Source organism: Hydra vulgaris, chromosome 13, assembly GCF_038396675.1.
Source record: "Hydra vulgaris chromosome 13, alternate assembly HydraT2T_AEP".
NCBI lineage: Eukaryota > Metazoa > Cnidaria > Hydrozoa > Anthoathecata > Hydridae > Hydra > Hydra vulgaris.
The window spans coordinates 2,477,061-2,549,149 of record NC_088932.1 but is presented as its reverse complement, the minus strand read 5'-3'; the positions used below and the strand labels follow the sequence as shown (position 1 = coordinate 2,549,149).

The window sequence follows — 72,089 nt, the reverse complement described above, 5'->3', positions numbered from 1 at the left end:
TATGAATCAGGAAAACAAGATGAAGCAAGTGGAAAAAAAAGTTTAAGGAAAAAAACTAGACGAATAAGAATTTTTGGAGAACTTAGGAACAGTCATTGTATAAGTATTAGACTTTATTGAATGATGAGTAACACAATTTTAGTAGATGGCACAAGAGACGCTCTTTAGAGCAGTGTCCATTATAGTATTTATAAAAAATAGAAAGAAAAGCAACATTATGATAATGTTATAATGGTTGGAGATTGGCTGCAAGCAGCTCCTTGTTGGCTGCAAGAGCAGGTCAAGGTGCAAAAACAATTCGTTTGCACCTTGTCTAAAAGAGAAAGGGCATCACTGGAAGATCTGCCCAAGATATGGCAAAAGTGTTCCATACAAAGGTGGATTTAATATTTATTAAAATAAGATATTTATAGAGATGTTTGCATTGATGTATGCTTATAAATTTAATAACATATCAAAAGTTGACAATATATTCAAAGACTGAATATACACATACCAATTAAAGTTATTACACATACCAATTAAAGCTTTAGCTCATTCACCTAATTAAAAGACTGAAAGAACCAAATTGCATATTTTAAGCACATTATTACTGAGTGTAAGCAATGTCAAAATTAAACACAAAATAAAACAGATTTGCTTAAGAACACTAAAATCTATCAACATTTGTTTAAAAAAATAAAGAACTTACAAAAACATACATCTACAATATATCAACAAAGAACAATATGTAACCCAAGAAATTCACAAATATATCAATTGGGAAGAGGAAATATTTACTTTAGGTCTGTGCTGATTCTGCTTATTATTATTGAGTTTTACTACTTTTAATCAAAACTAACCTGTTTGTATATTTTAGTTTACGAATTATTTGAAGAATAAAGCCTTCTGTGTTGGCTTGAAATTAGTTAAAGACTATTAAATTTTTTACACTACAAGATCTAGAATAGTCAGTGCAAACATTAGTTTAAAATAGTATTACCCAAAGGACATTATTTTCTATAAGAAATCATAACCATAAGAGTAATTGATCAACTTGATAAACATAAAGTAATAAAAATTGGCCTTAATTTATATAAATAATAATTGTAGATGTTATTATCTACTAGACAATAATTTATATTAAAAACTAACCTTTATATTTCTCTCGTTTAATTATGTAATTGTTTAACTGTGTTGATATATTTGCCCTGGCTTTTAGTTTATGACTCAAAATTTAAACATCAATTCTTGAGGTTTAACTATCTCATCATTTCTAAAAGTATGAAGGGTAAACAGTCTAACTCACCATACCTAATCAAAATAAAAGCACATCATTAATTTGCATATTTTTAATTCTATGGTTAATTTTTATTTAAACCAAGAAGCAATCTTTTGCTTGAAATGTAATGTATAAATATCAACAACAAAAAAAAGAAATTAAAAGGAACTGATGCACGTCTTTTTTTTATTAGATAAGTTGCAATAAGACTTTCTCTAATTTTCTTCATGGTGGGCCTTAGATAAAAATATTTTGTCTTCCAGCTAACAAATGCTCTCATGTAACTTAAACTCAACTCAACAATTAAACTAAACTCAACAATTCCAAGTCTTCTGCTGCAGCATGGGCCCTCAGTGGCTGGTGAATTGTAACTCCGATAAAGCTCAATTTTTTTCAGCTAACCGTTATTGCAATAATATAGATCTTCCCATATTTATGAATGGTAATGTACCCAATAAGTCATTTACCTTTCAACTTCTAGGATTAGCTCTTACTTCTTGGATCTTTCTTGGAAATCATATATCAAATAAATTGCAAAATTAGCATCAGCTAAGGTTGAATCTCTATCCTAAAAAAATAACTCTAATCTAAACTACAACTCTCAATTAGTGTAAAATAAGTAAATAATTAAAAACAATAAGTTTTGCTTTTATTTAATCTAATAAACTCTAACTGCAACTATAACTCTCAGATAAAATACCAAAAAATTAATAATTCTAAACTAAATACAACAAGTTTATTTAGTTTATTTAATCAAATAAACTCTAACTGTAACTATTACTCTCAGCTAAAATACCAAAAAATAAATAATTCTAAACTAAATACAACATGTTTTTTTATTTATTTAATCTAATAAACTCTAACTGTAACTATAACTCTCAGCTAGAATACCAAAAAATAAATAATTCTAAACTAAATACAACATGTTTTTTATTTATTTATTTAATCTAATAAACTCTAACTGTAACTATAACTCTCAGCTAGAATACCAAAAAATAAATAATTCTAAACTAAATACAACATGTTTTTTTATTAATTTAATCAAATAAACTCTAACTGTGACTGTAACTCTCAGCTAAAATACTAAAAAATAATTCAAAACAATAACTGCTAGACCAATAAAAAATGTAAACAGTTTAAAGAAAACAAAATGCATACGCCAAATAATCTATAAAATAACATCTGAAAATCACTAAAATATTATCTTAATAATAATATGCATAAAATTTGACACATAAAACAAACATAAATTATAACAGAATACTAACACTAAAAAATAATTTTTTTTTTACCTAAGCCATTACAAATCAATTAGGTAATTAAACTTTGGCATCAATTCCTAAATATATTTTAAACATCAAATCTAGACTTATATATCATATTGTATCATTTATATACTTTTTAGTGATGTACCAATAAAAAAGGTTGAATGCGGCTATTAATAGAGTTTAATGCGGCTATTAATAGGTATATTTATTTATTATATAAGTATATTTATTATAGGTATATAAAAGGTGATATATCAATATTAGGTATATAGTTTACATAAATAAGTTGTGTCTATGCACCAGTAGTGGTTTGGCCTTTTAGGTTATGTTGATGCATTGGGCAATGCCAATTAATCAGCTTAACTATAGGCCGATTAATAAACCATAGTTAAGGCCATTAATTGGCATTAGTCAGCCAATTAATTGACGCTCGAGCATTTTAGCCAATTTATTGGCGCCGGTGCATAGACACAGTTTATATATATGCAAATTATATACCTAATATTGATATATTATTTTTATACACATACATTAAACCCTATCACTAGCCACAATCAGCCTTTTTCATTGGTACATCACTAATAATTTAATATCAGATAAAAATTATTTAAATGTCAGATGAAACATATGCATTACTTATCCTTGTAATTTTAATTTATAACTAGCTATAGTTATGAACTGAATCCAAGACAATAACCCTTCTCTTGCAGACTGTCTTAGGTTTAGAACTTCTTTATTTATATTTAAGTATTTTTTTTTTGATTTTCTAGCCGGTCGATCTGATTCCAATTCGTCAAGTTCATCATCATTATAAGCTTGATGTAGCTTTAAACTTATAATAAATTCATATATGTTCGGAGATATTCGTCTATTCATTTCATTATGAAAAGCATTATGCCAACCTGCGCAATAAAATAATAGTATTATGTTTAAAGCTTATAGGCAAGTATTAAATATTCTCAAATAATAACTATCCCTATTGAAGCAATTTTTATAAAATACATTTTACCTTCAACATGATTTGTAGTTCTGGGGCCATCATTTTCAAAATGATTTTATATACTATATGGAAAAAGTGCATTTGGAGAGAGCCAAGTGTTATACAAATATAGCAATAAGTCTGCAATTCCAGTAATATTAGGTGCACTATGATTATTTTCTTCCCAAAGTTCTTCATAAATATTAGGGTCTGCAAGTGGCAATGCAGCAAGACGATGAACAAGCTTTTTCACATCTTGATTGTCATAAAAACTTGTTAAACCTAAATTTTGTACCTTTAAAAATAACAGATAAGTTTTTATATTATTGATTAACAAATACAAACAATATATGATATTAAGATATAATGAAAAAGTTTAAATGCTATTCTAATAAATAATTAAGTAACAGAAACCTCTTCATACTGCCTGCCCAAAATGAAAAAAACATCCACGAACTGTCACTCTTGGGAAAGTTATACTTAATGCAGATACAACTGCTGATTCAAAATCAATTAAAAAACATGAAACTTCACTTTCCATATCATTTTCTATAAATAAGTAAACTTTTTTAAGTATAAACCAAATTAAAAAAAGTAATTTTATAATGATATTTAATATGTTAAAACTTGTAATAAATGCATTTTTTTTTTTTTTTTTTTTTAAACATCCTCGCTTCCAACAAGACTGCAAGCAACCACTTATTAAAGTTTGAAGTTATTGGAAGAGAAAAGATGGTTGTATAGCAAAATAACGATTGACAGACGCCTTAAAGGATTGCAAATTATATGAATCAAGAAAGCAAGATGAAGAAAGCGAATTCCAAAGAACTAATATTCGAGGAAAAAAACTAGATAAATAAGAGTTTTTGGAGCACTTAGGAACAGTCACAGAAAAAAGATGAGACTTAATTGAATGACGAGTAAAACAAGAATGAATTTTAGTTGATGGCACAAAAGACACTAGCACTTAGTTTTTAGCAAACAATCAGCTTTGTCTTAAGGATGGTGACAAAGTCTGAACCATACAAGAGAGGTAGAATTAAAGATTTACCCTTATTATTAATACTATTAAACGTTCTCCAGAAGTCTGAGAATAGCGGGCTTTGGCATTAGACAAAACCTTTTTACAATGGTTTCTTGCAGTAATAAACAGAAATCTGTTTTTTGGAGAGCTGTTTTGCTAATGAATATGGAAGTAACGGTTTGGATTGGCAATTGCAGAAGCACAGTGCGCGGAAAACCATGGGGGAGAGTGAGGCTTGACCTGGAATCGTCGAGTGGGAACTAAAGATTCCATGCCAGCCCGAATCCACGAAGTCGTCATGCAAGATGCGCATTTTTCGACAGGAAGACAGATGATTTCTAACCAAGGGCCATCATGAAGAAAATCATGGAAAGAATCCCAGTCAGCTTTACTGTAGTCGTAAGAGGTACGATAATAGGGGAATTCAGGTAATGGAGAAGAATGAGATATTAGTTTTAGAGAGATCAAACTGTGATCAGAAGCACCTAAGGGTGAATGTGGAGAAACTGAGCACTGACTAGGATCAGAAACAAGACATAAGTCGAGTAGAGAAGGTAAACGATTCGAGCTGACTGGAAAGCGAGTTGGAAAGTTGACTATTTGTGTTAGGGATTGAGAAAGGCAAAAATTGTGGGCTTTAACGCCCGCAGAACCATCGACACTAGAGCCAAGCCACTTAGAGTGGTGAGCATTAAAGTCACCAACAACAACTATATTCGCTGATGTATAAAGAAAGAGGGCTAGGTCAATATGATTAAAAATAACCTTAAAAAAGAAATCAGTCTTGAGATAAAGGAGAGCGGTATAGAACAAAGAGAAAGGCGTTAGAGTGAAGTGGTGCTTAACGAAGGTACGTAAAAGAATATTCTGTGGATTCAAACCTAGTTTCATGACAAATGGGTGAATTCTTACGAATGTAAATGCCCAGGCCAAGCATGTGACTATTGGAGCCTTTGCGAATTAAAGGAAGATAACCATTAACACTAAGATCACAAGATGAGACAGCTGAACTCAAATTAGTCTCACAAAGAGAAAGTAGGTCTGGTGAACTTTGCAAGAGATAAGACTCAACAGAAGAAAAGTTACTTCGAAGACCACAAATATTAGTGAATGATAGGTTTAGAGAACTTGGTGATGATGATTGTTTTTTGTGTTTTATAGTTTTTGGTACTTTATTCATTTTAAAATTTAATTGAAGAACTTGACTCAAAGCATGGATAGTACTCAGAACACTGTTTAATAGCCCAAGCAATTGCCTTATTACTATTAATTAACCCTAAGCCGTAACAAAGGGCTCTAAATGTGGCCTCCGCAATGCACACCAAAAGTACAAACAAGGACACCATCCATGCGCAACATGGCACTGTTAATACTTTGATATTTTTTAGCTGTTGATGGAATCAGCCTCTTTGAGAGCTACCACAGAGTTCGAGAAACCTGACTGCCGGCTGGACTCAGAACCATAAAACTGAGTTTTTGAGCTGTATCCTCATTAAGAGATAATAGAATGAGTTACCTAGTCATATAAACAGTGACACAAGCAAAACCCATGCATTGAGTCAAGAAAATCCAGTATCAACATCCTAAACTGGAAAAAATGTATTAAAATTATATCTGCGCCGGCCTAATAGATGGAGGGGTGCGGGGCTGGTCAACAAATAGAATCTATTAACCCCTTAGATCTTTGCTTAGGAGGCCTTCTACAAGACAGTAGCCAGTTGCATTTAACATCTGCCCAAGATGAGTATTTTTATTGAGACACTATCTCTAGCCTTTACTCAACCAAGAGCCAAAGGCAGGGGATGTTTTAAGTAGGACATGAAGCGGATTGTACTGGGTTGCATGTTACCAGTAGCAGGATATCCTGACCTGACCTGTAATGCGTGACCGTAATGCCTCCACAATAATGAAATAAAATTTACAAGTACTTACCCATAGTTATTTCTTTTATTAGGTTAAACAACCTCACATAAGTTATTGTTTTTATATTATATATATTGTCTATTATATTATAAATATTATATTATATATATTGTCACATAAGTTGTTGTCTCCGGCAACAACAGTACAATACAGGAAACATCTGATCGGACATAAAGCAATAAATTGTATAAAGTTGAGCAAACAAATCTGGTGATGATTTAAATGTACCATTCATAAACCATGTTTTTGAACGACATAAGCGTTCAAGAAAAACTCAAGTTCCAAATATAAGAATTTTATCATCAGATCCATTATTTTTCAATAAAAAAATATTACCGTCGGAAGTCAATTCCCATTCTAACTCAAGAATTAAATCTTTTCTATCAGTTGGTTGAGGTAGAACCCATAACCCTAACCCTGACTGGATAACCCTGACTTCTCTTTTTCCCCTTTTTAATAATTTCTTTTGTAGCTTGATAACGTGGAAAATTTGCTACAACTTTTTAACGTAAATCTAAACTTGAGCCGCAAGCATCATCAAGCATAATTTTTTCTATTTTTCTTAAAAATCTAAACAGAGGAGTATATATATATATATATATATATATATATATATATATATATATATATATATATATATATATATATATATATATATATATATATATATATATATATATATATATATATATATATATATATATATAGCTATAATCAAACATGTAACCAATGTAAGATTAAAATTATATAAATGTTTATTTTTTATTAATTATTATTTTTACATAAAGGAAAATGATTAAACTTAACTTTTGCAAAGGTTTTGTTGGAGATTTTCTAACAGCATTTCTAATTTTAGCACAAAGTTTTTTTTTTCGCACTCCTGCACTATCTGGTTCGTGATTGTGAGAAGAGAAAGAAATCAAGTATAACCCATTAAGTGTGGTAATTCTCGCTTTGCAACCAATCCTATTCAAAGTACATTTCCAATAATCTTTATCATTACGCGAAGAATCTTTTCTGAAAATATTTTCTTGAAAAATAAACAATCCATTTCTGCTATTGATAACTTTTACTATTTTTTTGTAGATTAAAATTTATAGTTGTATTATTTAATTTAAATATATAATAAATATATATATATTTATTTGTATTTTACAATATAATATTAAGGTTTAATACCTTGAACTTATCACGATACTCGATTTCCCGGATTTTGATTTCCTGACTTTTCGCTTTCGCTTTTAAACTTTTCGCTTTAACGTTCTTTTGCTTTTGAACTTTTCGCTTTCACGCTCTGTCGCTTTTAAACTTTTCGCTCTAACGTCCCATTACTGATTCCATATATCTGTATAAAATTTTTAATTCTTTTTAGTTTTATCCACAATCATTAACTCATATTTTCCTCTAGCTATAGAATTTTTTTTTTGAAAAGCTGTTTAAGTTGGCTAAAAAGATTTGAGTTTTTTCATTTACTCGAACAATTTCTGTACCTTAAAATCTGTTTTTCTCAAATAAGTGAGATAAGGTTTTTCTTTTGCCATAATCAGGGTTTTTATTTGTCAAATTATTAACCATAGTCAGGTTCATACTTTGATGATGAATTTACGTATAATGAACTAACTCGTCATACATTTCTTGAATATTTGTTATAAAAACACTGATGCCAGTCAACAAGTGTAAGATATTTTTGAATTCTGTTGTAATCAGTTTTTCTATATAAAAGTTTCTATTCTTCTGTATTTACATTCGTTATTATATTTTTGAGAATAAAATCAAAAGACGATATCAATGACCTTTGGATATTTTTCCTAAAATGATGATGAGTAACTTGTGATATGAAATCTAAAATGTTCACGACAGGTTCATTTGTTTTTGAAATGTTGCTAGGTTTACATGTTGATTTAAGTAATTTTCGTTTATTATTCGATAGAAAACATGCTCAATGCTTGATAGTTTTTTAATTGAGTTTATTGAACCATCGGACTAACTTATTACATAAAAATTAAAGTCATCAACTTTGATTAGGTTTTTTTGATCAACATATTATCTTGCAATTTTAAATACATTTTCAATATCAGTCATATGTAAAATCTAAACGTCTATAAATACATCCAATAAAATCTTTATAATTTCTGAACTGGATAACAGCCCAGATATTCTCAATGCAAACCCATTATCGTTAAGTTCATATGAAATAATTTTGCTTTTGATATACGTACACACACTACCACCTCGACGACCATTACATTTATCTTTTTTATATAAACAATAATCCAAATTGCAAAGAGAAGTAATTTTTTTGGAAAACATTATTATAAACAATAGCCATTTCATTTTTTATATAAAGTACTCGTGTATGCATTAAATTACGCATACAATGTATCATTTTAATGCAAAATAAAAAGTATATAATTATCAATCAAAATAATTACAATACAGCACCTGATATAGCTGGATTAACTTCTCCAATAAGGAAAAAAACTTTTTTTTTTGACCTAAGCTCTCTTTTTTCATCTCTGTTTTCAGTTTCTTTAATGTTCATCATAAAACCTAAACTACCATAAATCATAAAACATGGATAAATGTATAAATAAATAGTACTTTCAAAAATAAATTTTACTGTATGTTCAAAAAAAGAAAAAGAAAGAAAGACAATTAGTTAACGTACCTGTAAATTCAAGAAAACTGCAAATTCATAAATTTCGGCAACAATAATACAAATAAAATTCGATAGAGTAAATTATAACATTCGATAGAGTATTTTTTTTAATTATTATAATCTAAACGAGTAAAACTGTTATGGTCTCACAAATATAATAGAGTAAAGAAAATAAATGATCAAAAACAAAATTAAAGTGTAAAACAAAGTATTTCATCATTCTTATAATTCGCGGCAAAATAATTCATTTTTTTGCGATTTTTAACACTATTGAACACAATAAAACAGCAAAAGTATTCATATTCTGTCTTAACTACCTTTTTTATTTCAAAATATATATCAATACCTGTATTATATTAAAAAAATCATTTAAAAAATTTTATATTATTACCTCCCCTAAGCCTATCGAACATGGACGTTTTCGGCGTTTTTTTGACCATTTTTTTTAATAAAATGGGCTCTGGGGGAGGCACAAGAGTGGTCCGATCAGGCTAATTTTTTTCCAAAGTTAGTTTTAACACCAATGTCCCACATTTCAAGGGGTAGTTTATTGAAACTCAAAAATTTCCATAAAAGCATGTACCCTTATATATATACATATAATATATGAAAGAAATTTTAAAAAATAATAACCTTAAATTCTGGGAAGAGTATAATTTCTCTCATAACAACTTGGGCTGGGCACTTAAACTTCTTGCTGTCCTGAAGAACTACATACTTTTTGTAGTAACGATAATCAGCAATGCCCTAGTTTGATAATACCATGTATCTATTATTATGCAGATAAGTCATATTAAGAATATTGATTGCACATCATCATCATATCTTTTTTGTTTATTGTATTCATTTTGCGTGCTGTTATTATTGACGAATTGTTAAAAATACTACTACGTGTTAAATATCATATATCAGTTAATGATATTTGTCACTTGGACATATTTGGTGTTAATACACTAATTATTTACAACGTTACACTGTTGCATTATTTATATTGGTATATTTGTTGTGCTATATGTAAATAATGTATTAGCTTGAGACCAAGAGATACATATAAAGATGAAATAATAAATGAAGGGAGGATCGTTTCATTGTAAGAGATAAAAAATTACTTTGATATTGCAACAATTTGTGTTAAAATTATTGAGTTCTTTTGCAAAAATGTAGAGACCATTATATGCATACAAAATGCAAGTTTTAATTTGATATTGAAAAAATTAGTGTAGTGTCTAAATTGGGAACTTTACTGTAATTTACTTACTTTAATTTTTAAAATTTGTAATATAAAATAGCAATATACTTTTTTTTTCTTCTTCTTCTCTGCATTTTTTTTTGGCTGCTAAATTTCTATCAAATTCATGATTGCAGTCCAACACCTTAGATGTTGAAATCATGTAAGGTATTCCAGAGAATGGAACAACATCATCTTTCCATAACACTTGTCGACTTTTTGCAAACACATTATCTACAAAGATAAAACCCAATCATTAGCCGGGCCACTGATTGCAAAAAAAAAGATTCATCATAATTTAAAACTTAGAGTTTATAATATGCGCCCAAATAAATGAATACAGGTTTATTGTGATACATGCAATGACATAAGCATATAAACAACTTAAAAGTCTCAGGCAAAGTAGTTACATGGAAGCCTGTGCTCTTAGAAAAGATGTTAGAATGGAAAGCTTTTAGGAATTAGTTCTCCACAAAAGAAAAAAGCCTCTAAAAGAAACAGAAAAGTTAAGACTAATAGGTAGTGCTCATTGACAACACAATAGTGTTGTCACACTGACACAACAGTGATTTGAAGGATTGGAGGGAATACTAAATCAAATAGTTCCGTTTGATAAGATTGGAAACTTTCTGCTAGTTTTTGTATGAAAAATACAAACTAGCAGATAGATTAAAATAAGTCTCAATGTACTTTTTACTCACTTGTAAGAATAAAAACTTACTAATAAAGTTTCATAACAGCATAATTACTTTTTAATTACATTTATATAACAGAAAAACATTTTAAAAGATAAAACCTATCTTTCCAAAATTTTTCCGACTTTGATAACTGCATATCATGTTGTTGTTTGCAGTTCATACTGTTTTAAGCAAAATGCAACTTCATCAGGTAAATCACATAAAAATACAATTTTTATAATATTTTAAATAACATACATATAATATATCAACGATGAAATACTTACTGTTACAGGTATATATATATATATATATATATATATATATATATATATATATATATATATATATATATATATACATATATATATATATATATATATATATATATATATACATATATATATATATATATATATATATATATATATATATATATATATATATATATATATATATATATATATATATATATATATATATATATATATGTATATATATATATATATAGATATAGATATAGATATAGATATATATAAACTTTGGTTAAAGTATGTCATAACAGCCTTATGACATTATTTGAAAAATTTGGACAATTCTTTATTGCTGGTGAAAACAACAGACATAGTTAAATTATTTAAAATAATGCAAAATAGTAATAACAATAAATATAATAATAGTGTTAAGCAACTTAAAATATGTTCACTTTAAACAACTTCCTGAAAATTCAAATTATAGCTGTTGAAGATAAGACATATAATATATCAACCATGAAATACTAATTGTTACAGGTATGTATAAATATAAATATATATATATATATACATATATATATATGTGTATTATTTTACATACATATATATATATATATATATATATATATATATATATATATATATATATATATGCATGTGTGTATATATGTATATATATATATATATATATATATATATATGTATATATATATATATACATATATATATATATATATATATATATATATATATATATATATATATATATATATATATATATATATATATATATATATATATATATATATATATATATATATATATATACACACGAGTAACAATTAGTATTTCATGGTTGATATATTATATGTATTAACTCTAACAGCTATAATTTGAATTTTCAGAAAGTTGTTTAGAGTGCACATATTTTAAGTTGCTTAACACCATTATTATATTTATTATTATTACTATTTTGCATTATTTATTATTACTAATTGCACAATACGAGAAGAAAAAGTTTAACAACCTTTGAATTCATCTATACTAGTATCATCACTACCATCTTCATCAGTACAAGGCTAATCTAAGGCTTGCAAGTTAGATCTTCGCTCGAAGCACATAAACGTTATCGGTGGGTTGAAAACGGAGAGGCTTTCTTGTTAAATTTGTTTTTTGTTTTGTTTGTTTACATTTGTTGGTCGTTATACAACTTTATATAATCGATAATAATAATATAAACTTACAATGATAGAAAATCTGAAAGAAGATCGTGAGGATCTTGTTGTCAGAACCTTAAAAAAAGCATATAACAAGAATAGGATTAAAAAAAGAAAAAAAATTAATAAGTTTTTACAAAAGTGCATGATAAATAGTCTATATATCTGATGAAAGATCGAGAGGATCTTCTCATCAGAGTTTTATACCGCGTAAACCAACATATAAGTTAACAGTAAAAATTATAAGAGCAATATATAAAATAAGTAAGAATAAACTTCTATAAACGTAGACATGTGTATAGACAATAAAAAAGTGGACTAAAATATATTTTTTACTTTTACTGCTAATAATAACTCAATATATTATCTAATGAAAAAATGAGGTTTTTTAGTTTATTTTTAAAAAGGCAGAAAGTAATAGGTACATCAAAATTAAAATTCGGCAAAACAATTTTATTCCAGAGGTGTGGCACTCAATAGGTAATACAAAATTTATTAAAGTTTGTTTGACAGGTTCATTTAAAAAATTATTGTTTCTCAAAATATAACTACTGATTGGCTTTAAAAACGTCTAAGGATAAATTATTTATCCATATATATATAAAACATAAAATATGATATACATTTAATTCGTATATTTTTAGAATACTCATTTAATAAAACAATGCTTCGAATGAGAGAAGCGATTTGCAAAATTGATTATACGGATTGCGCGTTTCTGACGTAGATAAATACGCTGCAATTTACTTTTTTCTGTGCATCCCCATGCAATATATATGATTCTCAAAATATAGCTCATGAATTTAATAAGTTTCTGTTGAAATTGGTCCCAAACAAGCTAAAGTAATTCCTAATACTGAAGTCTCATTTAAAGATTTCTTAGTACCATTGGATAATTGCATTTACTGAGATAAGCTATCTGCTGAATTATTATTTGACGAATTTGTAGAAGCCTTCAAAACGCTTAAAAAAAACAAAGCAATGGGACCTGGTGAAATTAACGGTGACGTAACTATTGATTGCTTTGAGCAAATATTAAAATGTTTGATTTAAAAATTTAAAAATAAAATATATTCTTTTTAAAGTTTTTGAATCATCAATTGATCAAGAGGTTTTTCCTGATCAATTGAAAATTGCTAAAGTTACTCCTATATTCAAAGATGGTGACAAAACTAACATTAGTAATTACCGCCCTATCTCTGTTTTATCTATATCTTCAACAATACTTGAAAAATCATGTACAAAAGAGTGTTTAATTATTTTAGTTTTAATAAACTATTATAAAGATACTAGATAAAGGATTTTAAAGAATCCCTTATCTAAGAAAAAGTCTTTTAAATCCTTTATATTACATATTATGTAAAAAACTACACGTGGTATAAAGATAAAATAATTAGTATGATTGCATTTTATTGCCTTCTGTGATATAATCTATTCCAGTTCTGAAATATGTCAACCAAGTCACAAAATTTGGTCCCAATTTTTGGCCTTATAAAAAATCGTATGAAAAATCTGTTTCGCTCATGTCACAGAACAACCCTTCAAAATTAAGTATGCCAAAAAGATTTTGTTAAAATTGTGTAGATTGTTAGATACGTTGGCCGGGGTATTTCAATATATTTGTGTTTTCGGCATCGGCTACAGGTGCCATTTTATCCTTAAAAAATATTGGTATTATTTTTCAGCATATTGTGCTATTTACTTTATGAAGTTAAATTTATCAAATATTGAAAATTATTCACAAAAAAATTGTTCCAGGAGTTTCTATCTAAAGATAGTAAATCCAGCAGGGTATTGAGCGTGAACATACATTTAAACTAGAACCTGGTTCAACATCAACCAAATCAGTTAAATAAAATGGCCAGCTAAATCACTAGACCTCAGTCTAATCAGAAACTGTCAGAAGCTATTTAAAGACGCTATTAATTCCGCATCGTTGTAAAAAAAAAATAGTATATGCTACTAACTATTTATGTAAACTTTAATTTGAAGTATCATATATATTGTTATAAGATAGGCAGATTAGTTATTTTTTCAAAGTTTTGCTTTAGTTTTGGAAGTGAAAATTTATACTATTTCGTCTTGTTTTTTAATTTTCTTTACATGATCAATTTAAAAATATATTTTGTTCCTAATTATTGCTTACTATTTAGCTTTGTAAAGGAGACCTTAAAAAAAGTATAAAATAAGGAAATTAAGAGACTATATCCTTTAAACTAAATGTGATGTATATGTATATAGAATATATGTATGTATATGTATATAGTATATATGTATATAGATGTGGTCTATAAAGACAAAACTTGAAAAAATTACACAAAAGTTGGTTACTCAGATCAAAATAAAGCTTTAAATTTTTCAAGTTTTTCGTCATTCTTAACGGTAAGTTATAAAGATTTTTGAGTTACACGAATATATTTCAAAATAATATTTATCAATAACAGATGCAAAACACGCATAAAAACACGGTCATAGAAATTATGCTTCTTGAGTTGACTTTTCAGCATTTTTTCGTATGTAATTTCTAGATGCTTTCTCGTATTTTGAATTAGTTAACTTTTCTTTTAGTCATCAGTATAAAAGCCATTTTTGACTTTAAATGCTCGTTTCAGAGTTGATTAAGAATGTAACTGTTTTACACATAACTTTAACCTTTTACATGTACTTATAAGTTATGTTGCAAGCAAAGGTCCGCCTCATTAATGCTGTTCCCTTTGATAGTGTTCTGAAATAAAACATTTGGTTTTGTTAGGACTTCCTTAAATATACAAACAGTATGTAAATTGGTCTATATCGAAATATTCAAAAAAATCTTACTTTTCACTGTTCACTCTTTAAACTGTGTGTCTCAAAGTCAGGTTTGAATACTCTCACAAATTTGACTTATGTATCTGTGGAGCGACATTCCAACATTAATATTTGTGGAGCATTCATTCAACATTGAAACTCCACTAGTAACGATGCTGGCCTGATTATATTATTAAAAGTTCTAAAAAAACTATTTGTTGTGAAATCAGGTTTGCATCGAATTGTATTCGTACACCTTTCTCACTATTCTTTATAGATCAGCACCTTTCTCACTACTCTTTATTGTTCTTCACTCTTTTTCTGTTGGTTCACATAAATTTGACAAAGCTCTTCATCAATTTTTATATATTGTTGACTTTAGTTTGACTCTTTAATCTTCAATTAAAAAACTTGTCAAATGTTGTCCTGGATGGACAACATTAATCTTTTCCTGTAACTTCAGGTGATGAATTTCCCGATAAAATTCACATAAGAGAACTTGGCACTCTAAATAGTGCAAACTTTAAAACATAAACCATAACTAACTTAATACATACTCAGAGTTTTCACCTAATGTGTTAAAATATCACAGAGTTTCCCCCTTCTTTAACCCATAATTGCAGAATAATCATAACATACCTAGATGTAAAAATTCAATAGCATTATTCTCTTCAGCACAACAGTCAACCATAGCATAAGCAGGATACCGATTTGGATTTCACTCATTTATCTTATCAAGAGCCATACGAATATTCATTGTTGACTCTCCTTCGCAAACAAAGGTACCCACAGTTTTGTAATCCACATTTGTTTTTACTACAAGGAAAAAAAGAGGTAAAGAATATTTGGTTGTTTTATATGTAATGGTAACATGTAACCCAGTACAATCTGTTTCATATCCTGCTGCCTTGTAGGATACACCTTTTTAGGCTAAGGTTAGGAGATGCCAACTCGGACTTAAAACACCCCCTGCTTTGGGGCTCTTGGTTGAATAAAGGCTAGAGATAATGTCTCGATAAAAATACTCATCTTGGGCAGATTTTATATGCACCCGGCTACTGTCATGTAGAAGGCCTCCTAGGCAAAGACTTAAGGGGTAAACAGATTCTATCTGTTGACCAGCCTCGCACACCTTCTTCATCTATTAGGCTGGCGCAGATGTATTTTTAATACATTGTTTCCAGTTTAAGATGTTGAATGCTGGATCTTCTCGACTCAATGCATGGGTTTTGCTTCTGTCTCCGTTTCTCCTAATGAGGGAACAGCTCTAAAACTCAGTTTTATGGTTCTGAGGCCGGCTGGTAGTCAGGTTTCTAGAACTCTGTGGTAGCTGTAGTAACTCTGTAGTAACCCTGACCTACCCTAACCCTAACCCTAAATAAATAGCGTAAAATTCCAAAAATTAGATAAAAAATTGAATTAAAAAGTGATAAGAAAATTCTATAAAATGTATGTTATGAAGTTAATTATTATCAATTATTGTTGCATTTACAAAAAGTAATAAAAAGAGAAAAATATTTAGAAGTAGCAATTTTATGTTACTACTAAAATATATGATTTATATTTACATAAAACCATAAAAGGAATAAGACGTAATAATAGAGCGTGTGACGCAAATCAATCACGCCACATATTCTTTATTATTTTAAGTTATTTATCTTATATAACTTATTAAATATTTATCTTATACAAAAACCTTGGATTGTTGCAACATTGGTGTTAACCACATTTTAATCACCCAGTCCAGCCCAGTTACTATTTACTAGCAATATAATGTTGTATAATGTTATAAAAAAGGAAGGGAAACCTAAAACAATACTAACTTAGAATAACTAGTTGTGCCTGGGCTGTTGTTATCAGGCCCTCAAAAAATGCGGATAGGCTTATGGACTACAATAAGAAAAAGTTATGGGATTTAAAGCCTTGAAGCCCTATTATATTTTAGACTGGAGCCAAAGTAACCATTTTACATAATGACGCAGGAATTAAAACTAATAGCTATTATAATTAGATAGATCATAAGTGTTGATATTTTTGACCAGTCTCCTCACATTTTTGGTGCGTTATAAATAGTTAATTATATAAATTTTTAGATAAATAAGTTTAATAATGCAAGTTTAAAATAAACTTTTAAATATTTAAAAAGTTATAAAAGTTTTACTTTATTATAAATTTTAGGTATAATAGTGAAATAAATTACTACATGTTAAATCAAATTGAATCTGGAATTTATTTTATATTTACAATTTAATTTATATTTACAAATGACATTTACTACAGATGACATTTACTACATACTAAAAAAAAAAGGTAGGAGTTTCTACCTTTAAAGGTATACCACATATCCTACCCTTTAAGGTAGAAAAGTATACCCTACATAATAAGGTATTTTAGTCTACCTTTTTTTAAGGTAGAAAAAAACACCTCAAGGTATAACTAACTACCTTAAGCAAGGTAGACAATTTTACCCTAAAAAGGTATATTTATCTACCATTTCGCCTACCTTCAAAGGTATATCATATATCCTACCCTTAAAGGTAGAATATTAATAAGGTATTTTATTATACCCCTATATATAAAGTATTTTTTTCCACCCTTAAATGCAGGCTTAGCTTTTTTTATATTTTTTTTTGCTTTTGTTAAGATTTAAAAATTTGCATTGACAGTGCAAACAACACAGTTTAAAAAAAAACTATTTTGATTGTTATGATAAGTTTACAACAATTTGTTCAGCAATCGCTGAACCGGTGGACTGACACGGAACTCACTAAGTCCACAAATATAGTTGGCTAGAAATGTCAATGTTTTTTGCAGCCGCGGATCGAAGGCTATTTCAAAAACCCAATAAGATGCTATTAATGCTTTTTATTAATGACTTTTAATGCTTCATAGATGGATTGAACGTTACAAATAACTAAACCATCGAGGTAGATTGCTATATGCACATCTTCAAAATGCAGAATATTGGCTTGATTTGAACAAATGATTCTTATTGTTGGTGTGCTTAGAGTTGATTCCTAAAGAAATCAGAATTGTGAATTTAAATATTAAATTTATATTGACAAAAGTAAAGAAAAAACACTTTAAAAATCGAAAAATCATAAGCCTCATTGAGAATGGTAGCTTCAAAAACTATTGAGACCTTATTTATCACAACCCATCTTTCAATTTGTTCACCAAACATAGCGGGCAAGCACAACATCGATGCTCTTATCTTTTGTGCTGAAAATATTTATAACTTTTTTAAATAAATAAATACAAAATAAATTAAAGATAAACAGATATATTATAAACCTTCAATATCGAAATTCGACTCAGATCCTATGGCAGCCACAATGTTAGTCACTAAGTCATTATTTTTGGCATTTCTTTTCCCCGACTTGGCCATCTCCAGTATTTTTAAAGATATTTCAGCTGTAAAGAACTGGTTTATTTTACTGGTTCCTTCATTTCCAGTTATGAGGTTTGCCTCTTCTAACAGCTACAAAATATAATTAAACATTAAAATTTATCAACTGAGTTATTCTTAATCCATTGATTTATAAATTCAAGTTAAAACACAGCTCTGTAGCAATCTTTAATGCTGGATACTCTTCTAGTATTTGTGTTGTACTGGAATTAAGTATTATTCTTCTTCTATGTACAAAGGTCTTTGCCATTCGATCTCTAACCTTTGACATATCAGGAAGACTTTTTTTTAACTCATTTGAAATTGTTTCTTTGTGAGCAATGCAGCTTAGCAAATCCTCCATAGCGTTTGTTTGCATCTTAGGCAAAATTTAATAAAATTAAACAAAAGGATATTACTTTTTAGTTTTTTATAACCATATATTAAATAATACAGAGTTTAAATAACTGATCTCTGAGATATTTACCTCTGACCGCTTCTGTTTTGGAGTTACTGCACATTCAATATATATATATATGTATATGTATATATCACATCTTTTTTCAAACATCATAGGTCTTTTTTGACTATTTTTTCTTTTATTCAATTATTATAAAGTCGTGAATTTTATATGGTTTAATCTTTTGGAACAATTTAATAATGTTATAAGACATTACTATATAATAATGTTATAAGATAATACTATATACATTTGTATTACTAATTGTAGGCCTATTAAAATACATAGGCCTACCATTAGAAATACAAATGGTTACCTAAATATATATATATATATATATATATAAATATATATATATATATATATATATATATATATATATATATATATATATATATATATATATATATATATATATATATATATATATATATATATACATGTCAGATCATCAGTTAGGTAATCATTTGTATTTCTAATGGTAGGCCTATGTATTCTAATTCATATTTCGTAGCCAAATGCTTATATTACCCCTTATTAAATATCAAACAGTTTTTAAAAGCACTACATATGCTTTTATGTAAGCTTCATACAAAATAGTAATAGAGTAGTCGAAGATAGCCCGAGCAATCATGTATATAGTTAAAAAAAAGATTTTAAACAAAAATCTCTCTCTATATGTATAATATATAATATGTATATAATATACAATATATATAATATATAAAATATATACAATATATATATATATAATATATATATATATATATATATATACATATATATATATACATATATATATACATATATATATATACATATATATATACATATATATATATATATATATATATATATATATATATATATATATATATATATATATATATAGATAGATAGATAGATAGATAGATAGATAGATAGATAGATAGATAGATAGATAGATAGATAGATAGATAGATAGATAGATAGGGGAAAGTATGCACCCTTAATCCTAAAATCTAGGGGGGAAAAAAACTAAACAAAAATTTATGAAAGACAAAATTATAAAACTATTTTAGAGTTTTCTTTATTTATGGTTCTAATAAACTTTAGGAAAGTATATATATATTTTTTATAGTCAATATTATTTTTACAATTATTATTAATTTAGGAGAATGTTATTAACATAATGCGCCCTGGATTTTATGATCAAGGTTGCACGCTTTCCCCTATATCAGGATATTAGCCAGGAAAATTTTTATACTGCGTTTTTGCAATAGTGGCAATTTTTATAGTAATTGTTCCCCAAAATATTAGGATTTATAAATGAAATTTTTCTTTTAAAAATCCTAATAAAAAATAAATAAAAAATCAATCGTTAAAAAAAATTACAACTTACAAAGAATATTGCAGCAGATCATCATAAACAACTCTAATTAACTGTCGTTCACTCAACACATCTAGATCCGCTTTAGAGCTGGCTTTTCCTAGTGCTGTTGTTAAGTGCTTAGGAAGCATTGGTAGACAGTATACTGTTGGGAATGATTTCAATTCAGACGTATTAGGCATTTGCTCAGTGCTACTAGATTCATCTTCCTGTAACGGCAAAAGTGGAGAAGAAGACAATGGCTGAATACAAGATTGCAACTTTTCAGGAGACGTTGTGACAGTTACAGAATCTATGCAATATAAACATAATCTATTTAGCAATAAATAACATAATACTTATAACTTTATTACCTATTTATAACGTAACTTAGGCGTAAATGATAGAATAAGGCTTTACAAAATTTCATTTTTACATCAAAAACAAGCAAAAAAATGCAATCACAATATCAAAACCGTTTTCACTAAAAGCCAAGAAAAAAAAAAGAAACAAAAAGTCCATTATAATCCAAAGGATTATGATGAACTCTTCTTAAAAACAAAAACTTTTGTCTTTCAACAATTTCGAAGCCTACAAAAATAAAAAAATAAAAAATAAAAAAAAATCCAATCAACACATTGTCTTTTTTATACTCTGCATTTTAACAATTTAATGTACTAATACCATTAATAATAAAAACTCACTGTAAACTTGTCATTCTTCACCATCACGAAGAGCTAGCAACACTTCACCCGAAAGACTGAGTAAAACATCACTTTCATCTACTTCTGTTCCATCGCTATTTACAACAATTTTAGAAGGTGAAAAAGGAACTTTTCAAACACTGGAATTAAAATTGAAAAATTAATTTAACAAGAGTTAGCTATATTTATATTTTTTCGGATTAACTCTTAACAAGAATACTTAAAATAATAATGTATTTATAATGTAATAGTATTATAAAATTTCTTACCCTTCACTATCAGCATATCAAAATCTTCAGCAATAATTGCTTTTTTTACTAAGCGATCACCAGACCATATCTTGAAAAGAGGCATTTTAAATTTGATCACTTAGTTGAATTATGAAAAACTTTAATACTCTATTAAATAATAAAACATTTATAATAATTTTTTTCCCGCAAGGTCTTCGTAAAACTAGATTAAACTAATAAATTATAAATAGTATAGTAAGTTAAAAAACAGAAAATACCAAAACAGCAATATCATCAAACTAATTAAATACAAGTTTAAGTAAATTCAAAACTGCAAATAAATTTATAAGGGTGTCTGCCAATATTTTAAGGTAAACTACCCTGATTTTTTTTAATTACCTAATTTCCCAGATTGTTGCATGACTTTTTTTTTTTTGCAAAAATCTGAATTATCAGACTTTTCCTTATCTGGCAGACACCCACCCAAGTTATCTGGCAGACACCCACCCAAGTTATCTGGCAGATACCCACCCAAGTTATCTGGCAGACACCCAAGTAACATATATAAAACTAAAGGTATAAATATTTGTGAAAACTATATTTTAATAAGTTATAAATGTTTTAATTTTCTTATTCATCCTTTATGCAAACACAATGGCGAAATAAAATGCCTTCCTGATTATTAACAAAATAGGAACCCAAAGACGGATGATTGGCATGTTCACCAGGTATCACCACAACCCAATTGTCGGATTGCTCTATATTGTAAAAATCCGCAAACTCTATATATTGTTTTACTATTTGTAACACACAGCCAATAATCCAAGTTCCTTGAAACAATAAAATATATTTAACTTTTCCGAATAAAGGCATGTCATTGCAACCTTTTATTTGACAAATAATACTTGTACTTGTATAAAAGATCTGTCCATTAATTCTAAGTTTTGCGGTAGATATAAACTGCTCATGTTGATTTACTTGATGGGTATTAACAAATTTTTTTTTTATGGCTTCAATAAGTTCAAATGGAAGTGAATCTACAGATAATATTTTTTGACAACTTAAAATTTCTGGACCCTTATAGTATGAGCTTCTTCCAAAATTCATAACGCACTTGCGCATTTCATGTCGTTGTGCCAAAGTAAATGTTATATTCTTAAAATTTTTTACACGACGTGCAATTTGTTTAAAATATTGATGTTTAGCTTCAAATCTCATTACCCAGAGGTGTCGCAAAGGTCCAAAATGCAACAGTAATCTAGGATAATGTATTAAAAAATGTATTTTAGGTATAAATGATACTGGGCTAATTCGCTCAAGTAGAGAATGATGTCTTTGTATCAGATGCTCAAGAATAGGGATCCAATTTATGTCAATTTCTGGTGCCAAAATGATTTGCACAATTTGTCGACAAAGCAAATGAAGCTGCCAAAAGTCATTGTTTAGGAGTATATCATGATTTTTTACAAGACGACTGACAAATATGGGCAAAAAATAAAATAGTGACCATCGCTCTACTGCTTTTCCATAGATTGTTTTATTGGATATTGCCAAATTTTTTGGAACACATGATATAGCAGGTTTATCATAAATATCTGGAATGCCATACTTGAAGTTTGCTATTTCTTCTTTCAACTGAATAATAGTGAATAATTTTTCTTTGATAAGATTTCTCACAACAATTGAAAAATTCACACTCAAAAACCCTTCTAGTCCATCATGCATAAAGTCAGGCGGGAAACATTCAATTGCATTGAAATACTGCAAACTAGATAAAGAACAATGGCTATTAACACCGTACACACTACTGAGTGATTTATCGGTCTTTACTTCTTGAACATGATAATTATGTAAATCTAATGTTCTCAACTGGCATAAAGATTCTGAATGAACTTTTGAAAGAAACTTAAACGAAATCATGCAGTAACGACAAACTCTACCAGATGAGAAGCAAGTAGAAAAACCACCAAAAAAATGAGAGGATAAGATCTCCAGAGAATGTAACGATAGTACCATTAATATGTTCAATTTTGCCAAGAATATTTAAATCAAGCCCATCTATCTCAAGCAATTTAATATCATTCCTTTGTTTATTTAAAATTTTATCGTATCCATACGTTTTGACAGTACTATATTGCGCAACTAATACCAAGTGAATATGATCAAGGTTTGTCCTTAAATGAGTTTCAATATTTCCAACTATAAAATAAAAAATTGAAACCTTGTGAGTACCCCTTCTGCTTCCAAGTGCATTACAGATTTCTAACTCGTCATTATACAAATGTTAACGAATAAAATTGTTACTATTACCATTTAAGGATTTAAAATGTGTACCATCGGAATAATCTCGCATAATCCCATCACTTTTAACTGCTTTTAAACGGTTCCGTTCACAACTAGCCCATATATCATCTTTTTGAAGATATGTTTTCAAAGTTTGAAGTATTGGAATATAATAACCAACTTTTTTTTTTTTTTAAGATTTTTTTCATTTTCTATTGTATAAATTTTATTATCTGTGTTTGCTACTAGAACAGGCAAAGGCAATGTTTCATTGTTTATTACATTGTTAGAACCACCAAGACTTTCAGTTACTTGATGAAGTTCATTAGTCTGCACATCAAGTTCTATTGGGGAAACAAACACAAGGTTATTTAGCATATGTAATTTTCTAAGACGATCAGTTGCAAACAGTTGAGAGACACTGTCATAAATTAAGGAAAATGATAATAATTGATTTAACACAGAGTCGTCATCTGATTCAATATTTAGCGCTTTAAGCCTTTTTCTTGTTAATGATACAATACTGTTCTGGAACAAATCAAGCAAACATTTAATTTTATTACATATTGAAGAAGCTGTTGAAAGTGGCAGCATGTGTTTTTCGCGCAACTGCAGCTGTGTTATACATAAATTGATTGTTATACATCATGTGATTGATTAACCCTCGTGCATTATAAAACCCTTTTCTGCAGAACTCAACTTGACAATAATACTCCGTACCGAAATTTGAAATCTTTAACTGCTGCAATACCGCATGTATCATTAAAACCAGATGCAGCTATGAATCTAGTATTAGTATAAATAATTTGATATTTTAATTGTCTAAGTTGTTTATTTTTAAGTTTTTTTGTTTGTATAAAAACCAACTAAATAGTTTTTATAAACTAAAAAATACTTTTATTTATTCTCAGCTTTGTTTATTTAAAGGTAAGAGCTTTTCATAAAAATAAAGAAATTTATGGTTTGCGAGCCGCATTCTGGCGACATCTAACGCAAAGGTAGAAAACTCTTCAAAGGTAGAACTTTCTACCATTTTAACAGCTTAAACTTAATAAACGATTATTCTACCCTAAAAATATTAGTTTCTACCTTCGGGTAGAATAACATACCTCTATTATACCTTTTTTTTTTAGTGTGTACTGCTATTAATATAAAACAACTAATGTAAAAAAACTTAGCACGATGTGGTACTGTTTCAACTAATAAGACGCTTTTCAGTATTAAATTAACAATCAAGATAAATCATAAATTTCCAGTAAAGTGACCAGTATAAAAATTTTCTGAAAAATAGAAAACTAAAAACATTCTTTTTCCAACAGTTTCGTTTCTTGCCATAGCATCTTTAATACATTTAGAAGATTGCACCCTTCTCCATTTAGTATCCTCGGTAATCTAAAGCAAAGTTTATTTTAAAGTATTAAATATATTTAAATTTAAATATATTCATTTTGATACTTTTGATTTTTTGTTGGTCATTTTTACAGTTAAAACTAAACCTGTTTATTTTTTGTACGATATTTATGTTTGTGTTTGTCTGTATAGACAACACACACAAACCTAAATATCACATTGTGTGTATTGATAATTATAAGTTTATTCTTTAAACCACTGTAAACTATTAACTTTTAAATAAAATTTGAAAAAAATAACTAAATATAGAATACATTTAGGGAGTGATACTATTTTCAAAAGTTTTTTTTAAGGGACACCTTACTACATAAAAGTTTATAAATGACAAACTTAAATGAAAATAAAACACATAAAAAAAAAGAAATAAAATCTTACACTTAAAACCTGGGAACTGATAAATTTCTTTAATTTTAATTTGACAACTACAATTAAACTTCTTGGTGTCTTGGACCATTACATAATTTTTGGAAAAAGTGTGATCCAATACCTAATAAGATAAGTATACAAACAAATTGAAAAAATCACATATTTAGATTTATAAATTGAATTTTAACATAACTGTATAACAACATGTTGCACAGTTAAATAATTTATACATATTAAATATACTGTGTAACAAATATAGAAAAAAACAAACCTTTTTCTCATTTGAGTGCATTTTATATTCTTCTTTAAAAGAGACCTTCCTATCTTTGCCATGCATGCAATCAAGCACTTTACAGCCTAAAACCATGAAGGGAGTACCATTAAATGATATTGAATCATCTTCCAATCTTATTCTGTAGTGTTTTGCAGAAGAATCTTTAAAGATAGTAACAACAATATGTCATAAATGATAAATCTTAAAATTAAGAATAATAAAATTTAGTAATTGCATGCTCAAGTTAGTTCTTTAAAAATATTATACCCAATTGCCAAAGTTTTTAGCAGCTGTATAGCATGAAAATTTTTACACAGTATCAGTTTCGTAGTTTCTGATCAAAACAAGTGCTTCGTCGTATGTCTCTGCAGTTATCCAAATTCCCTCTTATGAAATAATATGGTTTATTAAACAGTAAACAAACAATATAAATTATATTATAATGTTTGAGCAAACAAACAATAAAACTGGTAAGTGTATCAACAAATCCTTTTATAAATATTATTTTAATTATCCATTAATAGTATTTTATACCTCCTCCACTCAATGTTGTTTTTTCTAATAAATTTAAATCATTATCATTGCAGAGTGACCTCCTTTTGAGGGATATTTTAGTCTCTCAACCAAAAAATCCAACACCGCTTAAGTTATAATGCTGTTTCTGTTTTGCGAGACACAAGAGTCACCCCTCGTGATTATATCTGTGAAATCATTTTCTTCAACTATTTTGCTAATATTAACCCTAAAAGCATTTGCAAAGTTGTTTCGTAAAATACCATACAACACAGTATTTTGTTTTTGTTGTGCTCAAGGAAGGGCATGTTTATGTTTTCGGATAGTAGACGGAGCCCACTCTAGCTCTTGAACTTACATACATTTAGCAACTATGTGGCATTGTTTGTATCATATCTATGTATATTGTACGCGCTATATGGCATTGTTTGTATCATATCCTAATAATGCCAGTGAAAACGTACAGTACTGCATTAATTGCCTTTTCACCTATAGGAAATGAAGCAGAGTTTACAGCAAAAGCCCATTTTGAATATTTATCATGGACTCTTCAAAATATTCTTCGCAAAAATATGACTAACGTAACATCTTTAATAGGTGACAACTGTGAAACAAATAAGGCCCTTGCAAATCTGTGCAATGTTCCATTAATAGGATGTGCCTCTCATAGGTTCAACTTGGCTATGGAAATGGGTTTACTCAAATATAAACATATCATCGATAAGACAAATACGCTCATGGGTAAGTTCAAAAATTTAAAGCTACCCGGAAAACCCCTTTTGTTGACTTCTCTTTTTGCTATTCAAAGAAACACAACACGATGGTCAAGTACTTCAGAAATGATAAAACGATACTTTCGTCTTAAACCATTTCTTAACCAATGGAACTTTGATAAAATGCCTCAGCTAATAGATTACATGTTGTCTGCCAGAGAAGAGAGTGATCTTCAGTTGCTAAACGAGACTATGCAAAAATTTAACTCAGTAACCATTGCAATTTAAAGAGAATCTATTGACATTTCAGAAGTAAGAGTTTTATTTAATGAAATAATTAGACATGATGTTAATGTGAGTACCTATTTATCTTCAAATGCAGATATTATTCATTCTAAAACATTTGAAAGTGCGCTAGTTAAAATATTGGACAACAGAGAGCACGAACTATTTTTAAATGAAAAGGAAAGTGTAAATAAACTTCTAAAGCAATCTGAAATCACGCCAGTTAGTATTGATCATGATTTACACTTTGCTTCTAAGCTGCTAAAAAAAGAAAATTAGAAAAAATGTCGGATTCAAGATATGTGAATTGCAACTTTCTGGTGCCAACGTCAAATATTGCGGAAAGATTTTTCAGTGCGGCAGGTTACGCAATCGACCATTTGAGACATAATATACTTCTATCCAATCTTGAAATGCAAATTTTTTTGTGTGTTAACAAACGATTTTGGAAAGAAAAATGCTCTCAGATATTATGAGTTTTTTGTTGTTATTTTATTTTATTTTTTTATATCAATTTCTATATCAATGAAATTTCTTGGGATGCAATATAAAAATAATATCTTACATTGTTTAACCAATAAATCACAACTCACTGACTCCATGATAACATTAAATAATTTTGTTGTTTTAAAAAAATACTCTCAATGAAATACTAAATATAAAAATTATAAAAATATATTAAGTTTCTTGGGTTAACATATAAAAGAAAATCTTACGTTGTTTATCCAATATTTCACAATTCATTGATTCCATGATAACATAAGATAATCTTGTTGTTTCAAATATAACCTCAGTTAATTACTTCATTTAAAAATTATAAAATATATCAATGAAATTTCTTTTATGATTTTTTTTCTTTCTAAAAAAAATTATAAAAGTATACTCCAATTATCTTAAAACTATAAACACATTGTGATCAACACAAATGTAAATATAAATGTTCTGTATTTCAATAAAAGATTTCACTACGTTAAACATGTTTAAATTGCAAAGGAATAAAGCAAAATCATAAAGGAAGATCACCATTACTATTTGGTGTCTTCATGTGCTAAAGCTTGATACTTCTCGACCTTAGATTTTACTGCAATCACTACATTTTTTGTTATCTTCATATTACATTATTAGTGTTTTTTTGTTCTTGATTACATTGTTAAACTAACATCGTTATTCATTCTAATTCTAACAATTAATATAAAAGCTGAACAAATGATAATAATGATGATGAGAATAATTATGCTTCTACACTTATTGACATAAATAAAGGCATTGTTTAATCTACATATGATTTAAACCCAGTCACGCAAAATGAATGTCAGGTCAAAATCGTAAAATAAGTATAAAATTGTAACCAAAATAAATAAAAATAAGTGAAGTAAATGAAGGAATAAAATATAAAATAAACTTTAAAAATGAGTATAAACTATAAAATCCAATAGTCTGTAAATCTTGACTAATACAATAAAAACATTGTAACAATAAAAACATTGAAACATTGAAAACATTATATTTCAAGAAAAATATATAAAATATCAAAGAAAAGTTTAGATTCATAAAAAAAATATCAAGCATTTTTAGCTAACGCTTTAGCGTTTTGCGAAACCACCATTTCTGTCAAGAGCTTGCATAAGCCATCGCTTTATGGATCTCTTGACATCTGTATTACTTGCTCCTTTTCATGTTTTCGAACGACAACTGTTAAATTTAAAACGAGATATTTAGATGTGATCTATTTAATTACCAACAAATAATTGTCTATTAATTTATTTACTGTTGATTATGCCATATATTTGTTTTAACTTTCTAAAGGTGTGCCGCTTAATTGCAAATATGCTCATTTTTAGTATAAGTAAATGATATAAATATAATTATATTTATGTATATATAATTATATAAACACATAAATATAATTATATGTATATCAATTATTTATACTATAAATGATATAAATATAAAATATAAAGTATAAATGATTTGAGATTCTTAAATCATACTATTAGTATAACATTACCAAGACTTGGTATTTTTGGTATAACTTATGACTTGATTCATGTGATAGGTTATACTTCGTTGAAATATAACATTTGCCGAATGTTATAACCTATGACAATATTCATTATTAAATATTATAACCTATGATAGTATAATCTATATAATAAAGTATAACTTATGAAAATATGTTACATAATATCATAACATTTTGTTTAATTTTGAAAGTAAAAGTTTGAGGATCTCACACCATTTATACTTTATTAATATAAAGTACAATTGATTTGAGATCCTCAAAAAGTATTTAGTTTTTTTTAAAATAAAATCAAATATTATGATCTTATGTAATATATTGTCATTAGTTATTATATATATATATATATATATATATATATATATATATATATATATATATATATATATATATATATATATATATATATATATATATATATATATATATATATATATATATATATATATATATATATATATATATATATATATATATTATACTATTTATTTTACATAAAAAAAATAAAGTATAAATGAATGGGTTCCTCAAAAAACATTCACTTACTTTTCAAATAAAATCAAATGTTATGATATTATGTAATATATTGTCATAAGTTGTATATAAATTATATTATTTATTTTATATGAAATAAATAAAGTTTTAATGATTTGGGATCCTCAAAAAACATTTACTTACTTTTCAAATAAAATCAAATGTTATGATATTATGTAATATATTGTCATAAGTTGTATATAAATTATATTATTTATTTTATATGAAATAAATGAAGTTTTAATGATTTGGGATCCTCAAAAAACATTTACTTACTTTTCAAATAAAATAAAAGAAATTTGCCACTACAATTCCTTTTGCAATAAAAGATTTCTTATTATTTGTTAATGAATTCTAAAAATATTATAACAAATAGAATCAATAAAAGTAATAAGGAAACTGGCATTAGTGAAAAAGTTTAAGATGGCGAGTCTTTATAAAAATAACGCCTGGGCAAACTCTTTTTGTTTTTCAATTACAAAAAATGTTTAAGTCTGGAACAAGATCGGCGTGGTCGGCACAGTCGGCCGATCGTAAAACGAATATGGCCAACCATTGGAATATGAACGGCATCACCAGTGCAGTAATACCGGTGATCAACTAATGAATTCCATGTATGGACCAAGCATGGAGAGTTTGCTGGGCATCGTTTCTAATTGTGTTGGAAATATGCTGAGAAGTTTTAAGGTTTTCTTAAACAGCGTACGTCTGGTGACCACGGGCTTTTGCTCTATAAAGGCATTGAAGACTTCAGACTCTTCTTACCCATTTATAATTGCTTTGAGGCAATAATTCCCTGCAGTACTTATTAAGGGAGATTTTTGTCAGTAATTTTTTTTAACTTTAATGGCAATACTTTTTCCATTCAATGAATAATTGAAATATTCTTTAATGCTACGAATAGCAGCTGGAAGAAATGGTACTTTTACGATCTAAAGAAAACAAAGTATTTATATATAAAAAATTTATCTAAGTAATAAAATTAACCCTAAACAAATATTATTGTTATTACCTCAGAAAGCACAAATTTAATAATTATAGGTCAAAAAATATCTCTATATATAAAAAACTATTACTACGAAATCATATTAATACAATTAATTGTTTATCACCAATAACTAAATTAGTGTAAACTTATATAGGACAATTCCAATTAAAATAATCTTTATATTACAAAAAAATTTAAAACGAGTATTGCTGTTGGAAATAAAAATTTATTTGCGTCATCAGAGCATAATTGAAGAAGGAAATGTAACACACCAAGGAAATATAAGACTGTTTGGTTCTATATATTTAATACCAGACGAACTTTCAGCTGTGATGTAAGCAGAATAACTTTTATTATTTAGCTTCTGCGCTTTGACAATCCGCTTTTCATTTTCTGTTAAAATTTTCAGAATTTTATAGCATTCTAATTTATTTTTATTTGTTTCAGAAACATTATCACATTGCTTATAATGTATTTCATTAATTACTTCACTTAAAATATCCTTAAGTTTGAATTGATCAATCTCTCCATAAACATTACATCGTCTTTAAACAAAAGAATTAAAAAACAATCCAGTTGTATTTACATTGGTTAGGCAGCTAAATATGGTATGTTTTTAAAATTAAAATGTCTCAAATTTTTTATAACTTGATGTTTACGTTCAAACACAAGACAGAGATATTCACAAAATTAGCCAAATTGAGATGCTTGTAATAGATGGTGTACAAGAAAATGTTGTTTTGGAACAAAACTGTTTGATTGTAATTGAATAAAACTGCAATGATTTGCCTAATACAAATCTTTAGGGTCTTAATATAAATATCAGTTACTAACGGAGACATACCAAGTTGCACTGTTTGTACAAGATTAACTAAGCACGAAAAGTGAGAATAAAATCTTAATAAATAAATAAAATAAAATAAATCTTAATAAATAAAATCACAGCTCATGAAAGAGATTTTATACTCGTCCACTAGCAAAATGTCCTCGGATTTTAAATGAAGGTAAAATAACACCAGGCTTTTTAATAGCAGAAGAATATATGTATGATTGAAGTCATCGGTTAAGATCAGCTAAGAAAAGCCTTTCTGTATGCAGTGCAATATAAATAATTCTAAATGTAATGGCTCAAAGATTTCCAATAAATCATGTATCGGATCAATAAGTCACTGCTTGGTGACATTAAAATTCGGAGGACCTGATAAAATACTAAATTTTAACAATACCATAGTTTGTTGACCATTTTGTTCTATCAGTTTTACTTAGTTCAGATTTCAATTCATTTATACGTATGACATGTTCAGGCTAATTTCGAATCAGACACTTTTCGTGTGTTGGAAACTCAATCATTTCAGCTTGCGTAGAATCGCAGCGCCTACAACAGCAGACAGTTTTTTGATTAAATCTCTCTTTAAATCCTCCAATTGAATTTGCTGCTTAAAGAATCTCCAGAAAAATATAAAACATTAGCTGTAACCGATATAAACAGTAATTTTTTTTTACGTCTGTATATAATAATTATAATAAGTATTCTTTAAAATATTTAAGTAAAGAAGAAAAATAAATGAACTTTGTAGTAAGCTTTTCTAAATGTAAAAACCAATAATAAAATTAACGATGTTCTATCTCTATACTTTCCAGGAATGTTAAGAATTTGAAAATACATAAACCCAAATATTATGTTTCGAATGGACTTGTAATTGGACTTATCGAAATCATAATGTTTGGGTTTATGTATTTTCAAATTCTTAACAGGAATGTTAAGAGTTTGAAAATACATAAACCCAAACATTATGATTTCGAATGGACCAATTGGATTTGTAATGCCAATATCATCAGCTTAAATAGCTAACTAAATATGATGATGTGTATTTGATACCTTCGGTAACTCTTTAATCTCAGATGATTGTAATAAAATTTTTAAAATTTTTTACTTAAACTGCAAATGTAAAGCTAACATACCAAGATAATCATTATTAAAATCATCAACATTATCATAAACTGTTTGATCAACTATTATCTTAGGTTCGGTATTACCATCAACTATAGTTTTCTTTAGCACAATTAGTAATGTGCTTTTAATTACCATATAAAATTTTAAACTTGGAAAAACAAATAATACAAAACACTGCGCCACCAATTACATATAATTTTTAATGATTTCTAATTAAAGTCTAAGCGTCTGATATGTAAGGGCAATTAGAACAATAAAATGTTACTTTTTTTTTCCTAATTGAGGTCTATTGCAGTTAGATAAGCCTGTGACCAACTGTACTATTCTCAGTTTCCATATATTTATTTTTTAATGATTTTGTAGAGCAAGCAGAATCATTTTTAACGATAATTGAAATTGTGATTCGTGATTAGGAGAGGGATTGAAGTAAATGTGTTGGCATGTATTGACGGCAGAATCGATTTCACTTCTTTCTGATAAAAATTTTATTCCGACTTGATAAAACAAACTTTATTTATTGTAATAATTAATCAGTGGACTTAAAATTCAATTTTTTTATCACTTTTTTAATCTTTTATATCACTTAGAGGAACTCCGCATTTGAGCTTTGACCTTCTCTGGCTTTTGACTGGGTTTGGAACAAATCCTCTGGTCTAATGGACACTCTTTTTTTCTTTTTTTCTGTTGTGAACCTTGTTCTGATGTTTTCTTTTTCTTTTGAGGTTTTGGGGTTGATGATGTTTCTGGTGGTTTGGGGATATCCTCCTTCTCTTCGACTTCCTCTTCCATTGCGTCGGCCTCTTCTCTCTCCGACTCATTCAACAGTTTGACCTTAATTTTTTTAACCGCCAACTCGTAGCTGACCTTGATGAAGGTTAATTTCTTGGAGGTGGAAGGATCCAAGTTCTGCCTTTTTGAACTGATGATGTTTCCACTCTGTGAAAAGAGCCTTTAAATACTGCTTGAAGCTGCTGGGACACAAAGCCATTCTCTCGTCAATTCTTCCAGTAGAGGCAGATGTCCTTTGTTTGCTTCCATTTTAATGGGTCCACCTTATGTCTGTCTGGTGCATAAGGCATTGCTTGGTAAGCATGCAGAGATGGCTTTTGTTGGCTGAAAGAAAATATTTATTTTAAAATTAAATTTGCTTTAACTAGATCTAAACAATGGTTTTTTCTCTGGTTATATTATATCAGAAAAAAGTTTATTTTCATATATCTTAAAAAATAGTAAAACTTTTTACTTCATGCAATAAACAATTTTTTTAGATCCGATGTATATTTTATCAGAAAAAATGACTTAACTTTATCGCTCAAAATTTTTCAGATCTGGGGTATATTTATTTGTAAAATAGATTTACCTAATATTGCGTGGTTTTGCCACAATGCTTCCACTTCCTCCATAAATTCATTGTCATCCACCACAATATCAATGTCACTCGAATTAGTAGATTCCTGTCTTTGCTCATAAAAAGCTTGGGTAAAAGGATGCTCATCTACCAACTTGCTGACAACCTCCTCATACAGCTTGTACTCTTTCAGAAGAAGATCGCGGTAGTGAGGGTGAAACAGATTTCCCATAATGTTGGCAGTGGTGTGCTTTCCCATGTCATTAAACCTTGACTGTTGATTGATCTGTTCCACCAGTTCTTTGCAAAATCTTCTAACAACTGCAGCAACAAAGTGCGTTTCTGGCTCAGCCTTGAATGACTCAAAGTACTTTGTCATTTTGTAGATGTTGATCATGACAATATGCATGACAGGTTCACTGTCTGTTGAGAACTTTTTACTAACGAGTTTCAATGACTTAAGAGCTGGGAGTAATCCTTGCATAAATTCAAAGTCATTATTTGATGGAATAACATCCTGAAAAAAAATTGAAACTAAAGTAAAAGATACTTTAATAAAACTATTGGCTATTATTTATTTACGTTCAATATTTCTATTAAAATATAAACCTTTTTTCAAAAGTAGGTGTTTGTAAAAAGTATTCCTATTTGTCACAAAATAATTTTCCAAAAATATTTTTTTTTTCTTCATGAAAGCTTAAAAAAATTATCACGCACCTCAAGAAGTTGGTTTCCTTTCTCTCTAAGTTGGATCAATGCCCTCTTCATCCTCACAATTGACTCCAACATCATGTAGGTGGAGTTCCACCTTGTTGCAGCAGGAAAGATTATTTTGACATAATCACAATCAATTTCTCTACATTCTTTCATAATAGCTTGACATGCCAGTGATAATCTGTAGACTTTGTTTGACAATTTGGTCGCATTTTCAAGCATTTCATTGAGCTCTTTGATGTTGTTGATGGACCAGCTGAGGGATGTGTTCAACAGGTGGTCACCACACAGCAATGAAGAACAGCTACCAACAGTCAGTAATGGGATTGCAGCTTTCATTGGTGCTGCTGCATCATGAACAATTTTTTTTTCGACCCTATATTTTTTTAGAAATTTTGAATTTGTTCAAGATATTTTTGAATAACATGAATTGAACGAAAAGTTGATCATTTTAGTTTTTGAACATCATATTATATTTTTAAAAATAGATAAATATTTTTAAAAAACGTTAAAATTTTTGGAAAAAAAAAAAAAGATAATTACCTTGGCAATCATGTAAGATGTATGGCGGCAAGTAAAGTTGTCAAATTTCAAAAGAAATTTTTTCCACTTAAACTCCTTGCTGATGTAGTGAAGGGTAAATGAAATAAATGGATCTTCAGCTTTGGAGTTCCAACAGTCAGTAGTCAGTGCCACACCTCTGCAATCTGGAAGATCCATTTCCAATTCAGACTTAATTACACCCATGACAGCTGAATACAAAAGTGGCAACTTGTACTTCTTAAAGGTGGTTGGGTCCCTGATTGACACCCTAGGATTGAAGTACTTGACAAAGTCTGTTAAGGCTGGGTTACTTGCAACTTCAAAGGCCGATCCTTAAAAAAGAAAAATGCTAACCATATTACAAAACCTAAGGCGCTTTCTGGATTTATGCTATCCAAGTTATTAAAACATTTTAGATTAATTTGAAATGAATATGAAATGCTTTTTGAACTTTTTAAAAATATATGACTTCATTCAATGTTCTCATTAAAAAGGATTTTTAATTACGCTTGTTAAAAAATTATATATCTCTTTAAAAATTACTGGTAATTTTTATCTCAATCTAACGCAACTTAAATTGTACTTTTGTTTAAAACACAACTTAAAATTTTTTTACCTGTTCTGGCAATGAACTTCATAATTTCCATGTCAGCCTCCAACTGTTTCTTGTGTTGAGAGGAGTACTTTCCAAGGCCATATTCTGCAAGAGTTTTCTGAGACCCCATGGCTTTCATTTTTTTATTCTGAGAAAGGTTATAGTGGGCTACCTTGTCTTGAGCCTCATCAAGACCAACAGTTGCCTCATGGATTTCTTTGAGGTCCTCAGCCCTTTTCTCCTCCCGTTCAGCCATCAGTTTGGTCAACTTTTCAAAGTCTTGTGGGTGCTTTGACTTAAGGTGGTAATTAAAATTAAATTAAAATTAAAAATTATTAACTGACTAGAAATTTTTATCAATATCAATATGTTTTTTTTTTTCGATAAAAGATCTTACAATCGCGGTCATTTATAAATAGTTAAAAACTAATCTTAAGTAAATACCATGAAATAGCATTAATAATGCAAATAACAATGATAATAATAATGATGATAAATTATAAGAATAATAAGAAAATTATATGATAATAAATCAATATCAACTTTAAAACAACAATTGAATATAATGCACAGACAGGAAAGTTACAAACAGTTATGTACTGAAAAAAACGTAACAGCCTACCATGTAATTTAACAATTACTGCAAAAAAAAGGTAACAATGTTTTAATAAATATAATAATCTTGATATCAATAATAATATAAATAAAAGTAGTATAAATATTTCATTAAAAAATAACAATAAAGAAACAAACAAAAAATTTTCAATAATTTTCACAAATAAAAACGTGTCACTTTCGTGACTAAATGTTTGTCACACAAACATTTAGTCATGAAAAGTATAGAGTTTTCTCAATAAATGACAATAATAAAATAAAAAAGTAAATCATATCAAGCAAACACATAGAGTCTTTCAAAAATAATAAAATTTAAAAAATATTCTTTTTCCTTTCTTCATAAACGGAGCAATTTTTATATATATTTAAAATTCTTTTTAATTACTTTACATTTTCGAATGTTTTTTTTCTTTAAAAGGATGCCCCACTAATACTTAGTGGGGCATCCTTTTGAGTCAATAACTGCTTGACAACGACAGCCCATTGACGAGATCAATTTTTGGCATCGTTCAGGTGTAATGGCGTCCCAAGCAGCCTTTATTTCGATCCAAAGTCGGTCTAAATTTGTTGCAGTTGACCGGTTTATGTTTCTGTCAACTTCCTCCCACAAATTTCTAATCGGATTTAGGTCTGGTGACATATGGCAACATGACGTTTTTAAGTATTTCTTTGTACATGTGTTGATCAATTGCCCCTTGAATTCTATGCAACAGGCCCACACCACACCATGAAAAACTGCCCCAAACTATCACATTGACACCACCATGTTTAATGGTCTTAAGAGTATAGCGAGGGCTGAGTTCTTGGTTTTGGGGACGAAGAACAAATTGTTTTCCGTCGGATCTAAAGCGATTAAACTTAGACTCGTCAGTCCAAAGCACATTTTGCCAAAAACTTAAATCTTTGTGTACGTGCTGTTTTGCAAACTTTAAACGGCTAACGAGATTACGTTTTGAGACCAATGGTTTTTTTCGGGCAACTCTTCCAAATAGCTTATTTTCGCGTAAGCGACTTTTAACAGTGCTGACAGACAGATCAAATTTTAAATTTTGAGCAATTTGTTCTTTAATTTTTGGTGCGCCAACAAAAGGATTCAGCTTAGCAATACGGGCAGTGGCTGCGTCTTCTCTTGGGGTTGTCTTTCGTTCGCGGACTTGCGTTTTTTGTTGCCTAAAGAACTAGTATCGTTAAATAAATTATTAGCATTGATAACTTCCTTACGAGAACAACCCAATCTTCGAGCTATTTCAGAATTGTTCAATCATAGATCTCGAAATGCCTGTACTTGTCCTCGAAAGACATCTGTTCCATGTTTACCTCGTCCCATAGTTGATAGATAATGAATTTTTTTTTTTTTTTTATGGCCAAATTAATTACAAGAATAATCTTTAAATACTGAATAGAATGATTATCTTTTGATATAATAAAAGAATTTAAGTTTTTTTGAATAAAAAGTAAATGTGTGCTATTTAAAAAGGTAAACACGACCACTTAAATGCTCAAATCAAGCAATTTTGACCGCTATAAATGTCAAATGAGTACTTCCGTTCCAAAAGGTGAGTATTGTTGATGCTATAAAAAATAACAGCAATTGCTATAAATACAAAAAAGTTGGAATCAAAAAGTAAAATCAACTTGTCATGAAAGTGTGCTATTTATGTTGTCGCGGCTGTATATATGATTAAAGCCATTGCTTAAGATCAGCAAAGGATAACTTTTTTGGTATACAGTACAGTAAAAATAATTCTAAATGTAATGGCACAGCCCCTTCCAATAAACCATGCATTGGATCAAAAGGTAACTGCTTGGTGAAATCAAAATTTAGAATATCTAATGAAATGCTAAAGTTAACAGTCCCATAGTTTCTTAACGATTTTCTTCTACCAGTTTTACTTAGCCCAGTGTTCAACTCATTTAAACGTATAACATGCTCAGGCAAATTTTAAATCAGACGCCCTTCATGTGTTGTAAAGTCAATCATTTCAGTCCGCATAGATTTACGGCGCTTACAGCAGCGAACTCTTTTTTGCTTAAATCCTTCTTTAAATCCTCCAATTAAATTTGCTGTTAAAGAATCCCCAGAAAGTTATAACATCTCAGCTGAAACTGTCAGCAACGCTTATTTTTCTGTCTGTATGTAATAATTGTATTGTTTCTTAAAAATCTTTAAGTAAAGAAGAAAAATAAATAAAATTTTTAGTAAACTTAATAAATGTAAAAACCAATGGGAAAATGAATGATGTTTTACCTCAATACTTTCCTGGAATGTTAAGAATTTGAAAGGACATAAACCCAAAGTTTGTGTTTCGAACGGGCTTTACCAATTGGATTTGTAATGCCAATATCATTAGCATAAATACCTGATTGATTATGATGATGTGTATTTGATACCTTTGTACACTCTTTTATATCAGGTAGTTGTAATAAAAGTCCCAGCATCATCATAAATGGAACAACTGATCCATTGCCAAGAATCTTTTTGTTAGGCAGCGAAAATACATGTTTAAAATGTTTTTCACGAGAATATTGCGATGATAATTTTTTACAGGACTCGTTTAGTTTTTTACATTATATATTGGGTCAGGAAATAGCTCTTTTAATGCTGAAAATATAACATCTAAAACAGTCCCAGTACATCTGTACTTAGACTGCAAATGTAAAGCAAACATACCAAGATAATGATTATTTAAATCATCAACATTATCATAAGCTATCTGATCAACTATCATATTAGGTTTGATATTATCATCAACAGTATTATTTTCTTTAGTACAATTAGCAATATGCTTTTGATAAACGTATAAACTTTCAAACTTGGAAAAACAATTAATACAAAACAATGTGGCACATTTCCATGTAATTTTTAATGGTTTCTTAAAAAAGTGTAAGTATCTGAGATAAATAGACAATTAGCACAATAAAATGTTACCTTTATTTTGTGTATTGCAGTTAGATGAGCCTGCGACTAACTCTGTACCACTCTCAGTTTCCATAGATATATTTGTTTATAGGTGTTGTAGAGCAAACTGAGTTATTTTTTACCGATGATTGTAATTGTGATTGTTGATTAAGAGAGGGATTGAAGGAGATATATTGGTCTGTATTGACAGCAGAATCGATTTTATTTTTTTGTGAATTTTTGAAGTCTTCTAAATGAGCTAAAAACCCATTTGATGAATGGCTATTTAAAACATCTACAAAACTAAAAACTTCTTCTGTCACTTCATCATATATATATATATGTATACATATATATATATATGTATACATATATGTATATATGTATACATATATGTATATATGTATACATATATATATATGTATACATATATATATATATATGTATACATATATACATATATATATATATATATATACGCATATATATATATATATATATATATATATATATATATATATATATATATATATATATGCGTATATATATATATATATATATATATATATATATATATATATATATATATATATATATATATATATATATATATATTGCTCTGTTCTTTTAAGAACATTGAGCACTCTATTATGTAGAATACTTTTTAAAGTTGTTTAAATATATATATATATGTATATATATATATATATATATATATATATATATATATATATATATATATATATATATATATATATATATATATACATATATATGCAACCCTCGAAATTAGGAAAAATGAGGTTAGCAATATTTTGCTGACCAAAATCTGTTAGAGGTCAGCAACAGGTCGGCAAAAAAATTTGGCACCAAGGTTTTATTATAAAAAATAGAATCGAGGTCAGAGATTTTTTACCGACCTAACACTTCTAGGTGGGTCGTAAAGTCAGCATTGCCAAATGCCGACCCTAATTCTGAGGACTGTATATATATACAATATATATATATATTTTTTTTTTGTAATTATTTATTTTGCCGTTTAAAAATGTTTACATTCCAAATACATTTATATAAACTATTGGCTGGAGCAAGAAGATGGCGTATTCAGTCTTATCGCAAAGCCCTATTTTAAAAAAAAATAGTGGCAATAAGTTCTACATAACCGTAACGTAAATATATATAAAATAACAAATAGAAATAAAAACTGAAAATAACTAATATAATTAGAAATAAAAAATAGTTTGTTTGTTTTTTTTAAGAAGTGTAGAAAACAATTGCTAAAATTTTTAACAAATATATTAATAAGAAATTAAAAAAGTCAAAAAAATAAAATTTCTTGAGGATAAAAGACAACAAGAAATGAAATTTCATAATTAATATAATCACTAGATAAATTATTAACATCATCAGTGATATTTTATATATATATATTTTTTTATTTTAAATATTTTGTATTAATCTATATTAACCACTGATACAATAAAATCTATTTTTTATATGATTGTTTTTAGTTAAAAATAAATATTTAAAGTTGGATATATCCATGAATAATAATAATCGTTTTGATTCGTCCTTAAATTGCTCTAATGTAGTCTGTTTATTGTTAACAATATCTGGAAACTTTTTCCACAGATTAAGTCCGCGGTATTTAATTGAATAGGAAGTTAATTTTAGTTTATATTTTGGAACAATAAAATTGTTATCTGAAAACTTTGTATTTATGGTATAATTTTATTAAAATAAGATTGAAATATTTTTGGAGATAATCCTTTTTTTGTTTTAAACATAAATAATAAAACTTGGTGTAAATTAAGTTTATACACATTTAAAACACCAAACACACGTAGGAGTGGTTCGCAAGGAACACTTCTGTAGGCTCCAAATACTATTCTGCACGCATATTTTTATTTGTTGTAGAGTTTCTTTAGCTTTGTATGGTAGGTACTACCCCACACAATATTACAATAAGACAAATAACTATGGATAAAGGCAAAATACAATTTTTTCAGGGATGATATATTTAGAAAAGGTTTAGTCCTAAACATCATTGCAATATTTTTTGAGATTTTCTTTTCAATACTATTTATATGTAAATACCACTGTAAATTTTCATCGAATTTTTCTCCTAAAAAATTTATGAATGATTCTCTTTTAATAAAAGTGTTATTAATTTTATGATCTGGTAATTTAAGAGGAATATTTTCAGATTTACTTATTTATGAAAAAGTATATATTTTGTTTTATCCATATTTAGTGAAAGTTTATTACTTTCAAACCACTCACTAACTTTACATAGCTGTTCGTTAACTATTTTAAAAAGTGATTTAACATCTCTGTGAGAGAAAAAAAAGATTAGAATCATCAGCAAACAAAATTAGGTCTAAAAGATTTGTTGATAAGTATAAGTCGTTTATGTACATCAGGAATAAAAGGGGTCCTAAAATAGATTTCTGAGGAACCTCGCAAGTTATATAGTATGGAGTTGTATTTGTATGATCATAGTATAAAAATTGCTTTCTGTTTGTCAGATAATCTTTGAACCAAAGTAAGTTTTTATTTTTCACTCCGTAGTTTTCGAGTTTTGTCATTAAAATATAGTAATTTACGGTATCAAAAGCTTTGGACAGATCGATGAAAACTCCTAATGTAAAACAGTCATTATCTTAGGCGTTAGATATTTGATTAGAAATTTCAACTACTGCGTGTTCAGTAGAATGTTTATTTTTAAAGCCATATTGTTTGCAATACAGCATATCATTCTCAGTTAGATGATTATAAAGTCTGTGATACATTATTCTCTCTAGCAATTTTGAGAAACATGTTAATATTGATTTAGGCCAGTAATTTAAAATATTTGACTTATCTCCAGATTTAAAAATTGGTGTAATACGGGCAATTTTTAACTTATCAGGAACAATACCTGACTTTAATGAGAGATTGAAAATGTGAAATAAAGAAGGTTTAATGACGTCAAATACTGATTTCACAATATCGACACTAATTTTATCAAAACCTTCACTTTTTTACTTTTGAGACTGCTAAAAGCAGTTCTCAACTCACTCAGTTTTAAATCAGTTTCATCCATAAATTTATCATAAGTTTTTAAGTATGAATCGAACGGAATGGAATTATTAGGAATTTTAGAGGCCAAATTTGGGCCAATATTAACAAAGTAGTTGTTTAGCTCTTTAGGTATAATTGATTTTTCATTAACTAACTTTCCATTAATTAAAAGATTTTTTGGCAGCGTGCTTTTGTTGTAATTATTTTTCCTATTAAAACCTTAATTACATTTCATATTTTTTTAGTGTTTCGTTTGGTTTTTTCTAATAACTGAGCATAATAAAGTTTTTTTGAGTATTTTTTGGTTTTTTCAAATATATTTTTATAATTTTTGTAAATTATTTTATTTTTATAAGATTTTTTTTTAAGATATTTTATATATAATTTTTCTTTCTTTTTTAAAGATTTTAGTAAACCTTTAGACATCCAGGGAGTTTGGAGCGACTTATTATTTATAATTTTTTTTATTTCTGGAAACGCTATTTCATATTGTTGGCAAAATTGATTAAGAAACAGTTTAAATGCATTATTAGCATCATTTGATTGCAATAGTAGATCCCAATCAACGCAATTTTGTAAACAGTTTTTAAATTTTTTTTAAGGAGTTTTCATTGATCTATCGCCGAATAAAGGTGGATTTTGTGGAAATATTGTTTATTAAAAGATTATTTGTAACTAAGAATGTAGGAAAATGATCCGAAATATCGGTCTGTATTATACCTGTGTAAAGAGGGTTATTATGAAAGTTGTTAGGTATGATGTTATCAAGAAGAGTAGAAGACCTATTTGTTATTCTTGTAGATTTGTTTATTGTTGGGACAAGGTTATTTTGTAGAAGAGTGTTTATAAAATTCTTTGCATTAATATTTGAGGCATAGTTAATCAGATTGATGTTTAAATCTCCGACCATATAAATATGCTTTTTTTTTATTTATAATTTTGTTAAGAAATTTTTTAAGATGAGTTTTAAATTTTTTAAAGTTTCCAGATGCGGTCTATAAGTAGTATTTATAATTGTGTTTCTTTCTGCATTATTTACTAATTCAAAGCACAAAGACTCACAATCTGTTTCATTGACGCAGAGATCGTTAGGTAAGACAAAATTTATTGAATTTTGGATATAAATACAAACGCCCCCACCTGCATTTACTTCACGTGCTTGATGAATTGATGTGTAATTAATTAGTTCAAATTCATAATTTGTTTCACCGCATTTACACCAAGTTTCTGTCAGACAAATAATTTTAAAATCGTGTTTAATTGTATCCAATAATATTTTTAAATTTTCAAAGTTTTTATTTAAACTTCGAATATTGATATTTAAAATTGAAAAACTGTTTTTAGTTTTTCTTAGATATTGTGATGATTCAGAAACTGAATAGTATTGACTTTCTAGTATTTTGTGACTAAAATAATTTGAATCAGTACCGTTATCATCGATGATGTCATTTTCATTTGAAGATTTAAGTATGAAATTTTCCACCATTTTTAAAAACAGTTTAAATTAAATATGCATAGTAATAATGAAAATAAAATTGCGTTAATTAATGACAAATATTATAAATATAAAATAAATATAAAATATAAAACTTATTGCTTTTTTTTTTGCATCCCAATCGCGAATTATCAATTTATAGCCAGATATGTAGGCAAACTTACTAGCCACTCTATCGATTTTCATTTTTTCCCTTAAATCTTTCCGGATTTGTTTCGTTTCGAAACAGAAGTCTTCGTTTATGTAAACATTTTCCTTTTTGAGTTTCTCAAAATTTCGACTTTATCTTTATAATCTAAAAGATTTATTACTATTGTTCTTGGCTTTTTAAATTCTTTGCTGTCAGTTCTATGGGTCCGTTCAATTTTGACATTATTACCAGATATCTTCAAAAACTTTTTTTACCTTTATTTCGCTTTCCTCCCAGCTTTCACCTTCATTTTCATCAATTCCATCTACTCTTAAACTATTACGTCTCGACCGATCTTATATATATATATATATATATATATATATATATATATATATATATATATATATATATATATATATATATATATATATATATATATATATATATATATATATATATATATATATATATATATATATATATATATATATATATATATATATATATATATATATAAGATCACTTAAAAAAACATTTAAAAAAAAAAGCAAACCTTAATCTAAATTAATGTGACATGTATATTTATTTTCCTTTTTTCTCTGGCAAACTTATCTATAATAACACTAGTATTTAAATTACTAAAATACTTAAATCATTGAGTTTGCACTGTCCCAAAGAAGATCGTAAGTAATTTTTTATTCTTTTGATTGCTGAAAATGATCTTTCGCCACTGCAGTTTGTAGTAGCAATACTTAAAAATATGCGCAGTGCTGTGGTTACGTTTGGAAATGTAGATTCAATTTTTAATTCGATTATTGTCCTTAAACTTAGTTCTGCGGTATATATATTTTCGGTAGTTTCCAATAAATTTGCATGTTTAAAATGTTGACATTCTTCAATAAAATTATTTTCTAAATCAGTATTTCGCACAATTGTGCAGCATTATTTCTCGCACCTGTCCAAAATTGGTAGAAACTACTTTGAAGCCCTCCAGAAAAACCCTTTGGAGGGATGATTTTGGTATTATTCCTGATCACAAAAACGTAAAATTTGAAATCATATGTAACCGTCCCTGGAAGAAAATTTGATTTGAAGAATTTCTCTGTTTTAAGATAATTTAAAACAATGGTTTAATATCTCATTTGCATTTTTGCAGCATTTTAGGATAAAATAGCAATCAATTACTTAAATAAATTCTCAAATAACAATTTTTTTTGCAATAATTTTAGCTTTCCTGGAATTTAAATTATTTAAAAGTCAACAAAAATTTTTTTGGGAAATAGCAAATTCTCTGATACTTTACCTTTAGAATTAGACCTTTATTGAGCAAAATTTTGTTAAAAGTGCCAGAAAAATGCCAAACTCAAAGAAAACTCATGAAGACTGTAGAAAAACAGTTTGTATCTTTTGCTTGAGAAAATGTACAAGAGAATTGAACAATCAATTGATCAATACAATTGAAACTGTGCTCCAAATGAAACTTGACATATCAGACTCTTGAGTTCCAAAAGGGATTTGTGACGCATGCAGGATTGCTCTTGGAAAGAAGAAAAATGGTGAGAATGCTTCACTTCCTCTTATGTTTCAATTTGAAACTATAAAAGTCAGACCTTCAACTCGGGAACAGGACTGCGACTGCCTGATTTGTCAAATAGGACATTTGAAGTCTTATGAAAAACACCCACTGGAGACTTCCTCTGAACATTCACAGTCTTCTTTAAGCCAAAAAAGATATTCAGAGTGCTTGTCAATTCTTGGAAAAGGAATATCGCATAACTGCTCTGACTTCTCATTTCGTGAAAACATGAGAAAACTAGCAATGAGGGATTCTCTTGTCAGTGAGCAAATTGCAGCTTCAGTTGTTACTGTCAAAGAAGCATCTCCACATGGAACTGTCAAACTTGCACAAAGCAGAGGTGGCCGCCCTTTGTGTCTCACAAAAGGTACATAAATTTATGCTAAAATTACTATTGTGTTATGTACAAGCTTTAAGACTAAGCATTCTTATCCTTAGTTTACTATTTTAAGAAATCACAGACACGTTATCAAAAAGCCCCTTGTAAAAAGAGATATGTTTGTTAGTTATCTCTTATAATAAAATAAAAGATTAGTTAGTGTTTAATGTACCCTTAAATTTGAGATAGGACAAAGTTTGAATAAGTACAAAATTTATTTTGTTGCATGATAAAGTACACCAAACTTAACTTACAGCTGAATTTAGTTGAATCAAACATATCAAATAATTATCCAGGTTTAGTGAAGTGTCAAATCAGTAAATGCATATTTTCTTACACATTTAGACTAGCACCTAGCCAAAGATCAAAATTTGTTAATTAGATAGTCAAATGCTTTTTACTACTTATGTTTGTTTATCCTTCATAACATCATTATACTTTAAGTGTCTATTTTACTTGTAGCAAACAAATACAACTATATGTAAATGTTTTCAACTTTATTTTAGGACCATCAAGTGCCAAAAAACTTTTTGGAGACACCCCACTACTGACAGCAGAAGATCTGGTGAATGTCCAAATCAACACTGGTTTGTCCAATGCCTCAATGAATAAATTGGTGTCTACCATAAACCAAGTCACCAAAAGTCACGTTGTGGAACCCAACTTTAAAACAAAGTTTATTGAGATTAGAAAGAAGCTGTCTGCTCATTTCATTCAAACTGACATTGAAGTCTGCAATGACAAATCACAGAGAAGGAAGCAATTGGTTGTACACTGCAAAAACCTAGGAGAACTTCTAAATGATGTCCTGCTTCAAAGACAAGTCTATACACAGCACGTTGTGAAGCTTGGTCTAGATGGTGGTGATGGCTTCTTTAAGGTCAGTCTGGGCATTTAAGAGATAGAGCAAGTGTTAGAGTCTAGGTCTCCACCTTGTAAGAAAACCTTGACATCACAAGCAGCTAAAGAAAGTGTATTGAAGCGTCAACTTCTTGTTGCTGTAACAGAAGAAGTTCCAGAAAACTGCAACAATGTAAGAAAAATTTTGAATCTTATTCATCCTGAGGGTGCCCATTTCCTCATCTCATGTGATTTGAAGTTAGCCAATATTATCTGTGGTTTGCAGTCCCATTCAAGCTCTCACCCATGCACTTGGTGTGAAGTTGACTCAAAGGATTTGTCTGCATGTGGAAGTCCTCGAACATTTGGTTCATTGATAAAATGCTTCAAAGCATTCCAGGAAAATGGTCAGGACTACAAAAGAGCCAAAGATTTTAAGAATGTTGTCCATGAGCCTCTTTTAGGCTTGCCTGATAATGTCCTAGTCTTGGACTTCATTCCACCAATGGAAATCCATCTCTTACTTGGAGTTTTCAACCATCTGTTCAGAGCATTGAACGAAGAGTGGTTGAAAGCTGATGAGTGGCCCAAGGCTCTTAACATCAAGCCTCAGCCTTTCCATGGTGGTCAGTTGGCAGGAAATGAGTGTAGAAAACTCCTCAAAAATTTAGATATCCTTCAAAGGCTTGCAGAAAAAGACTGTGCGTTCAACATTTTTGGCATTGTTGATGCACTGAGAAAATTTGATGCAGTGGTGTCTGCCTGCTTTGGAATGACCCTGGAACCTAACTATTATTAAAAACTATCATCATTCCAAGCCTCCTATCTGGGTCTTGACTGAGTAAGTGTTACTCCAAAGTGTTTTACCACATAAAACACTTCATGAAAAGAATCAAGACTCCCTTGGAAAATATAGTGAGCAGGCCACTGAAGCTCTTCACCACAGCTTCAAGTCTCATTGGAGCAGATACAAGAGGCCAGTAGACCATCTAGAATATGGAAAGTGGCTGCAAACTTGTCTCGTGGACTACAACAGCAAGAATATCTAAATTGGGAGTAAAAACTATTTTTTTATTCTGCCAGTAAACTAAGATATTTATTTTTTTTAGGAATGAGTAGTTTAAAACTTTCTTCCTTCTTAGAACACACAGAATACTTCTTTTTATTCCTATCAATATTATGGACATGATTGTGGTTTCATATGTGGTTAAGAATGCTTTGCAATATAGAATTTAAAAACTAATATTTACTAAAGAACACATCACTTTATGAAAATGTCACAAAGTTTTTTAGCTCTTTACCTTATGTTTTAATCTAGTTATGTACACATATGATAATATTTCTGTTTAAATATAAACTTTCAAATTTGAATGCTCTAGAAAATCAAAATAAACAGAATGCTCTCATTTTCTCTCTATTGTGTAGGATGTAATTTTTAAATCAAATTTTCTTCCAAGGACGGTTACAGATGATTTCAAATTTTACATTTTTGTGATCAGGAATATTACAAAAATCATCCCTCAAAAGTGTTTTTCTGGAGGGCTTTAAAGTAGTTTCTACCAATTTTGGACAGGTGTGTTCTAATTAGGTCGTAGGCGTAGATTACTTTCGAACAAATTTTGAACTTTTCTTTCAGTACCATCCCAATTTTTAATTTTGTTTTCAATAACTCCATCAATCCGAATATTGTTTCATCTTAGTCTGTCCTCCATTTTTTTTTCCAACTGTCGTAATTTTTTTTACCATTGACATTACTATTTTTACTTTTTATAATTTTTTTCAGTTTTTTTTCTTAAATTTCCTGCGTGACATTTAAATTTTTTATTCTATCGTTAATTGTTTTTTAACTCAGCTTTTAATTTTCCGTTCTCCTTTTCTAGCATTTCATATCTTTTTTTAAATAACTTGCTTCTTTAATTAGGGGAAAGGCGCCTATGATGGCATAGCGCCTATGATGGCATACCGGTCATATTTCCATTAAAATTGGTTTTGGTAAAAAAATGATTAGAGCTACATGACTATACTGACTTTACATTAGTTTTAGGGACAATACGTTCCTTGTGCACAAATATTGTTTTTATAATCAACAAAAATTGATTTTGGGATGCGCTGTTGTAGTTTTATTTCCTGCATATATTAAAGATTTAAGTAATTTTATTATTAATTGTGCAGAAATGAAATTTTTATGCATTTTATATTCAAGTTTTGTGCATTTAGTGGAATACTTACTTTAATTTTATCTTTTGGACTAAGCGGACACTGCTTGTTTTAATGAAAATGATGCCTTTTTTCCATGATGGCATACTGACGAGTTGGAGGTGTTGAAATACTGACGAGTTGGAAAAACCTTTTTTTTTTATAAGAAAAACTTATTTTTAAGTAAAGTTAAAAAAAAGCGATGCTCCAAATTTTTTTTCGGTCCAAAAAATAGATAAAACGCAATAAATCCTATGCGCATGCACGAAACTTTACAATGCTGGTGTGTAGCATGAAATGGTAAATTAGGATAGTTTCAAGTAATTTCTGGCTTTTCTGAGAGAAGACTCTAAGGTTAAATGAAATCATTAAGTTACCCTCGATGCTAACCAGCCCCATCCTCCCCTATGCCATCAAAGGAGCAGCGGTTTCCTATGATGGCATACTTTTGCTTCTTTTTACAATAAAAATAACTTATAAAAAAAATAAAACAGATGAAAACTCCGAGGGTAATTATTGTTCTAGATGTAACAAGGAATGTATCCATATCAAAACTTTTATTATTGGTCTTCAGGATACTGAGAAATGAAGCTTCAAAGTTAAGTATGCCATCACAGGCCTCTTTCCCCTACCTTGTCAATTCTATTATTTGTTAATTTTAAATATCCGCTTATGAGGTTGAAGATATCTTTCTGTTGTTTGGCAAACATTTCTTGAAATATATTGCGAACTATGTTTATTGATATAATCGATTCACTTGTTTTGTTATTTGCATCGTTTTTGTTTTTAAAATCATGGCTATTTTTCTTTTCCACCGTAACGATAAAATATAATAAATAATTAATAAGATATTTTATATGCTTATCTAACATTTTTTTCGACAGGCTATTTCTCCTTTTGTAGGTTTATCAGGAAGAATGTCTAAACTAGTGATAGCAATTCCGTAGATCTTTTTCAATCACGGGATTCTAGGATTAGAAAACATCAACTCCGAAATCCGGATTTGAAAAACAACATTTACGTAGTTTCAAATAGAATAAAAACAGTACATTTTTAACCAAAAATATATTTGTTAAATAAAAGCAGTTCACATTACATTGTTACATGCACGAGAGAAAGACATGTTAGTTTAACATGTTAATTAATGTTAAGAAATTATGTTATAAGGATATAAGGGAGTATATTATGTTTTATGTGCTTTAAATGCGACTTAACGAAGCAAAACGCATCCAAAGTTTCACTGTCCAAACCGTTACGAAATTTTGCACTGAACAGTCTAGTGAAAAAAAATGCCCTGTCAGCCTTGATACTTGTTGGTTCAAAAGGTCATTTGAAATGAATAAGCTCTTTCAAAATAATTAACACGTGTACCACCATTTTCAAGTAGTGTCTTTTCTTTTTGAATTTTTGATAGCAATATTTTATGTCTAACTGGCTGTATAGGTGATTATCCTTCTTAAGTAGCACGATTAAGTTCCTCATTAATACTTAAGTATTACTTACAGGCAGTGACGGATCCAGGAATTTTTGGTGGCGAGGATGTTGAAATATTTTTGTATTTTGTATCACAATTGCTTTTTCTTAAAAAAAAAAAAAAAAGCTCCTCCATTTCTAAGATCTCTTGAGAACTACAAATTCTGGGGGAGAGGGGGATGCATACCCTATCTCTCCCCCTGGATCCGTCACTGCTTAAAGACTCAGGTACCATTTCAGGTTCCTTAGTCAAATTCAGCATATCAGAATCAACTAACGCTCTTACATAAGTAGACTTGGAAGTTTTTAATCTTTCCAGAAATTCTACCAAAAGTTTTTGACATTTAAAAGCAATGGACACTGTAACTATTTCATCATCAACTCATCGACTTCAACGGAGCTTCGACCGTTACACAGGTATTGTAGAAGTCTATTCATATCAGTTTGGGGTTCATGCATACGAACCATTAAAGCTGAACACATTTCATTGCTTGTTTTGTTATCAGCATCTTTTAAATTTGTAAACATAAAACTTATAGCTATGGTTTAAAAAAGGTTAGAAATTAAGGTTAGAAACTCGGCGACAAAGTGCTTTAACTATTGCTTTAATAGATAAGGTTCTTTTTAGGAACTATTGTTGAAAGTTATTCTGGTTTCCTCATATAAAATACATCCAGTCAAAAATAACTAAAACCATTGGTTGGTATATCGAGTTTGCTCTTACATCAGTACACAATTTCTTAAATTAATCTACTTTGCTATAATCTATAGCTTGATTAACTATGCAAACATTTCATGGGCAAGTACTCAAACATCAAAGCTTAAGAAACTTTAAAGTTTACAAAAACATGCTTGCAGAATCATTTACTTTAATGATAGACGTGAATACGCTGAAACTTTAATGAAAGATATCTAAGAGCGAATATAATAAACACATATAAACTGCCTCGGATAACTAATAAATATTCAGAACATAGCATTTCATATTGAGGCTCTAAAGTATGGAATACCTTTCAAAAAGGTTTTAAGGGTATGGTAAATTCGTTAAGTTCATTCAAGTCTACAACAACAGCAAAAATTTTAAAACGTGAGATTTTTGGTTAAAGTTACTCTGAGTAATTGATGTTAAATCTGTTCTTATTTTATTTTTACTTTTTGTTTGTTGCATAATAATTTTATTAGCGCTGCACTCTTGTTTATTACAATGTTTTATTAAAATTTTATTAAATATAATTTTTAACATACTACGATATTCTTTTGAAATTTTGTTAAAGGGGCTCTATGAAAAAATTGCAATAACGTAGGCCATTCTCATCTTCTTTGAGTCTTTTTGAGTCCCTTTTAGTTTTTATTATATTTTTATTTTCTATTACAAATTTTTAACGTTTAATGTTAAAACGACGAATAAGGAAGATAAAAAAAATGGTAACTTAAGATGCCATAATCTCTGATGTTATTGTTTTTGTTGAATGAAATGCATTCTAGTAGAACCACTCAGAGCAGCGAATGCATTAGAGAAACATAATAAGTTAAAGCGGGTGTAGCAGATTGAGATAAAAGTAAAAAAGGACAGATGTCCAGTGGAAAACAAAGAGTCTTTTAGAAGAGAAATGTTAATAACTAGTCATAGTGAAATGTATTAAATAAAAACAAGATTAGTGCAACTTTACATAGTTACGCCCATAATTCAAAGTCGCCAAACATCTTTATTTGCTTATATGTCAGTTAACTTACACACTGCGCCATCAAAAAGACGTTCATTTAGAGCAGCAAACAAGCCTTATCAACATCAAAACAATCTCAAAAGAATCGTAAATATATCTCTAAAATAAAATTTGTTGGTTTTCAGTAAACTTTTTCCTATTTAATTTTCCGAATTCAAACCAGCTAATGAAACTCTACCGAGTTAATTATTTGTTGTGCATTTTACATTATTATTTAATTTTGTTCTCCACTGTTTATTCTCTGATTGTATTAACATATACAATCGTTCGAAATAGTAGAGTATGCATAAAATTGTTTTCTACTCAACCTACCAAATTAACTCAATCGCCCAATTCATTCAATCTCGCCCGGGTGGGCAAGAATAGATGTAGCATGTTATATTAAGATTTACGCTACCAGCACTTTTAACAAAAAACCTTTTGCCGTGACCCCGATTATTTTTTGATTACAATAGGATAACAAATTTAAAAAGTAATTAAAATTCAAAATCATAAAATTTCGTAAGGATACATATTAAGAATATAATGTTTTTGAATGCTTACAAAGAAGTATATTTAATATGAATTTTTATTCTATATATTATTGAGTAAATTATTTTTCAAATTAATTACCCTTAATTGACATCCTTGGCATTAGCCTAAAGTTGAACCCCAAATTTACTTGATAATTGTTTTGACAAAAATAATGATATCCACGTTAATGTATTGATTGCCTTCAAAACAACACCCTTTCTCTGTGTATTGTTAAGGAAACTAATTAAAAACAAATTGCTAATTACAGTACTATGACCCTCAACGCATTGTTTTGAAGGCAATCAAAAATACATTAACGTGGATATCATTATTTTGTCAAAGCAATTATCAAAACTCATTTTGTGTATAACAAGAATGTTTTTCTTCTTCTTTAATAGACTTTTGTAATTGCTTGGCTATATACTTATTTAATTAATCGTAAATTAAGTACTGCGAAGATCTAGGGTTGGGATTAGATTATAAATACTAACATATGGTTTTCACCACATGTTAATATTTGTAGCTCTTGTAAATTTTGAGCACTTTATCAAATTAATATGATATTTATACTACAATTTTATTTATCTAGGTATTGTCTAAAGAAAAAAAAGGTTAAAACAAGAGGTGAGAGATGAAGATCATCACCAAGATTTCACCGGATGACGATTGGAAAGATTGCTTCTGAAATAGAAGCTACAATATGTTATAACTCAACTCATCTTCATGATGGCAACTTCTTCAACATCTGACAGTAGTACGCTTGACATTTTTCAATTGAATTAATTACCAACAATTGATGTTTCTTTAACTCGTGTCAATGGTTCCAATCATTCCATTTACCAATCAGTCACTGTTAAGAAACCGGGCACATTTCTGAAATGGAGTGAAGAAAATATGAGTGCAATTAAGCTTGTCAGATCAGAACCATCATTTTCAGTGCGTAAGCCAGCAATATTGTACAATGTGCCACGTACAACACTGAAAGACAGACTCTCTAGAAAAGTTGTTATTGGAGCAATGCCCGTAAAAAAACTTACCCTATCTTTTGCTCTAAACTTATTGAAGATAAACTTATTAATGCCAGCAATAGAAAAAAGTTAGGGGTAGTTTTTGGAAAGTCACAGTTTCTAAATTGTGCTGGGAAACTTGCCACAAAGCATAAATTTAACTTCAAAAAAACCTCCAAGCAAATAGTGGTGGACTAGGGTTAAACGCCGGCATCGACATAAATTTACTTTGCGACAACCTGAGGGTACAGCTTCAGTTTGACATCAGTGCATGGATAAAGATAAAGTGTCAAAGTACTTTAGTGCTTTGAATGACGTCATAGCGAAGAATGGTTTTCACGTTAAACCAGAATCCAAATGGAATATGGATGAAACTGGTCTATAACTTGACATAAAACCAAGAAAAGTGGTTGCACAAAAAGGCACAAAAATCCTCCATTGTCGAACGAGGGGAAATTGAGAGTCAATCACTGTTATTACATGTACAAATGCACAGGGCAAGTTCATTCCACCTCAGATTATAGTTAAAGGGAAAGACATTCAGGTCTTTATAGGGTTTTATCATTGAGACTGCAACTCTGGGAACAAATTTGAATGGTCCGATAGTCCGATTTAGTGGACTAAATAGGGCCTAGCAAAGCTATAGTTTACCAAGACATTTTCAGAAAATACTGGTCCCAAACGTCCTCAGTTATTGATTCTGGATGGGCACGACTCTTGCAGCTTTATTGAGGTAATTGATATTGCTATCCACAACCAGATACATATAGTTAAAATGCCTTCACACACATCAAACTGACTTTAACCATGCAACTGCACCTTATTCAAGCCACTGAAGGATTATTATTGCTCTACAGCACAAGATCTGATGGGTCAACTCCAACAATTAATACTTATCGTTTAAATTTTGCAGGGAAATTTGCTTCAGCATGAGAAAAAGAAATCACTTTTAGCAACACTACATGAACCCAACATCTGGGTTCAAGTTGTGTGGAATTTATTCATTTAACCCTCAGGCTACTCCCAGTGGTGCATATTTTTCAAACTATCTACACCTAGTTGAGGATATAGCAGCTGATACAAGGGTTGATGACATTTCAATACTTGGTGCAGATAATGATCCCGGCGTTGAAAACGTTTTGCACAATGCTACACAATAATCTGTTTAAAAACGGCTTTGATCTGGCTTGCGAAAACGGGTATATGACCTGGTGTGCACTGAAATGTTTAGTTTTTAACAACATGCCCAAAAGTTTACCTAAATATCAAAATTAAGCATTAGCAAAAGAAACAGAAGTTACTGAAAACAGTTGTTCTTAGGTTATATTCTACTATTGTGTTTTTCCTAGTACTATTATACAATAAAAATTACTATTTAAACTTTAAGCTAGCAACTGTGACTAATATTTTATGCACAAATTGATAAAAAATTCTGAATAAAGCATAAAGTTTACTAACTTGCATTTTAATAGTATTACTTATTCTTTTTTTAAGAATTCCAATCATCAATTGTTCAAGAAATTAAATTTTCAGGCTTTGATGCTTTTATAGATGCTGGAAATGTTGCTAATAATCTAAAACAATTACAAAATGGCACTAAAGAAGATCCCTTGGTTTTATACTTTTCTAATTAAAATGGGGTATTGCTAATTAACTAATGGGATTTAATCTTACTCACTTGTACATAACGTCGCATGAAGCAATTTTTTTTTTTTTTTAAAGTTGCACAATGGGCGACTTTAAATCAACACGGCAAGATTAAGTTCAAGTGGTCAAGAAACACACTCTATGCAGTTTATAATGGTACTCCCAACTACTCTCATAAAAACTAAAGAATTTTACATTGTTTTGTAGCTGAAATAATAAGCTATCTAATGATATATAGTGCAGCTTTGTAAGTCTAATAGTAGCCTGCCAACATCAAGTTTAGTGCGGATGTAGGTAAGGTTTTGATTAAGTTTTCCTCATAAACAATAGTCGAGGAAAGTAAGAGTCATTAAATTTTTTGTAAATGAAAGGTTGTTAGTGTAGACTGTATATGTGGTGCACAAGAGTGTCAGTCGTGGAGCAAAGCTATTCGTTTTATAAGTGGATACCATGTGGATAGTGATATTAGCAAAGTAAAAATACATTTTAAATGTGTTATAGATGACTATTAAAATACTTTAATTAGTTATTAAAAGAAAACCAAAAAAATTTCTTAAGTTTTATAAGTTTATGTTGTTTGCATTATTAATGTTGTCGCGTGTTTTTTATGTGTTTTTTATGGCGTCGTGTATTTTTGCAAATCGTTTACATTGGCAAGTATATATGTGTATTTTTTATGTTATGGTGTGTTTCTGTGTTTAGTTTATATTGTCTTGTATATTTGTCACCATTCATATTAGTGCGTATTTTTTTTTTAATGTGGTATTGTTATAAATTTATTAATGTTGCTTTTTATATTTCTTGCTATTATTCATGTGATTTCATTTTTTTTTTGTCTCATAATTTTTAAATATATCCTTTCGTTTTATAATTTAATTTTTGTTTCAGTACAAGAAACAAAATAAACTGTATTACAGGCGATACTGTCTGCCCTATCATGTAAAAAATACTTCATCACTTAAGAACTATTTGGGATAATAGAGGAGATATCTCCTGATATCTCCTCTATAATCCCAAAATAATAAAATATTTTGCGTTACAAATAACAGATGTTTTTGAGTTTGTTTTGGTTGATACTACTTCAGTCCAACCTGAGAATCAGTCAACGTATACTATATAGTTGTGATCTCCCATTTGGAATATGTCTATTACTGTTTTTTTAAAAAGGTATTGGTTCTGTAAGCGGCTCTTTATTGTTTTAGGGTTCAATCTTGTTACATCTACGACATTAAGCTCTGCAGTTTTGTATTTGAGCACTCCTTCCTGGCTAAAAATATCTTCCTTTTGCATTTTCTTTCATTGCAGCTACACCTTGATGACCTTCGTGAAATTAATTTAGAGACGGTTGAGGATTCTGTAATAGCTATATCTGTTGTAATAGAACCATTTAAGTTATTAAATAACAAATAGATGGTTCTTAACAAACCACTTTTAACGTCACATGCTTTGCTTGAGGCATTACTGTTATTGTTATGGGTTCGTAACATAGCATTAGGTGCGAGATTATATTTTCTAGGAAATGAGTTAGCTTTGAAATTATACTTTAATTTTTTTTGCGGATTTTAGGCATCCGATGGTACTTTATTTCATCTAGATCTCAAAGTAAGTTTCAATCAAAATATTTTTACTAATAGTTTGTGTTCAACTGCAAAAATTAAGTTTGGTCACGACAAACATTTTGCAACTTTGTAAATCATATAATAATGCATCGAATTTGCCTTCGATGAGAGCGTATTGACTTTAAGCATCTATTGTATTGACCACTTAGTAGATTATTACTGTCAGGGCGTTTACATTGCTTTAGTGATAGTATAAAACCAATACCTGATTTACTTAAATCAGTAGATAAACAAGTTTGACGATTATTGTCAAATGCTTACACCTTTTTTTATTAACTCGATTATTTTAAGCTTAAAAAAGATTTTCAAGAATTAAGACTCAATAAAATTTTTCTTTATTATTTAACAAGACGTGGAATGGAGCCATAATTGGTGTGTGAGAAAAAGTATAACATATAACATCTGTGTAATCAGGCCAAATTATGAACGAATCCCGGTAAAAAAAATTTGTGATTAAAAATTTTGCATAGCGTCAAATAACTTTTTAAAAGGTCTGTATACTGTCATAATTAGCTCAAATCCAGCAAACTCAAAGTGGTCCACGGCGGTTAAATATTTCGAGAATAAAAACTGCTCGTCGTAAGAAAGCAAAATAAAGATTTAACATCGTTACTCCAAGGCAAATAATCATCAATAAACCTGACAACTCGTGGGAAATTCTTAGTAATATTGTCAAAACGTTTGGTGTATCCGTCATTTGTTGAATGGAATTGTTGTAGTGCTCTTAAATATCAATAGCGACTCCATTCTGTAATAAAGTTTGTGGTCTTTTTTTCAGTTTGTGAGAGTGGTATACTGTGATATCTTCCAAGCGTCAATAATAATCTTATTTTTACCTTTAGGGATTTGATTAACCATCTTGATTTGCAAAATAGTGTGATGTGTTTCTCTCAATGTCGCTTTGTTTAAAAATAATAATAGTTTAGTATTCACCTCGGAGAATAGTCAACTATTCTCAAAGGTGAACCCCCTCCCCTCACAAGGGATCCGCCCTTGCAAATATATATATTTATATATATATATATATATATATATATATATATATATATATATATATATATATATATATATATATATATATATATATATAATATAAATATATATATATATATAATATAAATATATATACACAATTTTGAATTTGCACCACATAATTTTTTTTAAATTGTAATTTTATTTAGATTGCCTAGCTATATTATTTCCGTTTTCAAACAACTTGCTATGTTTAATATACAAACTAACAAAAATTACAGATTTAAAACGTTCTGAGGTAGAAAGGGGGGGCAATCGACCCCATCGTCTCTCCCCCCTCCTCCTATGGATCCACCCTTGTATATATGTAGTGATGCTGTTTTGTGCATACACTATCAAGAAAGTGCTCAACTTACAAAGTCAGAGCTACAATATAGTAGAAAATAAAACTACGGATTTTCACAACTTTAAGTTTCATGCTATTGCTTTTATGTGGTGAAATCTGATTTTCCCCTGATGATTGCAATAGCATGAAACTTAAAGTTGTGAAAATCCGTAGTTTTATTTTTTACTATATATACAGCGGAGAAAATAGAATTAGCCTCACCTTTATTTTTTGTTCTAATTTAACAAAAATGGCAGTAAACAATTAAATCTATTCTATTTCTTATTATCTTCTACTACAATTGAAAAATTTATAAATTGGTATGCTTCATTAATTATAAATGGAAAAAAAAGTTAAAAGTATTCAATTTGCGGAGGAAACAGAATTAGCCTCATTTATGTTATATACAAGAAAATACAGAAAATATGTTGCTTTAACGCTCATTTAATATTTAGTATTGCTTCCTCAATTTTTTAATGACTCCAAATATGCGACTTGACATATTAGTCACAAGATTTTGGATAGTTTTTATAGATATTTCATTCTCTGATACGAGTTTTCAGCTCTAATATAGATTCATATTCCTATCCATTTTCATAAACCTTTCTAGAAAGTATTCCCGATAGATTTTTAATTGACTTTAGATCTGGACTGCATGCGGGCCATTCCATTACGTGAACATTTTTTTCTCTAAACCAAGCTTTTGTAGGATTTAAATTATGGATAGCAGCATTGTCTTCTTAAAAAGTGAAATTTTTTACCCATCAATTCTTCACCATGTTCAAGCAAACTAATTTCTAATAAGTCAATGTAGTACTGTGAATTCATTTTTGTTGAAATCCATGTCAGTGGAACTTTTCCTGCAAAAAAAAAAGCCCCCCAAACCATAATAGTTGCACCACCAAAGTTATGACTCATCCGATTTATCTCCTCTTTTTGAAGATCGTGCCAGTAATATTGATAGCCATCTAGATTGAACTTTTTTTCATCACTAAAGAGAACTTGATGCTACTCTTCCTGCTAAGACATATGTTCTTTTGCAAATTGTAATCTAGCTTCTTTATGACGAACAGTAAGTTTTGGTTTACGCTTTTTCCAAACTTGAAATTGAATTTGAAATGCAGTCATGTGCTGAGCAGCAGCACGACGTACAGTAACTCGTTTAGTACAATTATCAATTTTATGTTTGCCACCACTACCTTTATAAGTTCCATAATTAACGCCCATCTTGAAGTAATTATTAACTAATATTGAAGATGTTTTAATTTCTTTTCAATTTCCCGATTAGATAAACCTGTATCTTTGTATGCTTTGGTTACAGCTACTTCTTTATTCGTTAAACGCTTACCACGTCCCGTTTCAAATTCAGGTATCAAAAACCAAATGTTAAAAACTTTATGAGCGCTGATTTCATAGTTTTTGTTTAACTTAGAAATAATAATAAACAATTAAGTAACAAATGCGTATCACCAGATCAAATATATAAGTAAACTGAAAATAATTATGAAAAAAAATATACATTTTATGGTTTTATCAAATGCACCGCAATTCAGTTATGCTATATTATAATCTAAAGAGTTGTCGTTTGTAAGAATAATTATATGCGTGTCAATACCAAAGATGCACCGCTAAAATTTGCTTACAGATTTACAAAATATTGGATCTTAACATGGTGATGCTAATTCTATTTTCTCCACTGTATATATATATATATATATATATATATATATATATATATATATATATATATATATATATATGTATATATATATATATATATATATATGTATATATATATATATATATATATATATATATATATATATATATATATATATATATATATAGATATATATATATATATATATATATATATATATATATATATTTATATATATATATATATTTATATATATATATATATTTATATATATATATTTATATATATATATATATATTTATATATATATATATATATGTTTATATATATATATATATATATATTTATATATATATATATACATATTTATATATATATATATATATATTTATATATATATATATTTATATATATATATATATATATATATTTATATATATATATATATATATATATATATATATATATATATTTATATATATATATATATATATATATATATATATATATATATATATATATATATATTCCGCAGTTTAAATATTTCTACAATAATAATAATAATAATAATAATAATATATTATTAAATTATTACATAGCAAATATTTGCAAGGGCAAAAAGAGGACAAGAGTAGTTTTATCACTAAGCCGCGTCCGCGAGGTCTACGTCTGTAGCTTATACCGTATTTTTACATGGCAAACAGTTATTTTATAAGATATAGAGTAAACTGGGGTAAGAGTAAACGAAAAAAAAGTGAACCGTACCTTAGCAAACTTTAAAATTCTCACCCTCGTAAAATATTAAGTTTTTTTTTAAAAAATCAACTTCAAAACGCCCAAAACTAAAATTAAATCTTACTAAACTAAAAAGGTCATTTTTTAGAAATTTTAATGATAATCAATATTCTCTTTTCCAAATTGAATATGCTAGTTCCATAAACCAATAGAAATATATTTGGGGGGGAGAGTAAACATGCTAATTACTCACACTAATGCATTAAGATGAGCGCGGCTAAGAAAATGAATAATTATAAATTATTTAAAACTTAATTAAATATGAGGGCCTTTTCTATCTATCTAAAATATTTTAAAACAAAAACGACTCGTACTTACATTCGAAAAACGCAGCATACATTGAGGAGCAACTGTAAATTGTAGTAAAGCAAAACAAAAAAGATACAAATATCACTCAGTAAAGTTTCAGAGTCATACGACATACCGAAGGCATCTCTTCACAAGCGTGTGCATAACAAAGTCCAATTATATGGTAGAGAAACAATTACCGTGCTAAGTACAGTGTTTGAATTTGTTCTTGCTTCAGTGCTTATCAGTTTACCCGATTAGGAATTCGGCAGAACTTTTACAGATGTCATTGTAATAGAGGGGAATATTTGGTATCTATAAATCAAAGTCATTTGTTTCCATTTAACGGTATACCAAAACGAGAATGGTGTTAAGGTTTCACGAACCAATTGAATCATAAATTACGCGTCAGAGTAAAAGGCAATATTTCGTCTCTCAGAGCTTCTTCTTGAATCGAGGACAAAGCAACAAACTACTAAATACAGCTCCAAAACAATTTTTCGAAGCAAATATCAACAGTTACACTTCGTACATTTAGTGAAATTTTGAAGAAGCTGAATTTAATCAAAGGTCATCAATCTAAACAGCAAATAACTTGCAGGTTTAACTCTAAACGCCCTTTAAAATTGGTTGGTAAAAATGAAAAAATTAATTACCGTGTCGGTAATTGTGTTAATGCTACCAGACCATTCTTAAACTATTTGTAGTTTAAAAATTAATATCAAGTCTGTACAAAAACTGGTATGTAGGGGGACCACCAAACACCGTATTTACAACATCCAACTCATATTGGATGGAAGAGAAACAAATTATTCAATGGCTCACCAAAGTATTCATACCGGCAATCATATCAATTTCAGGTATATAATTTGGTCTCCTTAAATTAAGTAGTTTAATAATTATATCGTAGTTCAATAATGTTTAATCAATTAATTTACATTATAGTTTAAGACGGACACGTTAATTATTGCACGTATTTGCATTGACAATAATATCAGGCTTGTATATTTATCGGCTCATTCGTCCAAATCAACCGTTAGACTTAGGTGTATATTGTCACGTTAAACGGGTTTAGCGCAAATTACTTACAGAGTTTCATTCAACCACAAGTTAAACTTTTAAGCTTCGGTGACGCTCTTACACGAACACAAAAAATCGCTGGAATTCAAAACACTGGTTTATTTCCACTTGATACTAGCAAAGTTGATCAATCAAAATTAAAAATTGCTCAAACATTTCAAATAACATCTCAGTTTGCTTCAACAACAAAATCTGAGCCTTCTTCATCATCCATCACCCTAACCCATTATCTAACATTAGTCAGCATCAAAATCCAACGAATCGCTAAATTCAAATTTTAACAACCAAAAACAGTGACTCCTGCTCAAACGTATCAAATGTTGAAACACTTCGCAGAAAGACTAGAAGACAATTTGAAAAATGTTTTAACTGCCTTCTTGTTTTTCACAACCAAAAAAAATAAAAGAGCCAATATTCCGAGAGTTTAAGGCCAGTATCTAGGTGCATCTGAGGTGCTCCAGAAACTAAAGCAAGACAATGAAGCCAAAAAGTCAAAGCAAATTTTTTTTTTTTTTTATGTCTTGTTTATATTTGACGTAATATATATAAACTACTACATAATTTTCAAATACAATACAAAAGCAATTAAAGAAACGCAAGATTGACTTCAGTGATGCTTTAGATAAAACTCAGCAAATGCAACATTCAAAAAAACTGAGCCAAGACAAAGACGTCAAGAAATGCATAAAGTGTCGTAGAGTTTGCGAAGAAATATTGGTAATTCAAAACAACATGTGGTACCAACGTTAGAGGTGTACCGGATAAATTATCCGGCCGGATATACGGGTCGGATAAGAGTGTTATTTGGTATCCGATATCTGGCCGAATAATAACTTTATACAGTTTTTTTAATATTTTATGTTAATGTCATTTGAAAATTGAAAAAAATCTAGAAATGTTATAATTTTAATTCGTATAATGTTAATGCTTTCTATTCAATATTGTTATTAATTTTATTAAAATACTAATTAAATTTATATATAAGCAATGAATGCATCAGTTTATCACTCATTTATATTATTTTTACCTCAATGTGGAGAAATTAATATTTCTAGCCTCGATTGTTTTTTTCTCATAAATAATGAAAACAAACTTCAGAAAATACAGAGTTTGCAGTTGGTGCTAGTAACTTAAGTGCTAACTCTTTACAGGTAGAGTTCCCTTAAAAACACATACCCCCTTAAACACTACATGTATAAACTTTCAGCTCTGGGTTCCACTAATTTCAATGAAATTATTAAACAATGATTGAATCAGTATCTATAAACATCCTAGATTACAAACTAATTAAAAATTTACCTCTTTTACTATTTTAAAATCCTAAAAAAGTGAATACATTGTGAATATTTTATTTTTAAAATGGTTGAATTTATGCATAATGACCGCTTACTGTATAAAAATTTAATTTTAAGTTTGCAGTTGTCTTATTTCTAGATAATGTTAGACTTGTTCTAATCCACCAATATAATATAAACTAATTTACAAACACCTAAAAATGTTTATTTTGCATTTTATTCGCAGTGCTATGGAGGTAGTGTTTAAGGGGTCACTGGCTGTACTGTTGGAAATCTAGCTTGTAATACAATAACAATGTATATTTTGAATAAACGGAAGTAAGAAAAAAAAATAAGAAATGTATTTAATACAATAATAGTAAACTATTTGAATAACATAAAATGACAAAAAAATTTATACATATATATACTTCTTAACACAATAACAATGTTTATTTTGAATAGCATATAATAGTTTTGAAAAAGAGACATGCAATAAACAAATATTTCATCTAAAAAACATCTCTGAGTAATTAAAATTTGAAATATTTGACTCAGAACAAAAATATAGTGTTTTTATTTTAGAATTGGATGATGATGCTGCAGATGCAGGAAGAATCATTGTCGGTTTCTTATTATCAATGCGACAAGCCATTTTACTACATACAGATTTAAGAATAGAATGACATTGCGAACACTCCTTTAAAGATTTTGCAAGACATTCTTCTACACAATAGCATTGCAGCTTGCAACGATAAAACAGTTCTTTTTCTTGGAGCTTATTTTCTTTTTCTCCTCTGAATCACTAATTTTTTTCTGTTTTTCTCCTTCAAGAAAAGCCATTTTTGAAAGCATATCTTGGGCCTCCATAGGTCCATGCACATTAGTAACCCTTGTTGTTTTTGTTTGATTAACTTCCTTGGGTTTAACCCGGTTTACAGAAAGTAAACCAGGCACTTCTGCTAAATTGAGGCTTTTCTCATATAATTCCTCAATGAATGATTGGGACATTTCATACATTGATTTCCAATATTCGGCTGAACCATACCGTCCTTTTGTTTGCGCTACTTTTGACAGAGATCTTGGAGTTGTTGCTAAGGGTCCATCTTTTGATGTCACACTTCTTTTTTTCTTAGGAGTAGCAGATATTAGAGAAACATCATCAGTTTTATCAATAAGGAGAGCTGCTTGTTCAAACTTATCCTGTTGCATATCATCAACATTAAGACCATTCTTACTTATACCAACTCTCTTAGCAGCTGATACGATATTGGCAGCAGATGCCCAATTGTTCCACATTGTTTCTAGGATATTCATGAATCTTTCTCGGTTTATTGTCTGGAAAGAGGAATAGAGTTCATCTCGCGTGTTATTATAATAGCGATGGAGCTGTTGATTAGGTGCTTGGTCAAGTAGCTGTGTAACTCCAGTAGTATCAGGCGGAGACACAAATAAATTAATTTGCTTTTCACGCAAAAAATTAAGAACTTTAAAGTCAAAACGTGATGAATGACCATCTGATAGAAGCACAACTGGGCGCTCTATACCTTGCTCGGTGATATGTTTGTCGAGCCTGTTATATGCAGCCAATAATGAACACTTGTCTTGCGAACCACTTTCTGTCGTTGAGATTATCAAGTTTTTGATGTTACGGACAGCATTTTGTGGTGCCATCTGGCTCGTTATGCCTTTGCCAGCAAATATTACCTGACACAATGAAACCACTCCTAAAAATATAAATATTATATTTCACTTTTTAAAAATATAATACTATAAAAGCAACAATTTTAGTTGTTAAAATTGACTCACCTGATATTGAAACAAATGGGTTTATAGTTATGCTCTCTTTGTTTTGGCGAATCATTTTTTTACATGTCTCTCCTTTGCCAGCATAAACTAACTCAGCGGTTGTACCATCTACACTGTAGTTGATAAACTGTGGTGTTTCATCATGATTGAAAACTCTTTCTGTTGCAATATCACCGACCCATACACCTTTTTTTATTTTTTTATAGTTCTTCATTATTCTACAAGCAATCAGTTCGTCAGCCAAGGCATCTAGGTTAAAAAAAGTTATAAAATTAATAATAAAATCAAGTTACAAAAGTTATCAACGTACAAAACATATAAACTTATTCAAGTATAAAAACCAAGTTGTAGAATGAAAACACTTAAGAATGAAATTAACAATAAATCTTTTTATATTCAGGATAAACTAAAAAAAATGTGATACCAAAATTTTTACCTAGATGAGCTGTAGCCATCTCCCTAGTACAATTTAGGGCTCTGTTCATTTTAACTCGGCCTTGCCTCTTAATGACAATATCATCATGTTCAGCATGCCATCTTCTCCAAAATGATTTCCCAAGTCTAAATAATTGGAAAAAAATGCTCAGTATTTTACATCTATTTAATATCTACTGTATCCTTCTACCTGTTGGGATGTAGAGAAAATCAATGTAAAGGATTAACTTCCTTACTTTCTATTTTGTAGTGCCATTTTTCCACTTGGTGATAGTTTTAAAAACTTTCTTCCACCTTTTCCATTTTTGTTCAAATGATCTCTGATTTTCAGCACATCCAAAATAATTTCAGAAACTTCTTTCTTAGAGAGTCCCTGGTGGGCTCTGTTTTTGTTTCTGATAAAACAAACTATTTCCTTCTCATCATCTGGATGTAACACTCTCAAATGTTCCTTTTTTACATTCTTGACTTTTCCATCTAACCTTCTGTCTATTGTACCACGATCTTTAATTAAAGGAAACTTACCTGTTTTTAATGCTGCCTGTCCTCGTTTTTCATTTTCTGTGCACCAATCTACTGCCTCTGATATTTGATTTTTTTTAGATCTTATTTTCTTTTCTGTAAACTGTTGCTTCAGCTCGAGTTTCTGGCTTTGTTTTTGTTCTACTTCTTTTTCTACCAGCAGAAATCTTAAAGTTAAACTGCGGTTTTCCCATACTATTATTTAATTTAAACACTAAAAATAAAGAAGATACATACTTAATTAATGATTACGAGCACAAAATAAACAGAAAGGTACCAGTTATAACCATTTAAACATTTCATGGTTAAAGAAGATCAGTATAAACATTTTCTCCGTTCCCGGCTATTCTAAGTGAGCCCGTGAAGAAATATTTTACCTAATGCAATGTAGTATTTAAGGGGGAAATCATGTAGTTTTTAAGGGACTTTACTAGCTAAAATGCTATTTTTTGTTGGACTAAGTTAGTCAGCCTCCTTGTATATCATACTACACGGATTTATGACATAATAAAAAAAAAAGTTACAATTTTCAGAAATTTTTCATCCATATAAATACAATTATGTTCCTTGTAGTTTTTAAGGGGAATCTGTGAAAAAATTAGAAAATTCACAGTGCTAATTCTCACCAAATATGGCAAACCAAGGATAATGACTTCCAGGGAAGAAAAACCCTATATTAGGTATTTTCAAATTGAAAAAAAAATTTTCAAATAGTTGACCTGTAACAATTGTACCCCATTTTAAAAATTTGCGTAGTTTTTAAGGGAACTCTACCTGTAATCAGTGAAAACTTCTCTTCGTGTTTCTAATAATTTAAAACGTCATTATTTTTTTACATAATCATTCAATATTAATTTTTTTTCAAGATTCAATATTAATTTTTTTCTTTTTTATACAATTTACAATAAATTTTTTTTGCGTGATTATGCAGTAAAGTTACATGCAGTAAAATTACATCATCCGGCCGGATAATTTTTAAATATCCGGGTATTCGATATCCAGTCGGATAATAAAAGGATGATAAATGTTATCCGGGATACCCCTAACCAATGTGAAGCTTTTAGTTGCAAGTCTAATTATGTTTACCTAAAAATAAAAAAATGGTGAAGAGTTTGTATAAAAAAATGCCACGAACCTGCTTTTGACCATGAAACAACTCAAATTTATTTAATTAATAAATAGTTTTTTTCATATATTTGATTAAAATAGATTTTTATGAAAACATAACTTTTAATAAGATTAGTAATCATTTTATTTTTAATAAATTTTGTTTGATTTTGTTTATATCTTAATTGTTATTAAAGTTGAACAAGATTTTACTTTTTCTTACTTATAAGGCGAAAAGTAAATCTTTTTTTCCTCTTAAAAATCGATTTTTTTTTAACATTCAAAATATTTTTTCTCAATTTTTATATATCTATATAATGTAAAAAATTCCCTATAAAATGAAATAAAAAATTGTTTTTTCTTGAATAAGATTTAATTTGAAGCTAAACCGTTTAATCTTACCCCACTCTTCTAAAATACCGTTAATAATTACTTGCAATATATTTTAAATTAACAAAAGCAAAAAACAAATAGACAATAAAAAGAAATTGAAAGACAATAAAAACCTATTGAAAAACTATTGAAAGACAATAAAAACCTATTGAAAAACTATTGAAAGACAATAAAAACCTATTGAAAAACTATTGAAAGACAATAAAACCTTAAAATATAAAAAGAAAATAAAAAAAAAAGAGCTAAATTAAAATAAAAAATAAAAAAGGAACTATAATTCCTTTATATTTGTTTACAGTAACAAATATATTTGTAAAATAAAGTAATTAATCAAAAATTATTAATAGCATTAAAATCTATTTTTACACTTTTTTATATTAATAATAACAAGAACAGAAAAGAGCAAATCTTTTGTTTCTTTGCACGAGAAAAAAATTTTAAGTTAAGTGAATAAATAGAAGAAGAAAAATGAGAAGAAGATTATCTAAGATATTCAGTTTTTTTAAGTAATTAGTTTAATTCATTTAATTAAATTAATTATTTCTAAAAAATAATTTCACTTAATTCATTGTCAATAGTAAGAAGTTTTTAAGTTTTATTTTAATTAAATTAATTAATTCTAAAAAATAATTTCACTTAATTGTCAATAGTAAGAAGTTTTTAAGTTTTATTTTAAATTTGTTAAAATAAGTAGTAGTTTTGATGTCGTTTTTAAGTTTTAAATTCCATAATTTGGGTCCTCTGTTTTCAACAGAGAATTTGGTGGCACTATAATACGCTCCTCACATTTGTTTTACTTCTAGTTATACAGAACTTTTAAACTAGTGACATGGCAAAAGACGAGCCATGCCATCTGCGGTATCCATGATTTGGAGGGAATCAACTGATCATATGTCCAATAGTTACTTTTGCATGGTAGATCATGACATTACAATGAAAAGGACATAATTAATACAATATTCAAATATTCCAAGTGCCTTGAGACCAGTTCCCCGCAGTGAAGGTCTTTCTGTGCCAGACCCACCAACCAATATATACCACCAACCAATATAGACTGAGTTTAGTGATGATAATGCTAATGACAATATAGAAGCTTCAGAGTCATCAACTTCAGAAGATGTGACATTTCAACCTACTTCAGTTGACCATAATTCTTATCGAATCTTTCAAAATCAACTGAATGATCTGGTTCGGGATTTAAGTCAATCTAAGAGTAAGGCTGAGCTATTAGGATCCAGATTGCAACAGTGGAATCAACTTAAAGATGGAGGTAGGGGTCGTCTATAAAAAACTTAAGCTCTTAGGGGGGAGCGGGAGGTCTTCAAAAAGCGTACGAAATCGTGTTGGGGGAGGGTTCAATTTAAAAGTACGTACTTCGATTTTGTATGGTAGAGGGAGTAGAGTTTCCTTCTATGCACACACATGCATGGGCGTTGCTATGGATACTATATTTTGGATAGCAAAAATCTAGTTTCGGTATTTGCAGATATTTTTACGAGTGCTATGTTTACCAAATTTTACATAAGTACCAATATGAGGTCGCACTATTTAAAAATTGAATATTTTTTTTATTTAGTTGCTATGGATACCTAATTTTGCTTAACAGCAACTAACTTTTATTATTTGCGTATGTTTTATTTGTGCTATGTACACTATTTAGCACGTGTTTTATTATGAGAACTTCGCTCGTGAAAAGCAAAACTTATTTAAGATTAATATGATTAACTAGTGTTATTACACGTGCTGATACACGTTGCTAGATAAATTTGTTTTCGTGTAGAAAAAAATTATATTTTAGCTTAATTAATTAGTTTTTCTAGTTAACAGATTTTACGAGCGTCGACAGAATTTTTAAAATTTGTATGATTATATTATTCCCATGCATTCACAATCACCAAAAATCTTTGACAATGTATGCTACAGGTAGCACAAGCTAAGCAAACAATAACTCACAAGAATTTGAAGCTGACAAAGTTGCAACTTTTCTTTTCTTTGTTTTTAATGATGATTCTTAAAATGATAACGTAGGTCTGCCGAGTTGTTTATTTTTACTATCCTTCATTAATGTGATATTAAAATCATTTTCAAGCCAAGCTGAATTCTTTCAAATAAACTTTGCACCGGTTAATTTAATTTGAATCCATTTTTTACCATAATCAAAATAAATAAACGAAATTGATTCTCAAACTTTTCGCTTTGAAACTCCAAATCTTGTTCTTTGATAAAGTCGTATACAAGTATACTGTCTTCTTTTTCACGTATTGACAGATTGTTGAATCAAATAAATTTGTGAATTTTGCTTCTTGTGACACTCATTAAGGTGGTACATCTCTAAATAATTTTCATATTTTCAATTTTTCACAAACATACTTTTTAAATAGTTTAAATATCAAAAATTCAAAAAAGAGATTTGTTTTTGTAAAAAAAAGTTATAAATACCTAAAATGACACTTTATTTTAAGGTAGTAAAATTTTAGCGCCTAGCAACGCTCATAGCAACCATATAAGACTCTTAGATAGGTGAATTACTCTTAGATTAGGTGAATATTTTCTAGATAAGGACACAATGGATGTTTATACGAACTGCTATCCACTTTGTTTTTGCTCTAAAATCCATAACTTTAAACATTTTTAAACATAGTAGAGCGGAAAGCATTTTAATGATCAAGATAAATGTGTGTTTTTTTGGTGGATTTTTCTAAGCATTTATTCATATTACGACTTTAATATGGGATCATATGATAGAAAAAAAAAGTCGAGAGCAAAGAGATGTCCAGTTAACTTAATTACAGTACAAACTTCTAGTGAAAGCAAATATACAGATATAGATAAAGTCACAACATCCACTTCTCAAAACAAATCAGCTTCTGCGAAAAAATTAAAATGGACTCTAGCTTTCCATAATACAATTAAAAATGACTATGAATGCTATGTTTTTATGAATACTGATATACTAATATATTTTATTGGGACTTGTCCATGTTTTCAATGCAAAAAATTACCAATAAAGCATGACATTTCCGCAAAGAAAGGATTAGCTCATATGTTTTTTATTTACTGTCGATACCCAAACACTGTCCAAAAACTGTAAAGGTTGCAAATACTGGGAGTTAAAAAAAGAATCATCTGCCTATAACATATGGCATGCTTCACATAACTGTAGCATTAACCATAAAGGAAGTGCTGGAGCAATGGAGTCAGCTTGTGCCCTTTTAATGTTTAAACGCTCTGTCCGAATAAACAGTTTACGATATTCAAAATACAGAGGTGATGGTGATATTAAATCATTTAAAGATATATTTGATGCAGACCTATATCCGGGATATAAAATTGTAAAAAGTGAATGTGTTGGGCATGTTTAGAAAAGGGTTGGATCACAATTAAGAGCTTTGAGAATTAGTTACAAGGGCAAACTATTAAGTGATGGTAAGCGACTGACTGGCAAGGGAAGAATGACTGATAAAGTTATTAATACGCCTCAGAATTATTATGACATGGCCATACGTCAAAATAAAGGTGATATATATGGCATGAAAAAAAGTATTGCTGTACTCATACATCATTGTTCAGCAAACGATGATCCTGAAGACCGTCATAAATTTTGCCCTCGAACTATTGAATCTTGGTGTAAGTACCAATTGGATAAGCTAAACAATACTTCTAAATACAAGGACAGTATATCTCTACCAAAGGCTATAAGTGATATAATCAAACCAATTTTTTCTTGGAAAGATCTTGGTTCAGACAACCTTTTAAAAAGATGTTTAGATGGGGAGACTCAAAATGTTAATGAGGCATTGAACAATATTATATGGACGCGTGCTCCAAAAACTGTTTATGTTGGTAGAAGTATAATTGAGATTGCTGTAGCATCAGCAGTTTTATTATTTAACAATGGATCAAAAGGTATTTTGGAAGTTTTTAAAAATTTGAATATTCAAACTAATAAAGTTCAATTACAAAGTTTAACTGAAAAAGACAAATTGCGTATTTATCAAGTAAACAAAAAGTCAACCGATTCAGGAAAAAGGCATCAAAAAAGTTAAGAGCCAATAGAAGAGCTTTTGATGATAAGAATAATGAAGAAAAGGGTGAAATTTATGGGAAAAGAGAATTTTGAATTATCTTTATATGCTTTTAATATTATATTTTTAGTTATTTTTCTTTATTTACTGTTTTTACAAATTATCTTTTTTAATTTTCTGTCGAAGATTGTAAATTATGTATTCTACCAATTGTTTTG

The 72,089-nt window shown here is 28.8% G+C and overlaps 2 long non-coding RNA genes across 2 annotated transcripts; both read right to left on the bottom strand.

Moving 5' to 3' along the window:
• Window positions 1-18,982: 18,982 nt before the first annotated feature.
• LOC136090308 (uncharacterized) lies at window positions 18,983-19,195 on the bottom strand. The gene is made up of 2 exons (XR_010643336.1): window positions 19,153-19,195; window positions 18,983-19,044 (listed from the first exon to the last, which is right to left on the bottom strand). It is a non-coding gene; the product is annotated as an uncharacterized LOC136090308 (long non-coding RNA).
• A 6,283-nt stretch (window positions 19,196-25,478) lies between these two features.
• Window positions 25,479-26,121, bottom strand: LOC136090235 (uncharacterized). The gene is made up of 3 exons (XR_010643277.1): window positions 26,054-26,121; window positions 25,738-25,901; window positions 25,479-25,587 (listed from the first exon to the last, which is right to left on the bottom strand). It is a non-coding gene; the product is annotated as an uncharacterized LOC136090235 (long non-coding RNA).
• Between the last annotated feature and the right edge of the window lie 45,968 nt (window positions 26,122-72,089).